The sequence below is a fragment of the Ranitomeya variabilis genome, chromosome 5, assembly GCF_051348905.1.
Source record: "Ranitomeya variabilis isolate aRanVar5 chromosome 5, aRanVar5.hap1, whole genome shotgun sequence".
NCBI classification, from domain to species: Eukaryota; Metazoa; Chordata; class Amphibia; order Anura; family Dendrobatidae; genus Ranitomeya; species Ranitomeya variabilis.
The window spans coordinates 34313039-34385127 of record NC_135236.1 but is presented as its reverse complement, the minus strand read 5'-3'; the positions used below and the strand labels follow the sequence as shown (position 1 = coordinate 34385127).

The 72089-nt window shown below is 42.9% G+C and overlaps 1 protein-coding gene across 1 annotated transcript; it reads left to right on the top strand.

Moving 5' to 3' along the window:
• Positions 1 to 23103: 23103 nt before the first annotated feature.
• On the top strand, positions 23104 to 54163 carry LOC143774803 (extracellular calcium-sensing receptor-like). Its single transcript, XM_077262572.1, has 6 exons — positions 23104 to 23231; positions 25329 to 25620; positions 36532 to 37359; positions 38398 to 38625; positions 45183 to 45306; positions 53514 to 54163. Exons 1-6 carry the CDS (start codon positions 23104 to 23106, stop codon positions 54161 to 54163), a joined length of 2250 nt encoding a protein of 749 aa, XP_077118687.1.
• The last annotated feature ends 17926 nt before the right edge of the window (positions 54164 to 72089 follow it).

The following is a 72089-nucleotide window of genomic DNA, read 5'->3' as shown; positions in this document are numbered from 1 at the left end:
GCTGATTGTCTGAAGAGGTGGGTGTGCCCGCTTTTGGTCGACGGCACTGCCACTGGGTCCCTCATAGTACAATGTAGTGTCTCTGGCGGTGGTGGTGCGCACCCAACGTCAGACACACCATTGTAACATGAGGGGCCCTGGGGCGGTACCGCCGGCCACAAGAGAGTTCCCCCCCCCAGCTCAAACTGTGCTCTGCCACATGCAAAATTATCTTGCACAGCTCCACCAATGTTTAGTCTATGCACTGACATCATTCAATGCCTGGCACAGACAAACAATACCAATTTGTTTGCATCTATGATGCTAGTTAAAGTAGTCTGGGTCAGTGTCCTATATTGACACCAGTAAATACTAATTTACTGCCAAATTACTTTGTCATAAACTCTGCAGTTGAGCCCACCCCTGTACCTAAGCATGACACCCTTTTTTTACTTATAGTTGTTTTGCAAGACATTAACATCTATTTATTTTTTTGGAGTACTAACTGTGTCACACACTCCTTGCAATACTCCTCCACTGACCACAATGCTGCCTGCCTGTGTATCCATGTAACCGATGTAAAACTGCCATGAGCCTATTGTTTGTTATTTTAGGCCTTTGATAGCCTGTCTGCAGTCCCTACTTTAAATACTCCTCCACTGACCACACCAATGCTGCCCGTTTACCCCTGGAACCTATTTTACAGTGCATAGAGCCTATTTTTTTTATTTTATTTAATATTAATAAAGCCATGATGGACTACGCTGTACCACGCTATGAGCTACCCAGTTGACAATTCTTTTGCGAGAAAAGCCATCCCACCCCTCCACCAGCATGTAAAAGACCGCATTGTCCATGCACTATGTCAATCTGTGAGTCCAAAGGTACACCTGACAACAGACACATGGACCTGTAGGCATGGCCACTGAAGGTTACGTGTCCTTTGTGGCGCAATGGGTTAATGTATTGGATGCATGGTCCACACAGGGGACAGCCTGGTAAGTCTGTCTGCAGTCCCTAATTCAAGTTGTCCTCAAATGAATAAATCTGAGCTTCAACCATCTGGCTCTCATTAAGTGCTGTTGTTTAAAAAAAAAAATTGGTGTTTAGGGCCTACTAACGGTGTCTGCCCCTCCCTGGTGTTGACCTCAACTGAATACAGCTGAGCTTCAACCTTCTGGCTTTCGGCCTATAGTATCAGATATTAAACTGCATTTGACCTTCAACTTTGGTTACGGCCTACTAACGGTGTCTGCCCCTCCCTGGTGTTGAGTCTGACCTCAACTGAATACAGCTGAGCTCCAACCTTTTGGCCTACAGTAGCAGATATTAAACTGCCTTTGGCCTACTAGTGTGGTTGGGCCCTTAAAACAGTGTCTGCTGCTCCTGGGTTTGCTACTCCACTGAACAAAGCAATGCCGCCTGTTTAGTCCTGTTACCAATTTTGAACTGCATTTAGCCTACTTTATTCTTTGGCCCTATATCTGTTTCCTCCTCATCCTGCCCATTGCCCAGCCACTGCTAGATGAGTCTGCTGGTACATTGACCTAGACCACTACATTCCCCTTGCACTCTACACAGCCAGAATCTGACCCTGCTGAAAGTAAGGTTCCCCTTCCCGCATGTTATACCACCTTACACAGGGACAAAGAGGAAGGTGCAGATGAAAGTGCAGGTTCCTTCATCAGGTGGGGGGGCATACTCATTGGCGACGTCACGGGCACAGGGCCCCTCAGAGTACGCAAAAGTGTCGCTGCCGGTGGGAGGCGCCCCCGCCATGCAAACACACCGCTGTACTTTGAGGGGCCCTGTGCCAGTGCCAATGCGAACGAGTGGGCCCCCCCTGCTTGCTCAGGATCACAGCACTTGCAACGTTGAAATACTTACCTCTCCCTGCTCCACTGCCGTGACGTAGTCCACATTTCCTGGGCCCACTAAAGCCTCGAACCAGCCCTACCCCCCACAACTTTTGCCAAATGACCCCCAATTTCCTATGCCCAACTATTATTATAAAGTTAATTAAGATTGACAAGCTTCAGAAACAAGAATGGATGTTTTTGGCATTAAAATGGGCACTGTAGGTTTTTTCCTGGCCTCCACGCACTGCCGACTATGCTTCCCCATTGACTTGCATTGGGTTTCGTGTTTCGGTCGATCCCCGACTTTTACCGATAATCGGCCGACTGCACTCGACTCGACTCTGGACAAAGTCGGGTTTCACAAAACCCGACTCGATCTTAAAAAAATGAAAGTCGCTCAACCCTAGTCACTACAATGCAATTTTCGCTCAGCAACATCCACTGCTGCTTGTTTCTGGGAAACAGTCATAGAGTCAAAATCGTCACTGCATCTGTAGATAAATTCCCAAATGGGTATAATTTCCCAAACGTAATCACTTGAGGGGGGATTCTGCTTTTCTAGCACTAAAGGGCTCTTTATATGGAATGCGCAAACTAGTCTAAGAAAATCTGCGCCCCAGGAGGCAAACAGCGCTCTGTCCCTCCTGAGTCTCTCCGTTTGACTAAGCAGTACTGTAAATCCACATATGGGGTATTGCTACATTCAGGAGAAATTGTGGGGCAAATTCTGGTGCCATTTTTATCCATTTTCCAGGGGGTAAAACACACAATCTTGGTGGTAAAAATGTAAATTATTTTTTCTTCACTGCTCAGTAGTATAAGATTCTGTGACACATCTGTGGTGTCAACATGATCACTGCACCCCTAGATGAATTAACTAAATGGTTTAATTTGTAAAATGTGGTCACTTATGGGGGGTCTGCTATTCTGGCACCTCAGGGGCTATGCCAATGTAACAATAGCACCCACAAAGAAGTGCAGCAAAATCTGCACTGCAATATGGTGCTACTTCCCTTCTGAGCTTTCCACTGTGCCTCAAAAGTAGTTTTCAACTACATATGGGGTATCGGTGAACTCAGGAGAAATTGTGCAAGAAATTTTGGGGTCCATCTTCTCTTGTTACCCTTGTGAAAAAAGAAAATTAGAGCAAAATAAGAGTTTTGTGGGAAAAATGTGATTTTTTTTATTTTCATTGCTTAACGTTATAAACTTCTGTGAAGCACTTAGGGGTTCAAGGTGCTCAATACACATCTAGATAAGTTCTCAAAGGGGTCTACATTCCCAAATGGAGAAGCTTATGGGGGGTTTCCACTATTTAGGCTGGGGTCACACTGCATTATGGCAGTCTGTTAGAAGGACTGCATTACACCGTGGCATAACGTGGTGTAGCGCAGTTCGTTAATGCTGCCATTAACCTCTATTATCGGACGCATCGCCAACACAAGCCATAATCGGCATGCGCTAGTGATGTGTCGTCATTCAGTGATGGAGCCTCGGACGCGGGCTGCAGTGTCTGAGGCTCCATCACCACTAGCGCAGATGAATCATCTGCGCTAGCGGTATAGCATAACACGATGGCGTGTATGCTATAGCGTTAACGCAGCCTGTCAACACTATGCGTTGAATGGGATGCTTTAACAAAGTATGAACCTGGCCTTAGGCACGTCAGGAGCTCTCCAAATGCAACATAGCGTCCGTCTAATATGTCAGCAAATTTTGCATTTAAAAAGTCAAATTGTGCTTCTTTCCTTCCAAGCCCTGCTGTGCATCCCACAATTGTTTTCCTCCACATATTGAGTATCGGTGTACTCAGAAGAAATTGCACAACAAATTGTATGGAGCAATTTTTCCTGTTACCCTTATGAAAATGCAAAATTTTGAGCTAAAATACATTTAGCTGGGAAAAATGTGTTTTTTTTCTATTTTCACGGCTCTACATTATAAATGTCTGCTCAAAAGAAATTGCACAACAAATTGTATGGTCCATTTTTTCCCTGATACCCTTGTGAAAGTAATAAAAATTAGGTCTAAAATTTTTGAGAAAGAAACTTAAATGATTATGTTTAACTTTCACATTCCATGAATTCCTGTGAAGCACCTAAACAGTTATTAAACTTCATTAATGTGGTTTTGAGCACCTTGAGGGGTGAAGTTTTAAAATAGTGTCACTTTGGGCATTTTCGGTCATATAGGCCCCTTAAAGTCACTTCAAATGGGAGGTGGTCCCTAAAAAATGGTTTTGCAAATTTTGTTGTAAAAATGAGATATCGCTGGTCAACTTCTACTTCTGGTCAACTTCTGGTCAATAACTAAAAATAGTTAATGTAGACATGTGTGAAATTTTATTTGTTAACTATTTTGTGTGACATGACTCTGATTTAAAAATAAATAAAAACATTTGAAAATGTTGCCAAATCTCTAAATTTTTCACAAATAAACGCAAACTATAACAACGAAATTGTACCACTATCATGAAGAACAATATGTCAGGAAAGAACAGTCTCAGAATCACCAGGATCCATTGACACTTTCCAGACTTACGACCTCATAAAGTGACAGTGGTCAGAATTGTAAAAAATAAGTCAGTAAGGTGAAAACAGACTTTGGGGTGAAGGGGTTAAGCAATATGGAAAGGACAGGATTTATTTTCTGCCGGAAAGCATTAAATGCTGCAATGCCTTGGACAAGGGTATGAAAACATTAGATATTTCTTGAAAAGTTAAGTATGACCATCACACTGAGAAGAGATTATTAATAATAATAATAATAATAATAATTTTATTTCTATAGCGCCGACATATTCCGGAGCACTTTACATTATGCAATTATATATATATATATATATATATATATATATATATATATATATATATATATATAAAAACTGTATATATATATACATATATATATATATATATATATATATATATACACTGCACAAAAAAATAAAGTGAACACTAAGATCCCACATCCTAGATATCACTGAATGAAATATTCCAGTTGTAAATCTTTATTCATTACATAGTGGAATGTGTTGAGAACAATAAATCCTAAAAATTATCAATGTAAATCACAACTAATATCCCACGGAGGTCTGGAGTTGGAATGATGTTCAAAATCAAAGTGGAAAATGAAGTTACACGCTGATCCAACTTCAGTGAAAATGCCTCTAGACAAGGAAATGATGCTCAGTAGTGTGTGTGGCCTCCACGTGCCTGTATGACCTCCCTACAATGCCTGGGCATGCTCCTGATGAGGCAGCAGATGGTCTCCTGAGGGATCTCCTCTCAGACCTGGACTAAAGCATCTGCCAACTCCTGGACAGTCTGTGGTGCAATGAGTCGTTGGTGGATAGTGCGAGACATGATGTCCCAGATGTGTTCAATTGGATTCAGGTCTGGGGAATGGGCAGGCCAGTCCATAGCTTCAATGCCTTCATCTTGCAGGAACTTCTGATGCACTCCAGCCACATGAGGTCTGGCATTTTCCTGCATTAGGAGGAACCCAGGGCCAACCCCATCAGCATATGGTCTCACAAGGGGTCTGAGGATCTCATCTCGGTACCTAATGGCAGTCAAGCTACCCCTGGCGAGTGTCAGGCTGCTGCAGCACAGTACAGCGCAACCTCCACCAGGGGGAGCTTGAGAGGAAAGTGAGACTGCACACACAGGACAGCAGAACAGACGCCACCAAGTGGCGAGAGAGTGGGCAGACAAGCAGAGTCAAAAGCACGAGATAGCACGACAGTATAATAGGATTAAACAGATGGATAGTCAGGACGTAGCAAGAGGTCAGTAAACAAGAACGGGCAATATACGGCACAATAGGGACAAACAGTAACAAAGTCAACAGCCAAACCAGGAGGTCAGAACAGGAGAATCAAGCAGATAAACAGACAGAGAAATGGTGGGAAAAGGGCAGACAGAGGGAGTTAACAGACACAGGACAAGTCAGGGTTCACAGCAGGGCAAATCAAGAGCTACCAGCAGGGTCAGGTTCACACGCTGAAGGCAGAACTATACCTGACACTGCCAGCAAGATTCATGGGAGCTTAATAGCAAACCTAAACCCAGCATGAGGCAGAGTAAAGTTTACCCTTGACATGATCTGTCCAAAAAAGGGCAGACACTAATAAACCCTGGAATGGATCATGACAGCGAGCACATGGATGGCTGTATGGCCCTCCAAAGAAATGCTACCCCACACCATTACTAACCCACTGCCAAGCCAGTCATGCTGAAGGCATGCAGGCAGCAGATCACTCTCCATGGCATCTCCAGACTCTGTCACGTCTGTCACATGTGCTCAGTGTGAATCTGCTTTCATCTGTGAAGAGCACAGAGCGCCAGTGGCGAATTTGCCAATCCGGGTGTTTTGTGGCAAATGCCAAGCGTCCTGCATGATGTTGGGCTGTGAGCACAACACCAATCTGTGGATGTCAAGCACTCAGACCATTCTCATGGAGTCGGTTTCTAACCATTTGTGCAGACACATGCACATTTGTGGCCTGCTGGCGGTCATTTTGCAGGGCTCTGGCAATGCTCCTCCTGTTCCTCCTTGCACAAAGGCTGAGGTGGTCCTGCTGCTGAGTTGTTGCCCTCCTACGGCCCCCTTCATGTCTCCTGGTGTACTGGCCTGTCTCCTGGTAGCGCCTCTGGACACTACGCTGACAGACACCTAAAACCTTCTTGCCACAGCTTGCTTTAATGCGCCATCCTGGATGAGCTGCACTACCTGAGCCACTTGTGTGGGTTGTAGAGTCCGTCTCATGCTACCACAAGTGTGAAAGCACAACCAACATTCAAAAGTGACAATAACATCAGCCAGAAAGCATTGGTACTGAGATGTGGTATGTGGTCCCCACCTGCAGAACCACTCCTTTATTGAGTGTGTCTTGATAATTGCCAATAATTTCCATCTGTTATCTATTCCATTTGCCCAACAGCATGTGAAATTGATTGTCAATCAGAGTTGCTTCCTAAGTGGACAGTTTGATTTCACAGATGTTTGATTAACGTGGAGTTAAACTCTGTTGTTTAAGTGTTCCCTTTATTTTTTTAGCAGTGTGTATATATATACACTGTATATATATATATATATATATACATATATATATATATATATATATATATATATATATATATATATACAGTACAGACCAAAAGTTTGGACACACCTCCTCATTTAAAGATTTTTCTGCATTGTCATGACTTTGAAAATTGTACATTCACACTGAAGGCATCAAAACTATGAGTTAACACGTGGAATTATATACTTAACAAAAAACTGTGAAACAACTGAAATTATGTCTTATATTCTAGGTTCTTCAAAGTAGCCACCTTTTGCTTTGATGACTGCTTTGCACACTCTTGGCATTCTCTTGATGAGCTTAAAGAGGTAGTCACCAGGAATGGTTTTCCAACAATCTTGAAAGAGTTCCCAGAGATGCTTAGCACTTGTTGGCCTATTTGCCTTCACTCTGCGGTCCAGCTCACTCCAAACCATCTCGACTGGATTCAGGTCTGGTGACTGTGGAGGCCAGGTCATCTGGCATAGTACCACATTACTCTCCTTCTTGGTCAAATAGCCCTTACACAGTCTGGAGGTGTGTTTGGGGTCATTGACCTGTTGAAAAATAAATGATGGTCCAAACCGAATGGAATGCTGTTTCAGTATGCCTTCAATTTTGAATAAATCCCCAACAGTGTAACCAGCAGAGCACCCCCACACCATCACACCTCCTCCATTCTTTATGGTGTGAACCAGGCATGTAGAGTCCATTCGTTCACCTTTTCTGCTTCACACAAAGATACTGTTACGGCTAGTGGAACGCACCGAGTAAATATAGCTGTTTAATATAAATGGTGCGTTCGCAGCTCGGGGTCCACCGTGCAGGAGGAACCTGCTGCTAGTGAATGGTGGCACTGTTTGGCGGTATAGACGAGCTCTGTTACTTCACAGAGTAGCCGTGAGAGGAAAGCACTGTGCCCTGTTAGCCTCACAGGAGCACAAGCATGCTGCCGAACTGATAGCAGTCAGTGGTTATGCACACACGCAATCTCCTCACCGGAGGTGCCGGAATTCTAGGGGCTTATTTCAGCTGGGTCCCTGAATCCATCCATACATAACCACACTGGGGCAAAGCACATATTTGGATTGATACTAGCGCATGGCCTTGCGGCCATGCGAGCATTTTATAGCTGCAGCAAGTACAAGACCTTCCTAGAAGGACCAATGAGAGGCTGCCACAGAGCCTGAGCACCTTCAGGACCTTCCTGGAGAACTAATGGACTTTGCTGCAGTATCCAAGCATGTGACCCTTGATCTCCAATGAGAGATCTTACCCTGGGCATGCTCAGAAGGAGAAAAGCAGGACTTAGTCCCAAAAGCATCTGCTCGCCGCTGCCCAGCACTGGCTTCAATGGCAGAAGCTGGAAAAGCAGCAGTAACCCTTTGTACAGAGTCAGACTGAGCGAGATGCTGGGACCGACGTCTCCGCTGAGCAGACTCCACTGCGGCAGGAGACGAATGGGAGACTGCAGCAGAGATGGCCTGAGATTCCCCCTGTGCAGAGGCGGGAACTCGACCCCTAACATTACCCCCCCTCCTAGGGCCCCCCTCCCTGAACCTCCCTACGCTTGAAGGCAGCAATGAGCTGCGGAGCCTGAATGTGCTCAGCAGGCTCCCGGGACCTGTCCTCAGGACCATAACCCTTCCAGTCCACCAAATAAAATTTTTTGCCAAAACCACCTTGCACCCCAAAATAGTGTTCACCTCGTAATCGTCCGTAGATGAACCCGATGTCCCGGCAGATGACTCGGAAAACCGGGACATGTAAACGGGCTTCAAGAGGGACACATGAAAGGTGTCGGTGATACCCAGGCGTGGCGGAAGGGCTAAACAATAGACCACAGGGTTAACCTGTTTGAGGACCTTGAAAGGGCCCAAGTAGTGAGGTGCAAACTTAGTGGACTCAACTCGCAGCCTGATGTTACGGGCGGAGAGCCACACCAAGTCGCCAGGAGCAAAGGTTGGAGAGGGGCGCCGATGTGCATCGGACGAGGACCTCATTCTCTCCTTGGAGGCCCAAATGGCATCCTGAGTGTGGTCCCAAATATCCCGTGCCTCCACAGCCCAGTCTGCCACCCTGGAGTCAGCAGAAGACATGGGCATAGGCACAGGTACCCGCGGATGCTGACCATTGTTAAGGAGGAATGGGGTTTGTCCAGTGTAATCGGCTACAGCATTGTTCAGCGCAAACTCCACCCACGGTGTTATGATCCGGTGACTTTGGAGCCGCATGAACTTTCTCTGGAGTAGGTGGAAACTGTACTGACCGCAAAACCTGAACTAACACCGCAACTAGAAGTAGCCGTGGGGTGTGCCTAACAAACCCTAGACACCTCAACAGGATTCAGCAAAAGAGGCCACTCTAGCTAAATAGGGAAAGATAAGACAGAATACTAAGCGGTCAGTATTAAAACCCTTCCAAAAATATCCACAGCAGATAATACAAAAAGTTCCACAATCTAACTAAAGACATGGAATGTATATCTGCCACTCCAGAGAATCCAACAAGACTGAGAAAATACTGACACAATCTAAGCTGGACAAAAAAAACACTGAATAGCACAGAATTATTAAGCACACAGCATGTGTGCCACAGAAACCAAAACCAGACACTTATCTTTGCTGATTTGGCAGAAGGCAGAAGGAACCAAACCAGGACCAAAACCTCCCAACAACCATGGACAACTGTGAAGGACTAATGAATCCTGCACGCCTAAATACCCCAGTCAGAACTGTAATCAGCAGATACACCTGACCAGGACTGCAACTCAGGGACAACTGCATTACCACCTACAACCACCGGAGGGAGCCCAAAAGCAGAATTCACAACACCACGGTAGCAAGGATGCCCAGTCATCCTGCCTGGCTGAGACAAAATGTCGCAGATATGTGACCAAGGTCTGGTTGGCCCTCTCTACCAACCCATTAGTCTCGGAATGATATGTGGAAGAGAGATTCAACTCAATGCTGAGAAGACGACAAAGCTCTCTCCAGAACTGAGACACAAACTGGGGACCCTGGTCACTGACAATTTTGTCCGGCATGCCGTGTAGGCGGAAAATGTGTTTTATAAACAACGCTGCCAAGGCCTGTGCAGAAGGTAGCCGTGGAAGCGGTACCAAGTTCACCATTTTAGAAAAATGATCAGTGATAACCCAAATGATGGTACAGCCACGAGACTTTGGTAAACCCACCACAAAGTCCATCCCGACCATCTCCCAGGGCCTGTCTGCCACTGGCAAGGGATAGGGTAACCCAGCTGGCCGTTGTCGAGGAGACTTATTTTTGGCGCAGGAGACACACGCCCGAATATAATCTCCGACGTCATGGACCATATGTGGCCACCAGTACGTCTTCGCCAACAGTTCAGATGTCCTCTTTGTCCCAAAGTGTCCACCCACTCTGGACGAATGAGCCCAAGAGAGAACCTCCGGTCGTAAATTAATGGGTACAAAAGTCTTGCCCGTAGGCACAGACTGTAGCGAAAGTGGAGCTAGGGTTCTCAGGCTCTCAGAAGGGACAATAAGGCGAGGCTCCCCTTCCTCCTCCTCAGATGACACAACGGAGCGAGAGAGGGCATCAGCACGAATGTTCTTCTCCCCAGCGAGATAATGGAGGGTGAAGTGGAACCGGGAGAAGAACATGGACCATCTGGCCTGACGAGAATTTAGCCGCTGGGCTGTTTGCAAATATACCAGATTTTTGTGGTCCATGAAGACCTGAAAGGGAAAGCGAGCCCCCTCCAAAAGATGTCTCCACTCTGAGAAAGCCAACTTCATTGCTAGCAACTCCCTGTCCCCGATTGAATAATTCCTCTCCACTGGTGTGAAGGTCTTGGAGAAGAAGAAGCAAGGATGCTTCTGACCTTGAGCATCCTTTTGGAAGAGGACTGCTCCTGCACAAAAGGAAGAGGCATCCACCTCCATTATAAACGGCTTATCGACATCGGGACGATGTAGGATGGGAGCGCTAGCAAAATGAGACTTAATGGAAGAGAAGGCCCTGGAGACCTCTTCAGACCACAATTTGGGATTTGCTCCCTTCATGGTGAGGGCTACAAAGGGAGCTACCAAAGTTGAGAAGTGGGGAATGAACTGGCGATAGTAATTAATGAACCCCATAAAGCGCTGCACTGCTTTAAGAGAATGGGGTTCTTGCCAGTCCATCACAGCCTGTAGTTTGGCAGGATCCATAGCCAATCCCTGGGCAGAGATGATATAGCCCAGGAAAGGTAAAGACTCCTGCTCAAACATACACTTCTCCAACTTTGCATACAGGGAATTTGCCCATAAGAGGTCGAAGACTCTGCCAACATCTCTCCGGTGGGAGTCAATATCTGGAGAGAAGATGAGAATATCATCCAGATAGACTACGACCGAGGTGGAGAGCATATCCTGGAAGATATCATTGACAAAGTCTTGGAAAATGGCTGGGGCATTACAGAGCCCAAAGGGCATCACTAGATACTCATAGTGCCCATCCCTGGTATTAAACGCTGTCTTCCATTCGTCCCTCTCACGGATGCGAATCAGGTTATGAGCACCCCACAGATCTAATTTGGTAAATACTAGGGTTGAGCGAAATGGGTCGGCCATTTTCAGAAGTCGACGACTTTTGGCAAAGTCGGGTTTCATGAAACCCGACCCAACCCCTGTGTGGGGTCGGCCATGAGGTCGTCAATCTTCTGAATCTGGTATCGGAATTCCGATATGTTTGTGATATCAGGAATCGGTATTGGAAACTCTCCTTCAGACCCTGGGAACCATAGTATCCCATTGCACTGCATTGGGTTTCATGTTTCGGCCGACCCCGACCCCGACTTTTTTATAGGATCGGCCGATTTCACTCGACCCGACTTTTGAGACAGTCGGGTTTCGTGAAACCCGACCCAATCCTACAAAAAAAAAGTCGCTCAACCCTAGTAAATACCCTTGCTCCCCATAGCCTATCAAAGAGCTCTGAAATCAGGGGCAATGGGCACTTATTCTTAACGGTGATGGCATTAAGACCCCTTTAATCTATGCAAGGACATAACTTTCTGTTCTTTTTCTGAACGAAAAAGAACCCCGTCCTTGCAGGTGACACTGACTTCCTAATGAACCCTCTTGCCAAATTCTCCTGGATGTATTGGGACATAGCCTCCATCTTCGGGAGAGAGAGGGGATAGACGTCCACGTCCCCGAGGAGGTTCTGCTCCAGGCAAGAGATCAATAGGACAGTCATAGGGATGGTGAGGCGGAAGGGTCTCCGCAGCCTTTTGGGAGAAGATGTCTGCATAGGACCAATGGAGTTTGGGAAGAGAAGAAAGATCTGCGGGTGTCTCAGTGGTGGAAACATGAACGCACTCTCTCACACATCAGCCCTTACATGATTCACTCCAACCCAATATCCTCCCAGAGGTCCACTCAATATGTGGGGAGTGGAAACAGAGCCAGGGTATTCCCAGCAGAATCTCATCCATTCCCTCGGGAAGGACAAGAAGGGAAATAATCTCCTGATGTGAAGGGGATATGGATAACGTGAAAGGGACAGTCTGGTGTGTGATTTGTGTGGGAAGTGTTGACCCATTCACTACTCTACCAGTCACCGGTTTGGCGAGCATCACCTGAGGTATTGCATGGCGCAGAGCAAAAGCAAAGGACATGAAATTACCCTCAGCTCCAGAGTCCACACAAAGCTCGACTGTTAGAGAAGATGAGTAGTGTTGAGCGATACCGTCCGATACTTGAAAGTATCGGTATCGGAAAGTATCGGCCGATACCGGCAAAGTATCGGATCTAATCCGATACCGATACCCGATACCAATACAAGTCAATGGGACACCAAGTATCGGACGGTATCCTGTATGATTCCCAGGGTCTGAAGGAGAGGAAACTCTCCTTCAGGCCCTGGGATCCATATCAATGTGTAAAAGAAAGAATTAAAATAAAAAATAGGGATATACTCACCTCTCCGACGCAGCCTGGACTTTACCACCGTAACTGGGAGCCGTTGTACCTAATAATGCGCGCTTGAAGGGCCTTAGATGAGGTCACTGCGCTCTGATTGGTCCGTAGCGGTCGCGTGACCGCTACGCGACCAATCACAAAGCCGTGACGTCACCTAAGGTCTTTCAAGCGCTTGAAATACCTTAGGTGACGTCACGGCTTTGTGATTGGTCGCGTAGCGGTCACGCGACCGCTACGTGACCAATCAGAAGCTGCGGACGTCTTCTAAGGAATTTCAAGCGCTTGAAAGACCTTAGGTGACGTCACGGCTTTGTGATTGGTCGCATAGCGGTCACGCGACCGCTACGGACCAATCAGAGCGCAGTGACCTCATCTAAGGCCCTTCAAGCGCTCATTCTTAGGTACAACGGCTCCCGGTTATGGCGGTAAAGTCCAGGCTGCGTCGGAGAGGTGAGTATATCCCTATTTTTTATTTTAATTCTTTCTTTTACACATTGATATTAATCCCGATACTGATTCCCGATATCACAAAAGTATCGGATCTCGGTATCGGAATTCCGATACCCGCAAGTATCGGCCGATACCCGATACTTGCGGTATCGGAATGCTCAACACTAAAGATGAGCCTAACGTGATTGTCCCTTTAAAGGACAACTTGGAGGAAAATGCCGCTGTGCCTAGTGAACCTCCTCCAATGGTTACTAGACGCGATCGTTCTCCCGACTGCCGTGGACATTTATTGGCATAATGTCCTAGTTGTTGGCAATTTTTACAAACCACGGGTACTCGAGCGGGCCGGGAGTTAGGTCCTGCTAGAGAAACCTCCATAGCCTCATGGGAGTCGGACGCCTGAACGGAAGATTCTAGAGGTCTGGCGAAGGTGGGAGCCAGCCGAAACCTCTGCCTACACTGGGTCCGCTCTAACCTCCGCTCGTTAAAACGGAGGTCGATGTGGGTAGATATAGTAATGAGCTCCTCCAGTGTGGCGGGAATCTCCCTGGTGGCCAAGGCGTCCTTCACATGGTCTGCCAGTCCTTTCCAGAACACCAGAATAAGGACTTTATCCGGCCACTCCAGCTCTGAGACCAGAGTCTGGAATTGGACGGCGAACTGACTGACCATGGACAAACCCTGTTTTATTGCCAACAATTGGAGCACGGTACCATGGGTGAAACGAGGTTCAAAAAGACCTGTTTCAGAGCGTCTAGGAAAAGAAGAGCACTCTGCACCACACGATCACTACGCTCCCATAGCGGCGTTGCCCACTCCAACGCCCTGCCTGACAAAAGGGATAAAATAAATCCCACTTTCGCCCTATCTGTAGGAAAACGTGCAGCCAGGAGCTCAAGATGTATGGAGCACTGACTCACGAATCTGTTGTGAATTCCGTTCTTGGTCTCCATCCTGTGGTCATGAATGGTATTTTTGGGAGTTCTGCTCTTGGGCTCCCTCTGGTGGTTTCAAGTGGAACTTAGCAGCTGCTTTCACTAATCGGTGCCCTGGCCTTGTTATTTAACTGGGCTTTAGGCTGTAGTTGATGCCAGCTGTCAATGTTTCTTCCTGTGGATTCAGTCCTTTCCTGGAAGTTCTCTGTTGGCCAGTCTATTTCAGCTTAAGATAAGTTCTGCTAGTTTTTGGGTGTTTCCCTGCTTATGACCTTCTGTTCAGTTTAAGTTATGACTCTTTTGTCCAGCTTGTCATTATGAAGTATTCCGGCTAGTTGGAAGCTCTGGGGTCGCAGATTTGCTCCTCCACACCGTGAGTCGGTGTGGAGGTTATTTTTTGTAAACTCTGCGTGGACTTTTAGTTTTTATACTGACCGCACAGTAGCCTTTTCTATCTCTGTCTATTTAGATAGTATTGGCCTCCTTTGCTAAATCTAGTTTCATTTCTGAGTTTGTCATTTCCCTCTCCACTCACCGTCAATATTTGTGGGGGGCTATCTTTCCTTTGGGGGTTTCTCTGAGGCGAGATAGTTTTCCGTTTCCATCTTCAGGGTCAGCTAGTTCTTAGGCTGTGAAGAGGCGTCTAGGCAGAGATAGGTACGCTCCACGGCTATTTCTAGTGTTGGTGTTAGGAGTAGGGATTGCGGGCAGTAAAGCTACCACCTCCCCAGAGCTAGTACTTTATTTGTTTTACCCACCAGGTCATTTCAGTTCTGCTCCGTAATCACCATGTCATAACAGTGATTACTGTCAGTGGAGCTGCCACCTCCGCTGAGCTTGTCCATGATTGGTTTTACCCACCAGATCATCTCAGTACTGCTCCGTAACCACCAGGCCATAACAGTACAGCTGGCCCACAATGTGTTAAATGCATCTCAAAAGAGGGAAAAGAAAGTTCTGAGTCATTGTTTTTTTTTTCTTGTTGCCTGTTTTGTCTTTTTTTTCCCCTTGATTTTTGGATGGTGCAGGAGCTTGGTGCTGATATGGAGGTTCAGGGTCTGTCTGCGCGTGATGATCATCTCGCTGCAAGGGTACAGAGTATCCAAGACTTTGTTGTTCAAACTCCTGTTTCTGAGCCTAGAATTCCTATCCCTGATTTGTTTTCTGGGGATAGATCTAAGTTTTTGAACTTTAAAAATAATTGCAGATTGTTTTTTGCTCTGAGACCCCGTTCCTCTGGTGACCCCATTCAGCAGGTGAAGATTGTTATTTCTCTGCTGCGTGGCGACCCGCAGGACTGGGCATTCTCCCTTGAGCCAGGGAATCCTGCATTGCTCAATGTAGATTCATTTTTTCAAGCACTTGGACTGCTTTGTGACAAACCTAATTCTGTGGATCAGGCAGAAATTTTTTTACTGGCTCTGTGTCAGGATCAGGAAGCAGTAGAAATATATTGTCAGAAATTTAGAAAGTGGTCTGTGCTTACAAAATGGAATGAGGATGCCCTGGCAGCTATTTTCAGAAAGGGTCTTTCTGAAGCCCTTAAAGATGTTATGGTGGGGTTTCCCACGCCTGCTGGTTTGAACGAATCAATGTCTCTGGCCATTCAGATTGATCGGCGCCTACGTGAATGTAAGATGGTGCACCATATGGCGGTGTCTTCTGGGCAGAGTTCTGAGCCTATGCAATGTGATAGGATTTTGACGAGAGCAGAACGGCAGGAGTTCAGACGTCAGAATGGGCTGTGTTTTTACTGTGGTGACGCTACTCATGCTATCTCTGACTGCCCGAAGCGAACTAAGAGGGTTGCTAGGTCGGTTACCATCAGTACTGTACAGCCTAAATTTCTCTTGTCTATTACCCTGATTTGCTCATTGTCGTCCTTTTCTGTAATGGCATTTGTGGATTCTGGCGCTGCTCTGAACTTAATGGACCTAGAGTTTGCCAAGCGCTGTGGTTTTTCCTTGGAGCCTTTGCAGAGCCCTATTCCCTTGATGGGGATTGATGCTACGCCATTGGCCAAGAATAAACCTCAGTACTGGACACAGTTAGCCATGAACATGGCTCCAGCACATCAGGAAAATATTCGCTTTTTGGTGTTGCATAATTTGCATGATGTGGTTGTGCTGGGGTTTCCATGGTTACAGGTACATAATCCAGTGCTGGATTGGAAATCTATGTCTGTGACTAGTTGGGGTTGTCAGGGGATACATAGTGACATCCCCCTGATGTCAATTTCCTCGTCCTCTTCTTCTGAAGTTCCTGAGTTTTTGTCGGATTTCCAGGATATATTTGAGGAGCCTAAATCCAGTCCTCTGCCTCCTCATAGGGACTGTGATTGCGCTATTAATTTGATTCCTGGCTGTAAGTTCCCTAAGGGTCGACTTTTCAATCTGTCTGTGCCAGAGCATGCCGCTATGCGGAGTTATGTAAAGGAGTCCTTGGAGAAGGGGCATATTCGCCCGTCTTCATCACCGTTGGGAGCGGGGTTCTTTTTTGCTGCCAAGAAGGATGGCTCCTTGAGGCCCTGTATAGATTATCGCCTTCTCAATAAGATCACGGTCAAATTCCTGTACCCTTTGCCTTTGCTCTCTGATTTGTTTGCTCGGATTAAAGGGGCTAGCTGGTTTACCAAGATTGACCTTCGAGGGTCGTATAATCTTGTTCGCATCAAACAGGGTGATGAATGGAAAACAGCATTTAATACGCCCGAAGGCCATTTTGAATATCTTGTGATGCCTTTCGGGCTCTCTAATGCTCCATCTGTGTTTCAGTCCTTTATGCATGATATTTTCCGGGAGTATCTGGATAAATTCATGATTGTATATTTGGATGATATTTTGTTTTTTTCTGATGATTGGGAGTCTCATGTGAAGCAAGTCAGGATGGTATTTCAGATTCTACGTGCTAATACACTGTTTGTGAAGGGGTCTAAGTGCCTTTTTGGAGTTCAGAAGATTTCTTTTCTGGGGTTCATTTTTTCTCCCTCGGCTATTGAAATGGACCCTGTTAAGGTCCAGGCTATTTTTTATTGGACTCAACCCACATCTGTGAAGAGCCTTCAGAAATTTTTGGGCTTTGCTAATTTTTATCGCCGCTTCATTGCAAATTTTTCTACTGTGGTTAAACCTCTGACCGATTTGACCAAGAAAGGTGCGGATGTGGTGAATTGGTCCTCTGCGGCTGTGGAGGCCTTTCAGGAGCTTAAGCATTGTTTTACTTCTGCCCCTGTGTTGCATCAGCCAGATGTTTCTCTCCCTTTTCAGGTTGAGGTTGACACTTCTGAGATTGGGGCAGGAGCTGTTCTGTCTCAGAGAAGTTCTGATGGCTCTGTGTTGAAACCGTGTGCTTTCTTCTCCAGAAAGTTTTCGCATGCTGAGCGTAATTATGATGTCGGCAATCGGGAGTTGTTGGCTATGAAGTGGGCATTTGAGGAGTGGCGACATTGGCTTGAGGGAGCTAAGCATCGTGTTGTGGTCTTGACCGATCATAAGAATCTGATTTACCTTGAGTCTGCCAAGCGGTTGAATCCTAGATAGGCTCGGTGGTCTTTGTTTTTCTCCCGTTTTGATTTTGTGGTCTCTTATCTTCCGGGATCTAAGAATGTGAAGGCTGATGCCATGTCTAGGAGTTTTTTGCCTGATTCTCCTGGAGTCCGTGAGCTGGCTGGTATTCTCAAGGAGGGGGTGATTCTTTCTGCTATCTCCCCTGATTTGCGGCGGGTGCTTCAGGAGTTTCAGGCTGATAGACCCAACCGCTGTCCTGTGGGGAAATTGTTTGTTCCTGATAGATGGACTAGTAAGGTGATTTCTGAGATTCATTGTTCGGTGTTGGCTGGTCATCCTGGGATCTTTGGTACCAGAGATTTGGTTGCCAGGTCCTTTTGGTGGCCTTCTTTGTCACGGGATGTGCGTTCCTTCGTGCAGTCCTGTGGGACCTGTGCCTGGGCTAAGCCCTGCTGTTCTCGTGCTAGTGGGTTGCTTTTGCCTTTGCCTATCCCTGAGAGGCCTATTTCCATGGATTTTATCTCTGATCTTCCTGTTTCTCAGAAGATGTCTGTCATCTGGGTGGTTTGTGACCGGTTTTCTAAAATGGTCCACTTGGTACCTTTGCCTAAGTTGCCTTTCTCCTCTGATTTGGTTCCTTTGTTTTTCCAGCATGTGGTTTGTTTGCATGGTATTCCGGAGAATATTGTGTCTGACAGAGCTACCCAGTTTGTTTCTAGGTTTTGGCGGTCCTTTTGTGTTAGAATGGGCATTAATTTGTCTTTTTCTTCGGCATTTCACGCTCAGACAAATGGACAGACGGAGCGAACCAATCAGACCTTGGAAACCTATTTGAGATGCTTTGTGTCTGCTGATCAGGATGATTGGGTTACCTTCTTGCCGTTGGCCGAGTTTGCCCTTAATAACCGGGCTAGTTCGGCTACTTTGGTTTCGCCTTTTTTTTGTAACTTCGATTTTCATCCTCGTTTTTCTTCAGGGCGGGTTGAGCCTTCGGACTGTCCTGGGGTAGATTCTGTGGTGGATAGGTTGCAGCGGATTTGGACTCATGTGGTGGACAATTTAACATTGTCTCAGGAAAAGGCTCAACGTTTTGCTAACCGCCGTCGGTGCGTTGGTCCCCGGCTTTGGGTTGGGGATTTGGTCTGGTTGTCTTCTCGTCATGTTCCTATGAAGGTCTCTTCCCCTAAGTTCAAGCCTCGTTTTATTGGTCCTTATAGGATTTCGGAAATTATCAATCCGGTGTCTTTTCGTTTTGCCCTTCCAGCTTCTTTTTCCATTCATAATGTGTTCCATAGATCTTTGTTGCGGAGATATGTGGTACCCATGGTTCCCTCTGTTGACCCTCCTGCTCCGGTGTTGGTTGAGGGGGAGCTGGAATATGTGGTGGAGAAGATTTTGGATTCTCGTCTTTCAAGGCGGAAACTTCAGTATCTGGTCAAGTGGAAGGGTTATGGCCAGGAGGATAACTCTTGGGTTGTTGCCTCCGATGTCCATGCTGCCGATTTGGTACGTGCTGTTCATTTGGCTTGTCCCGATCGGCCTGGGGGCTCTGGTGAGGGTTCAGTGACCCCTCCTCAAGGGGGGGGGTACTGTTGTGAATTCCGTTCTTGGGCTCCATCCTGTGGTCATGAATGGTATTTTTGGGAGTTCTGCTCTTGGGCTCCCTCTGGTGGTTTCAAGTGGAACTTAGCAGCTGCTTTCACTAATCGGTGCCCTGGCCTTGTTATTTAACTGGGCTTTAGGCTGTAGTTGATGCCAGCTGTCAATGTTTCTTCCTGTGGATTCAGTCCTTTCCTGGAAGTTCTCTGTTGGCCAGTCCATTTCAGCTTAAGATAAGTTCTGCTAGTTTTTGGGTGTTTCCCTGCTTATGACCTTCTGTTCAGTTTGTTATGTCTCTTTTGTCCAGCTTGTCATTATGAAGTATTCCGGCTAGTTGGAAGCTCTGGGGTCGCAGATTTGCTCCTCCACACCGTGAGTCGGTGTGGAGGTTATTTTTTGTAAACTCTGCGTGGACTTTTAGTTTTTATACTGACCGCACAGTAGCCTTTTCTATCTCTGTCTATTTAGATAGTATTGGCCTCCTTTGCTAAATCTAGTTTCATTTCTGAGTTTGTCATTTCCCTCTCCACTCACCGTCAATATTTGTGTGGGGCTATCTTTCTCAGGCTGTCACAGAGCCTGAGAACCTTCAGGAACTTCCTGGAGAACCAATTGACTTTGTTGCAGTATCCAAGCATGTGACCCTCGATCTCCAATGAGAGATCTTACCCTGGGCATGCTCAGAAGGAGAAAAGCAGGACTTAGTCCCAAAAGCACCTGCTCGCCGCTGCCTAGCACTGACTTCAATGGCAGAAGCTGGAAAAGCAGCAGTAACACTTTGTACAGAGTTAGACTGAGCGAGACACTGGGACCGATGTCTCCACTGAGCAGACTCCACTGTGGCAGGAGATGAATGGGAGACCGCAGTGGAGATGGCCCGAGATTCCCCCTGTGCAGAGGCGGGTACTCGACCCCTAACAGACACGGGGGTTGGAACCAAAGATCTCAAATTTGGACTCATCAGACCAAAGCACAGATTTCCACTGGTCTAATGTCCATTTCTTGTGTTCTTTAGCCCAAACAAGTCTCTTCTGCTTGTTGCCTGTCCTTAAGCAGTGGTTTCCTAGCAGCTATTTTACCATGAAGACCTGCTGCACAATGTCTCCTCTTAGCAGTTGTTGTAGAGATGTGTCTGCTGCTAGAACTCTGTGTGGCATTGACCTGGTCTCTAATCTGAGCTGCTGTTAACCTGCGATTTCTGAGGCTGATGACTCAGATAAACTTATCCTCAGAAGCAGAGGTGACTCTTGGTCTTCCTTTCCTGGGGCGGTCCTCATGTGAACCTGTTTCTTTGCAGCGCTTGATGGTTTTTGCCATTGCACTTGGGGACACTTTCAAAGTTTTCCCAATTTTTCGGACTGACTGACCTTCATTTCTTAAAGTAATGATGGCCACTCGTTTTTCTTTACTTAGCTGCTTTTTTTCTTGCCATAATACAAATTCTAACAGTCTATTCAGTAGGACTATCAGCTGTGTGTCCACCAGAATTCTGCATAACACAACTGATGGTCCCAACTCCATTTATAAGGCAAGAAATCCCACTTATTAAACCTGACAGGGCACACCTGTGAGGGGAAAACCATTCCCGGTGACTACCTCTTGAAGCTCATCAAGAGAATGCCAAGAGTGTGCAAAGCAGTCATCAAAGCAAAAGGTGGCTACTTTGAAGAACCTAGAGTATAAGACATAATTTCAGTTGTTTCACACTTTTTTGTTAAGTATATACTTCCACATGTGTTAATTTATAGTTTTGATGCCTTCAGTGTAAATGTACAATTTTCATAGTCATGAAAATACAGAAAAATCTTTAAATGAGGTGTATCCAAACTTTTGGTCTGTATATATAAATCATTTTCTCAATTTACAAATTGTGGCATACAAGCAGGGATGTCACATCTGCTTGATTATAAAAGTAATCGTCTTCCTATTACAGAAGTAAAAATAATCCAACCCAGATCTCAGTGACCATAATGATTATGTTTTCATAACCACAATCAATTACAACAATTACAATAATTGCAGGATTGCAGTTCTCCAGTATATAAGACACTTCTGTCTATATGCAACTGGCTATGTACGGACAGGTAAGGACTGGAGGACCATGGGTATTTTGATTAGAAAAGATACTGGCTTTGTTAGTCTGTTTTACAACTCTTTACATATACATACTGGATGACCGTATTCATGTACAGCGGGTGAAATAAGTATTGAACACATCACCAATAGGTATAGGTGCTACAGCAAGGTGCAGGAGCGCCGCTGATTCACACTGCAAACAAGGTCCACAGCCACAATAGGCGCCCTATACCACCACAACTGATTTTCTGGGATTATTAGCCCCTGGATACTACAGGGACATCCCTTCCCTTTTCTTGAGTTCTGCTTCCATACTATACCTGGATTCAGCAACCTATGAGTAAGACCCGGGAGGGGTCGAAACGTCAGTAATCTGTGTTGCATATCATTTTTCCAGTGCACATATGCTATCTGATTGATTTTGTGCATATTGAATAAATTGTTAATTTCAGAAAGATGTTCCACTAAGGGTGTGCGGTGAATCTTAGTCTACGGATATTGGACTTTTGGACTTTTGGTTCCTTACACCAGCACCCCGCATTATTACAGAGTAATGAAAAGTCAACTTTCTGAAATAATCAAAAATTGGGTTAAAGATATAGATATAAAAAAAGTCTGAAAAAATGTATCTTATATAAATTACATAATTAGATTACTTACTACTCAAATGTAAAAAAATAAATGCTTAGACACAAAACATTTAGAAATGTTTTATATTCTAAAAATTACAATTACATTATTATAATTGATATTCATTTATACACAAATCTATCTATAAGAACGTTATCATTACATGAAACTAATATATTGGGAAATGAAATTCAATTTAAAGATGTGTTTAATTAAAGTTCCCTTAATTACCTGTTAATTAATTACTTCTATTGATAACTTCCCTAATATAATGAATACACGTAAAGCGAATCTTTCACCAGGTTTTGCCACCTAATCTAAGAGCGGTGTGACATAGCGGCAGAGACCGGAAACTTTTGATATAATCACTGTTTTACCAGAGATTTTCAGGAGAGGAGAAGTAAACTTACCAGCATATAGTCATTCACATGAATTAGCTGTGTATAACCCACCACCCCTGATTGCAGCTTTCTGCCTATGCAGTGTACACAGAAAGCTATAAATCAGTTGTGTGGGTGGGGTTATACAGGGCTAAGCATTCAGAGAACTGGTAGTTCGGTAGCAGATAAAGCAGTAATTTTATCAAAACTACAGCTGGCAGCTCAGTACGTGACACATCATTTGGAATAATGATCTCTGTCCCTACTTCATGCTGCTTTCGGCTGGGGTAGCAAAGAACGTGGTGACAGATTCCCTTTAATGAACCATATCTTACGCTAACATATGAATAGTGGATCCAAAGGAGATCATGAAACATCTGATTTGTGCTAGAGAGTTGAACTTGTTTGGGAGAAATCAGGGGTTCAGAAAGGAAAATCTCATTTCCGGACCTGGCGGTAATACCCTAGGACTTGCCGTCTTCCCCTATTCTACTTTCTAATACTGATGTACGGTATAACGGCAAACGGTAATGTATTTTTCTCTTCACATAGCCACGTCAATAGAAAACTACTGTAATATGGTTCATATGCATATATCATTTATGAAGATTCTTCTGTTTCACCAAATGTCAGCGATTTACTCCATGGATCACATGTGTAGATTACCACCGATGTCAGACCAGGAGGGGATAACACAACCTGGAGATATCATGATCGGAGTTTCACTGCCTATTAACACTGAAAAGATCTATCAAAAGTTGACATTTGATGTCCGACCACCCAAGACTTCCTGTAGATTGTAAGTTGATCCTACTCTATGATATACAAAATATTGATGTAATAATAGGAACTTATACTAAATTCAGTAGAATTCCTACTTTCCATGTATGGAGGTATACTATGGAAGAACTTAGAATGCCTTCTTTTTTTCTTCGAGAACAGGTTTTTAGCTTTAAACTCAAGTTAATCATTGGTCATGAGCTTCAAGGTCTAAGCCAATAGAGTGAAGCGGTTGAAATATTGTAATGCTACAGGCATAATTATAAGACATTAGTAAGAAATGCTGCTGCTGAATAATTATAGGAAATGGTAAAGGAGAGAAGGATCTCCAAAATACATTGGTGGTTCTTGCTAGATGTTTCCATTCATTGGTGGTTCCATTCAAATGCTCTGCAAAGTTCTCGGAATTGTTTCCTATTTTTCTTTTGCATCTCCAATGTTTTGACAATTCTACAATTGTGGATCTTGTTTGCTTGTGAAATAAGTTACAACTAGTGATGAGTGAGTTTGCTTGTTACTCGAGATTTCCAACCATGCTCTGGTGATCTCCGAGTATTTTGGCATGCTCGGAAATTTAGTTTGTGTTTCCGCAGCTGCATGATTTGCGGCTGCTAGACAGCCTGAACACATGCAGGGATTTATTAATTCAGCCGATGGTGTTATCCCAAAATTTGTATATAGAGAACTCATATAGGATAAAATATAACTTTTACTCAATTATTTTAAAAGCCAAAAGCTCACAATAAAAAGTGCAAGGTGCATAATACAAACAAACATACAGACAACTGTGAAAATAGCGCTGTAGATCCTTATCAGAAATATATAGCCCTAGATCCCTGATATTTTATCGTATCCTGTTCAAAAATATTCAATAGGGTCCGACAGTGCAAAACCTCTATGGTTACTGATACCTTATAGCAGAGGTGTCAAACTGCATTCCTCGAGGGCCGCCAACAGGTCATGTTTTCAGAATTTCCTTGTATTGCACAGGTGATAATTTAATCACCTGCACAGAATGATTCCAGCACCTTGTGGAATGCTAAGGAAATCCTGAAAACATGACCCGTTGGCGGCCCTCGAGGAATGCAGTTTGACACCTCTGCCTTATAGCATAGGTGTGAAACACCACTTTCAATACCATAGCAGGTACCTTGGTACCTTAAACTCATAACACCACTAAAAGATTTTATAATCCCAGTACAACAGTAGAAACCATATACATTTGTACACTGCTGTCTGGGGTACAAAAATGAATTCATACTCGCCAAAATTACATAGTATTCAGTCTACCCGAGACTGTTCCATAATCTTATTAGGCCTACTCAAGAATCCATTAGTTGTGGCTGGTTTATGCAGAAATAATAAAGAACGATCTCACCCGCATCAAGCCATAATAAACCATTGTACTCAGTTATATTGGTGGCGGTGGATGTCCTCCCCTACTGTCCCGACGCATTTCGTTCCAAACTCCTCAGGGGATATCATTGGGGTTGCTTTAACATGCCCGTCCAGGCAACGCATATGGATGGCAGCGTTTCTAGCAAACCGGAGATCATCTTGTTGCTGGGCATGCATGAATTGGCCAAATTATGTGCTAAGTATCTCCATTTTTTCTTATTATCTAGAGCAGTAATGCTATTCATATTTCAGATTTACATGTTTCAGCACCACAGATTGCAATTTTATTTGTTTGACATCCACAGAAAGGTCTTTTTAAATATTGGGATATTCATTGAGTTCCTGAATAACTCTGTCCCGAATGTCCTGCATAGCTGAATACTCCTTGAAGCTCAGCCCAGTGTTCCGAGTCTTCTCTCATTGTGGATAATGATGAATACACCCTTGTTGGACTGGGGCACTGGCATTTTTATTTTGTACCATTCTGTATTATTTTGCTGTTGATTCGGCACTAGATGACTGTTATAGATGGCATCACAAATAGTATTACCCAATAATAGCTAGCCCTGACAAAAACACCATAACAGACTATTATATCAGAAAACATGCCACTAAAGCTGTGGCGATCTAAAAGGTTGTGGGCAAAATAAAACAGGATTGAAGTATAAAATAAAAAAAGTATCTTCCTTAATTCTCCTTCTTTTTCTGCTTTTTGAAGATTCAGCCTGGAATATTATCACCGATTTCAGACATTCCTGTTCACCATTGAGGAAATCAACAAAGACCCAAATATTCTGCCGAATATGACAGTAGGATTCCAAATGTATGAAACATGTAACATACCTCACTATGAATTACAAGGGGCTTTACAGTTCCTGACTGACTCTAGTACAACTATCGCCAACAATGAGTGTAATTCTAGACCTATGTTCTCTGCTGTCATTGGGGCCACAGTTTCCGCCAATTCAATAATCTTAGCTCATGTTTTGGGGACCTTCAGATATCCACAGGTAAGAAACTTTTAGAAACCAGCTTTAAAAGGTAGGACATGATGGCGCATAAAGTGGTCTAAAATACTGAGACAACTTCCAAGTTTTAAAATGAAGAAGACACAGAGCTCTAAATAGCTTTCCATCTCCTTCTGATTTTTTTTCCTAGAGTAGGAAGTCTACTCCCACTTAGAAACCAAGCCCCATACACTTGAGTTGTAGTTCTTTGCTCTGCCTCTCAGTAGTAGACTCATACATTGAGCAGCATAGGTCTGCCCATATTTGCAGAGAGACACAAGGCTTTAAGGCTAACCACCATAAAAAGCCTGCTATTGAAACTAATTACAGTCTTTGTCCAGTCTAGTGATATTGATGACATCTCCCATGGGTACTTCATCAATATCAAAACAGTGGACAACCGACACTCTCACCAATCAGCTGATTTTACCTCCAATAAAGATCAGCTATAAACAGTTAGTAGACCTGGAAAATGGAAAATCAGCACTCAGGTCATTGTGCATGGCCACTGGTGAGACATCAGTTACTATTTATTTAATCTGAAAACAGCTGATCGATGGGAGTGGCCATTGCAGGATTCCAACTGATCATCATCATGGGTCATCATCCTCGTAAGGCCAGGTGACACTTTTAATTTTCTTTACTAGCTGCAAGTTACATTGGTATATGCCTTGCCAGGGCCAGATACAGGCTGACATGCTCCCTTTGATGATAGGGTTATGGTAGGCGCCTTATTGACACACCTTCTTTCATCTATCATAAATACTGCACAGAATTAGTTGTAGTTTTCTAAGGTTTTCTGTTGGTGTGCATGGTCTTAATATCTACACATTTTTTGCTTTTTTTCATTGTCATTTCACAGAAGCCTTAGCATCTTTATTTTTTGTAAACTTAGCAGTATGGGTGCTTATTTTTTGAGGAAACAGTGAAATTTGTCAGTGGCACCAAGTTGAGGTACACACAACCTAAAACCAAACTTTTAAAAACTCTTTATGGTAAGAAAGTCAAAATTACCAAATTCTCTTAGGGTATGTTCCCACGGACAGCAAACACTGTGGTTGGATGCTGCTTACATCTGCAGTGCCAACCCGCAGCGACCAGATGTTACAGCATAGAGGATGGGATTTCAAGAACTCCCATGTCCACTATGCGTGCACGGACATTTCCAGCTTCCCTGCGGTGACTGACATGCGACGCGTATTTTGAGACTGCAGCATGTCTATTTATCTTGCGGAGACGCTCAGATACAACATTTTAAAAAGTGCACCCCCTAAAATAATTAAAAACTGCTGTCAGGAAATTTGTTAACCCTTCAAGTGCTAAACAGGAATCAATTCAAAGTGGAATGAAAAAAAGAAAAAATAGCAATTTTTACGCTAAAATGTTGCATCAGCCCCCATTTTGACAGTTTTGCAAAGAATATCATGAAAGAACAAAGTCTATAATTTGTTAACCAGTTGAGTCCGTAGATACCAAACATGTGGCCAAAAGCCTCTGTTGAACAAGTGGCAGGGCTCGGAAAAAAAGCACCATTTCAATTTTGGAACCCAAAATTGGCTGAAAAAGACTGAGGATGTCATGTCATATTTGCAGGGCCCTTAAGGTGTCTAAACAGCAGAAACGTGACAACTGACCATATTTTGGAATCTATACCCCTAAAGAATTTTATTCAGAGGCGTAGTGAGCATTTTCAATTTACGGGTGCTACATCGAATTTGATTACAGTTGGTCGTCATATTGAAAAATGTCACTTTAAAAAAAAAAAAGTTGCTTTAGCACCAAATTTTTCACTTTTGAAAGTAGTAACTGTTGTGAACTCTGTTTTTGGGCTCCCTCTAGTGGTCACAAGCGGTACTGTGTAGTGTTGTCTTTCTGCAGGTTGGTAGCATCAGCTGGTTCGTTATCCTTGTTTGGTTTCCTATTTAGCTCACCTGGATACTCAGTTCCTTGCCTGCTCTCAATGTATTCAGTGCTCTTCAGATTCCTTGTGACTATCTTGCTCCCAGTCTCTCCAAGACAAGCTAAGTTTTTGTTTGATCATTTTTTGATTACCAGCATTCATTATGTTTTTAGTCCAGCTCGCTAAAATGTGATTTCCTCGCTTGCTGGTTGCTCTAGGGGACTGAGTTTCTCCCCCCACACCGTTAGTTGGTGCGGGGGTTCTTGAAATCTCAGTGTGGATATTTTGTAAGGGTTTTTTACTGACCGCACAGACCCCTTTACTATTTTCTGCTATCTAGTATTAGTGGGCCTCATTTGCTGAATCTGTTTTCACCCCTGTGTATGTGCCTTCCTCTTACCTCACCGTTATTATATGTTGGGGGCTTCTATATCTTTGGGGATTATTTCTCTGGAGGCAAGAGAGGTCTTTCTTTCTCTCTAGGGGTAGTTAGTTCCTCAGGCTGGCTCGAGACGTCTAGGATTTTTAGGCACATTCACCGGCTACTTCTAGTGTGTTTGGATAGGTTCAGATTTGCGGTTAGTCCAGTTTGCCACCTCCCTAGAGCTTGTCCTATGTATGTTACTTAGCTGGAGTAATTTGTGATCCTCAACCACTAAGGATCATAACAGTAGAGCAGGCCGCAAAAGTGTTTAATGCATCGCAGAAGTGGGATAAAAAGAAGACCTGAGTACATTTTTTTTCTCCTCCCGCTTTTCCTTTGCTGCAGTCTGTTTAGCTTCTTTCATCCCCTTAAACTCTGGGTGGTTTTGAGCTCAGCTGCAGACATGAATGTTCAGACTCTGACTTCTAGTGTGGATCATCTGACTGCACGGGTGCAAAGTATTCAGGATTTCGTTATTCATAGCCCTATGTCAGAACCAAAGATACCCATTCCTGAGTTGTTTTCTGGTGATAGATCTACTGTAGGTTTCAAAACTTTAAGAATAATTGTAGGTTATTTCTATCTCTGAGACCTCGTTCCTCTGGTGATTCCGCTCAGCAAGTTAAAATTGTTATCTCCTTGTTGCGTGGCGACCCTCAAGATTGGGCTTTCTCTCTGGCGCCAGGAGATCCTGCATTGCTTAATGTAGATGCATTTTTTCTGGCTCTTGGACTGCTTTATGAGGAACCTAATCTTGAGAATCAGGCAGAAAAAGCGTTGCTGGCTATCTCTCAAGGTCAGGATGAAGCAGAGGTGTATTGTCAAAAATTTCGGAAATGGTCGGTGCTTACTCAATGGAATGAGTGTGCCCTGGCTGCAAATTTCAGAGAAGGTCTTTCTGAGGCCGTTAAGAATGTTATGGTGGGGTTTCCCACCCCTACAAGTCTGAGTGATTCTATGGCTTTAGCCATTCAGGTTGATTGGCATTTGCGGGAGCGCAAATCTGCTCATCCTTTGGCGGTATTTTCTGAACAGAGACCTGAGTCTATGCAATGTGACCGAACTCTGACCAGAATTGAGCGACAAAGTCATAGACGTCAAAATGGGTTGTGCTTTTACTGTGGTGATTCTACTCATGTTATCTCAGCATGCTCTAAACGCTTAAAAAAAAAATCGCTAAACCTGTCACCATTGGTACTATGCAGCCTAAATTTATTTTGTCTGTTACTTTGATTTGTTCTTTGTCATCCTACCCGGTTATGGCTTTTGTGGATTCGGGTGCTGCCCTGAATCTGATGGATTTGTCGTTTGCCAGGCGCTGTGGTTTTGTCCTGGAGCCTTTGGAATTTCCTATTCCTCTGAGGGGAATTGATGCTACGCCATTGGCTGAGAATAAGCCTCAGTATTGGACGCAAATGACCATGTGCATGACTCCCGTACATCAGGAGGTGATTCGCTTTCTTGTTCTGCATAATTTGCATGATGTTGTCGTTTTGGGTCTGCCATGGCTGCAGGCTCATAATCCAGTTTTAGATTGGAAAGCTATGTCTGTGTCAAGTTGGGGTTGTCAGGGAATTCATGGCGATGCTCCGTTGGTGTCTATTGCTTCTTCCACTCCTTCTGAGGTCCCTGAGTTTTTGTCTGACTACCAGGATGTATTTGATGAACCCAGGTCCAGTGCCCTGCCCCCTCATAGGGATTGTGACTGTGCTATAAATTTAATTCCTGGTAGTAAATTCCCTAAGGGACGACTTTTTAATCTGTCTATACCAGAGCATGCCGCGATGCGGAGTTATATAAAGGAGTCTTTGGAGAAGGGACATATTCGCCCATCCTCTTCCCCTCTTGGTGCAGGATTTTTTTTTGTGGCCAAGAAGGACGGTTCTTTGAGACCTTGTATAGATTATCGTCTTCTGAATAAAATCACAGTCAAGTTTCAGTATCCTTTGCCACTATTGTCTGACTTGTTTGCTCGGATTAAGGGTGCCAGTTGGTTCACCAAGATAGATCTCCGTGGTGCGTATAACCTTGTGCGCATTAAGCAGGGAGATGAATGGAAAACAGCATTTAATACGCCTGAAGAACATTTTGAGTACTTGGTGATGCCTTTTGGACTCTCTAATGCTCCTTCTGTGTTTCAGTCTTTCATGCATGACATCTTCCGAGAATATCTGGATAAATTTATGATTGTTTATCTGGATAACATTTTGGTCTTTTCTGATGATTGGGAGTCCCATGTGAAGCAGGTCAGGATGGTGTTTCAGGTCCTGCGTACTAATGCTTTATTTGTGAAGGGCTCAAAATGCCTCTTCGGAGTATAGAAGGTCTCCTTTTTGGGTTTTATTTTTTCTCCTTCTACTGTGGAGATGGACCCAGTCAAGGTCCAGGCTATTCATGACTGGACTCAGCCCACGTCTTTTAAGAGTCTTCAGAAGTTCTTGGGTTTTGCTAATTTTTACCGTCATTTCATCGCTAATTTTTCTAGCGTGGTTAAACCTTTGACGGATTTGACCAAGAAGGGTTCTGATGTGACTAATTGGTCTCCTGCGGCCGTGGAGGCCTTTCGGGAGCTGAAGCACCGGTTTTCTTCAGCTCCAGTCTTATGTCAGCCAGATGTCTCTCTCCCCTTCCAGGTCGAGGTTGATGCTTCTGAGATTGGAGCAGGGGCTGTTTTGTCGCAGAGAAGCTCTGATGGCTCTGTGATGAAACCATGTGCTTTCTTTTCAAGAAAGTTTTCGCCTGCCGAGCGGAATTATGATGTTGGTAATCGGGAGTTGTTGGCTATGAAGTGGGCATTTGAGGAGTGGCGACATTGGCTTGAAGGAGCTAGACATCGTGTGGTGGTCTTGACTGATCACAAAAATCTGATTTACCTTGAATCTGCCAAGCGCCTGAATCCTAGACACGCTCGTTGGTCGTTGTTTTTCTCTCGTTTCAACTTTGTGGTCTCATATCTGCCTGGTTCGAAGAACGTGAAAGCTGATGCACTTTCTAGGAGTTTTGTGCCTGACTCTCCGGGAGTTTCTGAGCTGGCTGGTATTCTCAGAGAGGGAGTGATTTTGTCTGCCATTTCCCCAGATTTGCGACGAGTGCTGCAGAAATTTCAGGCGGATAGACCTGACCGTTGTCCACCAGAGAGACTGTTTGTCCCGGATAGATGGACCAGCAGAGTTATTTCCGAGGTTCATTCTTCGGTGTTGGCGGGTCATCCTGGGATTTTTGGTACCAGAGATTTGGTGGCTAGGTCCTTCTGGTGGCCTTCCTTGTCGCGGGATGTGCGTTCCTTTGTGCAGTCTTGTGGGATTTGTGCTCGGGCTAAGCCTTGCTGTTCTCGTGCCAGCGGTTTGCTTTTGCCTTTGCCTATTCCGAAAAGGCCTTGGACGCACATTTCCATGGATTTTATTTTGGATCTTCCGGTATCTCAGAAAATGTCTGTCATCTGGGTGGTGTGTGATCGTTTTTCCAAGATGGTCCATTTGGTGCCCTTGCCTAAGTTGCCTTCTTCCTCCGATTTGGTTCCTCTATGTTTTCAGAATGTGGTTCGCTTGCACGGCATTCCTGAAAATATTGTGTCTGATAGAGGATCCCAGTTTGTGTCCAGGTTTTGGCGGACTTTTTGTGCTAAGATGGGCATTGATTTGTCTTTTTCGTCGGCCTTCCATCCTCAGACTAATGGCCAAACCAAGCGAACTAATCAGACGTTGGAAACTTATTTGAGATGTTTTGTTTCTGCTGATCAGGATGATTGGGTGACTTTTTTGCCATTGGCCGAGTTTGCCCTTAATAATCGGGCTAGTTCTGCTACTTTGGTTTCGCCTTTTTTCTGCAATTCTGGTTTCCATCCTTGTTTTTCCTCGGGTCAGGTTGAGCCTTCTGACTGTCCTGGGGTGGATTCTGTGGTGGATAGGTTGCAGCAGATTTGGAACCATGTGGTGGACAATTTGAGGTTGTCACAAGAGAAGGCTCAGCGCTTTGCCAACCGCCGCCGCGGTGTGGGTCCCCGACTTCGTGTTGGGGATTTGGTGTGGCTGTCTTCTCGGTATGTTCCTATGAAGGTCTCCTCTCCTAAATTCAAGCCTCGCTTCATCGGTCCTTATAAGATCTTGGAAATCCTTAAACCGGTGTCTTTTCATTTGGATCTCCCAGCATCGTTTGCTATTCATAATGTGTTCCATAGGTCTTTGTTGCGGAGGTATGTGGTACCTGTGGTTCCTTCTGTTGAGCCTCCTGCTCCAGTGCTGGTCGAGGGCGAATTGGAGTACGTGGTGGAGAAGATTTTGGATTCTCGTATCTCTAGACGGAGGCTTCAGTATTTGGTGAAGTGGAAGGGCTATGGTCAGGAGGATAATTCCTGGGTTGTCGCCTCTGATGTTCATGTGGCCGATTTGGTTCGTGCCTTCCACGCGGCTCGTCCTGATCGCCCTGGGGGTCTTGATGAGGGTTCGGTGACACCTCCTCAAGGGTGGGTTACTGTTGTGAACTCTGTTTTTGGGCTCCCTCTAGTGGTCACAAGCGGTACTGTGTAGTGTTGTCTTTCTGCAGGTTGGCAGCATCAGCTGGTTCGTTATCCTTGGTTGGTTTCCTATTTAGCTCACCTGGATACTCAGTTCCTTGCCTGCTCTCAATGTATTCAGTGCTCTTCAGATTCCTTGTGATTACCTTGCTCCCAGTCTCTCCAAGACAAGCTAAGTTTTTGTTTGATCATTTTTTGATTACCAGCATTCATTATGTTTTTAGTCCAGCTCGCTAAAATGTGATTTCCTCACTTGCTGGTTGCTCTAGGGGACTGAGTTTCTCCCCCCACACCGTTAGTTGGTGCGGGGGTTCTTGAAATCTCAGTGTGGATATTTTGTAAGGGTTTTTTACTGACCGCACAGACCCCTTTACTATTTTCTGCTATCTAGTATTAGTGGGCCTCATTTGCTGAATCTGTTTTCACCCCTGTGTATGTGCCTTCCTCTTACCTCACCGTTATTATATGTTGGGGGCTTCTATATCTTTGGGGATTATTTCTCTGGAGGCAAGAGAGGTCTTTCTTTCTCTCTAGGGGTAGTTAGTTCCTCAGGCTGGCTCGAGACGTCTAGGATTTTTAGGCACATTCACCGGCTACTTCTAGTGTGTTTGGATAGGTTCAGATTTGCGGTCAGTCCAGTTTGCCACCTCCCTAGAGCTTGTCCTATCTTTGTTACTTAGCTGGAGTAATTTGTGATCCTCAACCACTAAGGATCATAACAAGTAACACAAAAAAGTGGACTATACAGTTTATCAAATTGTTTCTGAGCGCAGTAATACCTGACATGTAGTCAAAAAGTTTTCTTTAGACAACTAGCAGGACTCGGTATGGAAAGAGCACCAGTTGGTATTTGGAGTGTAAATTTGGCTGGAATAGATTGTGGATGTCATGTCTAGCTTGCACAACTTACCCCATTTTGGATACTAGACCCATCAAGGATTTCAACTAAGGGTGTGCTGAGTGGTGTGTTAATGTTTTTTTTGTACCCATAGGCGCTTTAAAGAACTATTTTGAATGTGGATGTGAAAATTACGATTTTTCCAATAATTTTTTTTTTGACCCAAGGGTTGACATTTTCACAATGGATTATTGGAGAAAATAGACTCCTATAATTTGTTGCATAGTTCCTTCTGAACGCCATGATACCCTATACGTGGTCAAAACCTGCTGTTTGGCTGCATGTCAGGTCTCAGAAAGAATAGAGCGCTATTTGATGCTTGGAACATAAATTAGTTTGAAACATTTGTGAATGCCACGTTGCATTTACAGAGCCCTTGACATGGCAAAACAGCAGAAACTCCCACAATTGACCCCATTTTGGAATCTAGACCTCTCAAGGAATTCATCTAGGGTTGTACTGAGTATTTTCAACCTACAGGTGAGTCAAGAAACTTTATAACTTTTAGATGTGAAAATTGCATTTTTATCACTAAAATACTCTTTCAGCACCAAATTTATCATTTACATGAGGGGTAATAGGAGAATATGGACCACTTAATTTGTTATGCAGCTTTGGTCAAACACAGTGATACTCCATATTTAGTAAAAAATGAACGTTTGGACAAAAGGCAAAACTTGGAAAGCAAAGAGAGCTATTTAACTTTTGAAATGCAAATTTAGACTCCATGTTCAATTTGCAGAAACCCTGAGGTGCCAAAAAAGCAGAAAAACCCACAAGTAAGCACATTTGGCAAGCTATACCCCATAAGGAAGTAATCTGCTGTTGTGGTGGGCATTTTTAAGCCACAAACTACATCATCAAATTTTATAAGATTTGGCCTAGAAAATTAAGAACTTTGGGGGTTTTCTACTAATATTTTACTTTAACCTCAAAGTTTTAATTCACACAAGGGGAAACGGAAGAAAATGGACAGGACAACTTGTTTAGCAATTTTTTGTGAACATAGCAATACCACATACAGTGCCTTGCGAAAGTATTCGGCCCCCTTGAACTTTTCAACCTTTTCCCACATATCATGTTTCAAACATAAAGATACCAAATGTAAATTTTTGGTGAAGAATCAACAAAAAGTGGAACACAATAGTGAAGTTGAACAAAATTTATGGTAATTTTAAATTTTTGTGGAAATTCAAAAACTGAAAAGTGGGGCGTGCAATATTATTCGATCCCTTTAACTTAATACTTTGCTGTGTCACCTTTTGCTGCGATTACAGCTGCAGTCCCTTGGGGTATGCCTCTATCAGTTTTGTACATCGAGATACTGAAATTCTTGCCCATTCTTCCTTGGCAAATAGCTCGAGCTCAGTGAGGTTTGATGGAGATCGTTTGTGAACAGCAGTTTTCAGCTCTTTCCACAGATTTTCGATTGGATTGATGTCTGAACTTTGACTTGGCCATTCTAACACCTGGATACGTTTATTTGTGAACCATTCCATTGTAGATTTTGCTTTATGTTTGGGATCATTGTCTTGTTGGAAGACAAATCTCTGTCCCAGTCTCAGGTCTTTTGCAGACTCCAACAGGTTTCCTTCCAGAATGGTCCTGTATTTGGCTCCATCCATCTTCCCATCAATTTTAACCATCTTCCCTGTCCCTGCTGAAGAAAAGCAGGCCCAAACTATGATGCTGCCACCACCATGTTTAATATTGGGGATGGTGTGTTCAGGGTGATGAGTTGTGTTGCCTTTACGCAAACATATCGTTTGGCATTGTTGCCAAAATGTTTGATTTTGGTTTCATCTGACCAGAGCACTTTCTTCCACATGTTTGGTGTATCTCCCAGGTGACTTGTTGCTAACTTTAAACAACACTTTTTACGGATATCTTTGAGAAATGGCTTTCTTCTTGCCACTCTTCCATAAAGGCCAGATTTGTGCAGTGTACGACTGATTGTTGTCCTATGGACAGACTGTCCCACCTCAGCTGTAGATCTCTGCAGGTCATCCAGAGTGATCATGGACCTCTTGCCTGCATCTCTGATCAGTCTTCTCCTTGTTTGAGATGAAAGTTTAGAGGAATGGCCAGGTCTTGGTAGATTTGCAGTGGTATGATACTCCTTCCATTTCAATATGATCACTTGCACAGTGCTCCTTGGGATGTTTAAAGTTTTGGAAATCATTTTGTATCCAAATCCGGCTTGGGATCTGACTGAATAAGTTTAGGTATATAGGTTCAATGACAATTAGGTTACTAACATATGATATATCACAAAATTCAGAAACACAAGGTCTACTATATAATCAAGTGTCCATAAAGGCTGATATATGAGTTACTAATGCTTAGGCAAAAAAAATCAAAGGTTTAAAACGTTATGCAACTGGTATACACTGCGGAGGAATGAATAGGCCCTACCACAGTAGAATTCCACATGAACATGCGCAAAACATGGGAAGAGTGCATGGACATTGGGTATCCGGAAATAATGCCTCAAATTCAATAAAATACATAAGCCCTGCTTATAATTAGCTCCCAGAGTAGTAAGTGCTGTAGAGGTATTGGATTATCATATTACATAAATGCAACATAGCAAATAAAAAGATACAGTACCTGAATGTAATCAATTAACATAGCCACAGGAAAGCTTGAGTGGATGGATTGGGCGTCCCCCTCACCCTGACGTACGTTTCGTCCTTAGCTTCTTCCGGGAGACACCCATGGTGTTATATATTAATCTATAATCTTTTCAAATTACCAAAAAAATAATTAGTTTCAGAATAAAAGGAATTTGTGCTCTGTCATGTTAACACTAAGTAAGAAGACATTTTTAGAGATTTCCAAATACAGTGTTTGCAAAAGAAGTGCTGCAAATTAAATAAAATCATTATGAGAGGGGATTGGTCTTTCCATTACAACATGTCCATGTGTTACAGGGACAACCTTGTGATTGTATGGAAACTGTGTGATGTTTTATTTTTCCTGCAGTGGTGCTCCAGAAAATTGGGTTCTTGCTCATGGGTTCCATCAAAGAAAACATCTAAATAGAACACCTAATAAGAAATGTAGAATCTTAGAACCTTTTAGCTAAATATTTTCTTTACAACTCTATAATCTACCAATCCAATGTACATTATTCAAATTTATATCTCATTATGTTACATTTTGCATTTTCTTTCCAGATCAGTCCATTTTCCAGTGTTTCCCTTTTAAGTAACAGAAAAATGTTTCCATCCTTCTTCAGGACTTTTCCGAGTGACATTGTCCAGTCTAAAGGAATGGCTCAGCTTATTTTCAGATTTGGCTGGACCTGGATTGGTCTTTTGGCTCTCGATAATGATTACGGCCTACAAGGAATTCAGCCAATAAAAGAAGAAATAATAAAAGCTGGAGCATGTGTGGCCTTTATGGAATATATTAGCCTTGGTCAACCCGATCGCAATGCTCCACATATAGCGAAAGTCATGAAAGAGTCCAGTGCTACAATTATAGTTGTTTTTGCTACTGACATTGAATTTATTCCTATTTTGAATGAATTGTTGAAGCAAAATGTCACAGGAAAGTTGTTTATTGGGAATGCTGGTTGGTCAAGGTCACTGTTATTGTCCATAAGTAAATATTTCCAGTTACTATCCGGTAGTCTCAGTTTAGCCAGCAATGATTACATTGTACCAGGTTTAAGCCAATTCCTGGACAAAATCCATCCTTCTACGTCTACAACACCAAAGTGGACCAAGATGATGTGGGAGATGGTTTTCAACTGCCAAATTCTTCCTGAGAATCAAACTGTTTCTTTGGGGAACCCAGTGAAGGTTTGTAGTGGATTAGAACGTATAGAAGATATCAAGAACAATGCCATCTATACCTCCAGCCTTAAAATGACTTACGTAATGTTTGTTGCTGTCCATGTCTTGGTGAAAGCTTTAGATGATCTGAAAACCTGCAAAATTGGGGAAGGGCCATTTTCTAAAAGAACATGTGCGAACATTTGGAACTTCAAACCATGGCAGGTAATTATACATATGCTGGGTTAAAAAAAGTTACTGTATATATAGATATTTGTAAAACATGAATAATGTGCTGCATCAGCTGACGCGTTTCTGAAACTTTGCATTATTTGACTGCGTTTATTTACTCCCATCAAAGACATAAACAGGGGCACTTGAAAGTTTAACACTAGAATTTTTGATATTTCTGCATATATTTGACCTTAAGCTATATAAGATTATCAAACAAGTCATAAAAGTAGATAAAAAAGAACCAAATTAAAGAAATGAGTCAAAAATATTAGACTTTTGTCTTTGTTTTTATTGTGAAAAACAAGGATAGATAAATGTAGGATCATTTGTCTGTTAGTGACAACAATATGTGAAAACAGATGCAGGTCAATTCTTTAAGACAACATGCTGTTGACATTTATTGCATGACTTTTCGATATACCATTTTTTTTATCAGCCTTAGGCTCAATCTTGAACCATGATGACTTGATGGATGAATGATCTTTAGGAACATCAACCTTATGGAAGCCTAAATAGGACCACTAGGGTCTCCTCCTCAATTTATTTTTATTAGTTTCAAGCCATTGGGTTGCTGCTCCTTCTCTTTGTCTTGTTTCTTCTATTATTCCTATCATGATGTCCTTCTCCAGTGGTTTATCTTTTTGTATGACGTTTAGAAAAGTCGTGGCTTGGCGAGCCTTCATTTGAGTGACATTTCTGGCTTGATATCATAAGCATATTGTATAAGCAAACGCATCATGTTCTCAAGACAGATGCAGGTCAAATCTTTAGGACCACATCTTCTTGACATTAATCGCAAACCTTTTGGATGTCATATTGATGTAAATTTCATTTCTTACTTAGAAATATGTATCACACAGACATTTATCAACATGATTTGCTTTTATATAGAGAACATTCTGGGAAATGTTCATGTTCTCCACGAAGCTCCTGACAAGTAACTCAAGTACCATTGTCAGTGTTTATAACAAGTATGATTGTTAGAATAGAATGATTTTATTGAAACTTATTAAACATTTCCCAATTTAGCTCATGTACTATATGCGGAGGGTCAGAGTTAACATTAATTTGAAGAACGAAAAATATTTTGATGAGAATGGTGATCCTCCTGGACTCTACGCTGTTGCTAACTGGCATCTGGAGGCAAATGGGACCCTGGCACAAGTGAAGATTGGCATCTATAATAATACAGCCCCACCTCCTGAAGATCTGACTATGAACAGAAGTTTGATTGTTTGGAATCTGGGAAGTCAACAGGTGGGTGCAAATACAATGAATAATAATTACAAGAGCTGAATGTGAGTGATTATAGGGATGTGATTGAGTGTTAGGCCGGGATCACACATGCGAGAAATACGGCCGAGTCTCGCATGTTAATATACGGCATTGCCGCCGTCACTCAGGAGCGGAGTGTGCGACTCCATGTATTGCTATGCGGCCGCACGCTCCTCTCCTGAGAGCCGGCGACAGTGCCGGGTATTAACATGCGAGACTCAGCCGTGTTTATCGCATGTGTGATCCTGGCCTTAGTCTATGTTGTTCTCATTGAGTTCTTTTCAGGAGTTCAAAGACCACAAACTTTCAAACATAAAGACCTTCAAACTATCCTTTTTTGGGAGGTTGTAAAAGAGTTTTTCTGCTCTTGAAGTAAAGTATGGGCTTTGTTGAACTGGAGTTTTTATAGTTGATTTTGGACCAGAAACTGATACTCTTAGATGCCAGCTCAGTTTCCAGATGCCAAATCATTAAAAAAGCATTGAAGTGGCTCTGTCAGCGGCTTTGCAATGGTTTTTAAAGTGATTTTTTAACTATATTTTTTACAAAGAAAGTCGGGGATGCCACTTGGAGAATGAACGTGTTACTTATTTTATCCGCTTCACAGTTTCCAAAACCTTATGTGGTTAAAAGAAGTAACAAAGGACTGAACAGAACAGCAAGTGTTTTTTCTATAGATATGGATATGTGCATTCTTTTGCACATTTTTAGTTAGGTTTTCAGGCAGATTTTTTGGTGGAAACCACCTAAAAAAGATGTTGTTTTCACATACTGTATCCACTGTGTGGAAACTGTCTAAAGCTTCCGCTAAATATCAAAGCTCCTCAAAAACTTTGAGATTCCTTGCTGTAGATCTGTGCACATGGTGTTTTCTTTAAAGTAGATACTGCCAGGAATCCTCATGAAAACCCACTGCAAAACAACTGGAAAAAATGTACGTAATGCACAACAATGTTACAATGACAGCTGTTCCGATATATGACACTTCTATTACCGCTTCAGGGTTCAGAAACAAACGCAAAGGAAACCTGCAGAGCCATGTCAGAAAAGAAGTTACCAGATTTTTCCTAAAGTGACTTTGTCAAATAAAATTCTGGCAGCTCTGCCATCGGATGAAATATGTTGTGTGTAGTGATGAGCGAGTATACTTGTTGCTCGAGTTTTCCCGAGCACGCTCGGGTGATCTCCGAGTAATTGTAACTGCTCGGAGATTTAGTTTTTGTCACCTCAGCTGATTGATTTACAGCTGCTAGACAGGCTGAACACATGTGGGAATTCCCTAGCAACCAGGCAACCCCCACATGTATTCAAGCTGTCTAGTGTTAGGGGTCGACTTCCCGCTTCTGCTCAAGGGGAATCTCGGGCCATCTCCGCTGCGGTCTCCCATTCTTCTCCTGCTGCAGTGGAGCCTGCTCAGCGGAGATATCGGTCCCAGCGTCTCGCTCAGTCTGACTCTGTGCAAAGGGTTACTGCAGCCTATCCAGCTTCTGCCATTGTAGCCAGTACTGGGCAGCGGCGAGCAGACGTTTTTGGGACTAAGTCCTACTTTCCCCTTCTGAGCATGCCCAGGGTAAGATCTCTCATTGGAGATCAAGGGTCACATGCTCAGATACTGCAGCAAATCCCATTGGTCCTCTAGGAAGGTCCTGAAGGTGCTTAACTTCTGTGGCAGCCACCCATTGGTCCTTCTGGGAAAGTCCTGTACTTGCTGCAGCTATAAAAGTTTTGCATGATCACACGGCCATGCGCTAGTGTACATTTGAAAACATGTGTGTGTTGAGTGCAAGTCGTTCTTTAAACATCCCCTCCCTTGTGTATGACTGCTCGCAAAAGGTGGATGTCTGCTATCTAGTGCCCGACTAAGCTATCAACATAAAACATACTATACAGCGTCTATTGCTGTGACCGCCAGTGCAGCGCCGTGCTTTATTAGAGCACTTATCTAACCCAAGTCTGGGTGGTTGTTGGCATCCGCCAGTGCGGCACTGCTCGCACTCTTGTGCTTAAATTTACTATTATTTGTTATAGTCTGACACCCAGTGCCGGTGTCGAGCACAAGTAGTCTAGACGAACTCTATTCCCAAGTCTTGGGATCGAGTTCTGTGATTCCTTGCTTGCGCTCTTTGTGCGGTACCGCGACCCTGTGATGTAACAGAGTTCGCTTCCACCGCCATATAGTGCCGCCATTTGCCAGCAGCAGGTTCTCTTCTGCACGGTGGACCCTGGGCTGCAAACGCACCAAATATCATCTCACTATTTACTCGGTGCGTCCCGCCAGTCCTAACATCTAGTAGCCGTAAATCATTCAGCCGAGGTGACAAAGACTAAATCTCTGAGCAGTTACAAATACTCGGAGACCACCCGAGCGTGCTCGGGAAAACTCGAGCAACGAGTAGACTCGCTCATCACTAGTTGTGTGCACACAGAATGGTTCTCCTCCAAAAACATTGCTTGCATATAACCATAAAGCGATTTTGGGCTATGTGCTCAGGATGCCTTTTAAGTACCCGCACAGCCATTGAATTTTGCCAGAGAAAACTGCTTTATTTTCTCAAAGGGGATTCGCTAGCTGTCCTGTCGGCATTCTTGTAGCCAATTGATAGTTGGTAAATTTTGCTCTAAACTGTCAAATATAGAGAGGGTGTCACTTCTTTTAACCACCGGTGGTTTTACTGTTGTTTTTGTAGCATCTTTTTACTATATCTTTTATTATAGAGCACGGGCGGCTTCTAAACAAAGTCACCTGAATAATGAACATGCTATAAACCTTTTCATGGCTTTAAAACACTGAAACCATTACTGTATAAGATGTAACATAAGATGTAACACGTGCACAGCAATGAAGTTTTCACATTGCTGTGCATAATGTTTATTTTATGAGGTGCTATTACCGTGCTTTTTAAGGCAGATTCTGGGTGCATACCCTCGAGAGTTTTAAAGGAATTCTTTTTCTTCTTAAGATCTTTTTAGCCGTTTTTTTCATTGTACTGTACGCAAATTAGAGAGATTTCCATTAGGATCTGCTTCAAAGAAATTACATGTAGTGATGAGTGAACGTGCTCGGATAAGGTGTTATCCGAGCATGCTCATGTTCTAACCGAGGGTCTTTAGTGCGTTAGGCAATTTGTTAGGCAATCACTGCATTTGTTACAGTTGTCTAACAGCCACAAGACATGCAGGCACGGGGACTGAAACATATATATATATAACATGCCGAAGTCACTCAGTTCACACGCGGGCATGCTCGGATAAAACCTTATCTGAGGATTTTGGCTCATGATTAATGATGCACTTTTTTTTAAAGAGTTTTTCAAAACCTCATAAGTTAACAAAATGCTTAAAAAACTCCTCACATGAACAGAAAAATTGACTTACCCAAAATATGAATTGGAAGAATTTTCCAAGTGTTTTTGAATCAATGTTTGAGTAGGATTATAGAGAAGTTTTGCTAAAAAAATTCATGCGAAAACATAGCATTAGTCTTTTTGCTGAGTTTTCAAAACTGAAATGTATTGAATACTCAAGATTTTGAGAAGCATTGAGATTTGGAGGAGCATTTGAATGTTTTCTGCTCAGTTTTTTACTCAGTGACTATGTGCACACATCATCTTTTGAAAATGTGAGCAAAAATGGACATGCTGCATAGTAATTTCGAAATGTTATTGTTGTGGACATGTGCTGGCTTTTGTCACATTTTTTCCAAATGGCAAAAACTTAATCTTTCCATTCAGTTTTTTTTCAAAAAGACTCCGTATGAACATAACCAATGATTTCGTGCACATGGAGCTTATGTGGATTAGAAATTGAGCATAGCCTCCAAGTTTTTGAGGAGGTTTGAGATTTGGAAGATACATTGGAGACTTTCCCATCAGTTTCTGCTCAGTTTCTGCTCCAAAAATATTCTGTGTGCACATAGCCAATGAGTGGAATCTTCCAAAATTGTCATTAAAAGCCTGGAGGTTTTGCTCAGTTTATACTTTGAAAATTCTACAGAAATACTCAGTATACACACAGCCAGTTTCTTCTCCAAGAGATGAGCAAAAATCTTTGTGTATACAAAGCCTTTGGGTATGTGCGCACATCGTATTTAAGATGCAGGTGGACCCCTGAGGTTGCCTAGGTAAAGCCGCTCAAGGAAAAATCCACCAGTCTTTTTTTTTTAAGCGTCTTTGCTGGTGGTTTTACCATAGTTTTTGTTGCGGCTTTATCGCTGGGGTCTTTTCTCTGTAATTTAAAATATAACTAGTGGCCTTCAATGAGTGAACATTTAACTTCTTTTAACCGATTCACAATTTCTCAACCCTAAAGCGATTAAAAGAACCAATAAAAGACTGAACATGTGCGCAGCAAAGTTTTACAATTTTAGGCATTATGTTAAAATTTCGCTTTAGTTTTTGTGGTGATTTTACAGGATGATTCCAGATCGAATCTGCCTGAAGAACATGTCACTTGCACATTTTTTTTGCTGAGTTTTTACAGTAAAAACTAAGGGTATGTGCAACACCGGCTGTGTTTTCCATAAGAGTCTTATTTTGCAAAACTAGTGAACAGTTTCCAAACAAAAGTCACTTGAGTGCTCAGGTTATTTAGCTGCTTGATGGCTTTCAAAAGCCTTGAAAAGGCTAAAAGAAGCTCTAAAAAATGAACATTTCACTTTTTTTGGCACTTTTTAGTGCTTTTTCAAGCAGGTTTCAATCAAAACACCCCAACACTACAAACAAAATTTGTATTTTTTTAACTTCTCGCAGTTTAACTAACTTTTCAGGGTTAAAAGAAGGGAGCTGCTGCCCACTCTATTAGAAAATGCTGAGAAAATAACAGCAAAGTCAGTAGCGGAGCTGCTTATGGAAAAAGACAACTGTGATTTTCTCGAATCAGGTTTGCCTAGAAAAGCTTGGAGGCTCTGCCCACAGAAGAAAGACTTTGTGTGCACATACGTCACACTCACTACTCAAAACATTTGGTCCTAAATCTCTTTGTGGTTTTGGAAAGTGTCTGCTACAAAAATGCAACAGAACTAGTGATGAGTAGTGATGAGCGAATATACTCGTTAGTTGAGATTTCCTGAGCACGCTCAGGTGACCTCCCAGTATTTTTTAGTGCTCGGAGATTTAGTTTTTCTCACCTCAGCTGAATGATTTACATCTCTTGGCCAGCTAGATTACATGTGGGGATTCCCTAGCAACCAGGCAACCCCCACATGTACTTTGCCTGGCTAACAGATGTAAATAATTCGGCTGCGGCGATGAAAACTAAATCTCCGAGCACTAAAAAATACTCGGAGGTCACCCGAGCGTGGTCGGGAAATCTCGAGTAACGAGTAGGGTTGAGCGACCTTTACATTTATAGGATCGGGTCAGGTTTCACGAAACGCGACTTTTTCAAAAGTCGGGTCGAGTGAAATCGGCCGATCCTATAAAAAAGTCGGGGTCGGGGTCGGCCGAAACTCGAAACCCAATGCAGTGCATTGGGTTTCCAATGGTTCCCAGGGTCTGAAGGAGCGGAAACTCTCCTTCAGGCCCTGCGATCCATATTTAAGTGTAAAATAAAAAATTAAAATAAAAAATATCGCTATACTTACCATCTGATGCGCCCTGGTACTAACCGGGAACCTTCCTTCCTTAGAATCAGCCTTCCAGGACCTTGCGGTGACGTCGCGGTGACGTCGCGGCTTGAGATTGGTCACGCGGCCGCCCATGTGACCGCTCGCGCGACCAATCACAAGCCGCGACGTCACCGTGACGTCACCGAGGGTCCTGGAAGGGCTGATTCTTAGGAAGGAAGGCTGCTGGAAAGAAGCCGAGGGTGAGTATATTCCTATTAGGTATATACTCATCCTCGGACGCACCCTGCTTCTTTCCGGCAGCCTTCCTTCCTAAGAATCAGCCCTTCCAGGACCCTCGGTGACATCACGGTGACGTCGCGGCCTGTGATTGGTCGCGCGAGCGGTCACATGGGCGGCCGCGCGACCAATCACAAGCCGCGACGTCACCGCGACGTCACCGCAAGGTCCTGGAAGGCTGATTCTAAGGAAGGAAGGTTCCCAGTTAGTACCAGGGCGCATCAGAGGGTAAGTATAGCGATATTTTTTATTTTAATTCTTTATTTTACACTTAAATCTGAATTCCGATACCAATTCCCGATATCTTAAACATATCGGGAATCGGTATCGGAATTCCGATTCCAGATTCAGAAGATCGCCGACTTCATGGCCGACCCCACACAGGGGTCGGGTCGGGTTTCATGAAACCCGACTTTGCCAAAAGTCGGCGACTTCTGAAAATTGCCGACCCGTTTCGCTCAACCCTAGTAACGAGTATATACGCTCATCACTAAACAGAACCACAAAACTTGATGTGAACACATTTTATGAAGGTTGATCCCATCTTCTCAACTTTTCACCCCACAATCCATTTCATTATCTTCTTTATTTGACACAACCAGTTCTGGTTCAAACTGTGCACCAAATTATATTTCATCTCTTTGGTGTAAATTACACAGTATTTTAAAGACATAAAATGGATCTTTACTCTTTACAGATCCCACTCTCAAGATGTAGTAACAGCTGCACCATTGGATTCCGGAAGGCCGCTATGCAAGGGAAACAATCATGTTGCTATGCCTGTGTTCCGTGTTTACATGGAGAGATCTCAAATATTACAGGTGATGTTCCACACCAGGGAAACGGTATATCAAGTTCCAAAAAGAAGAATGGGTCATGAATTCAAACTATCTTTCTTAGTCTTAAAATACATGAAGTAGTTTTCCTTAGTGAGCAATTCCTCAAAAGGAGTTATCTAAGAATTTGAATTTACAGCATTTTCTTAGTAAAAGACATTAAAGTCTGTTCATTGGCAACTTAGGAAGTCACATCAGCTCCACAACTTCCTGGAGCACTATAATACTTCCATTCTTTATGCATGCACAGAGCCTCATACACTGTTCTGAATATTTCTGGCACTGCAACTAGGCTTATGAAAGTGAACAGAGCTGAGAAGCATTGAGTTACAATAAAAAACCCTGGCATGACATTATTACACAAATACAGAGAGTGAAATGAGTATTGAAAATCAATTTTCTAAGAAAATATACAGGGTGGGCCATTTATATGGATACATCTTGGTGGGCCATTTACAAAGTTGGATTAAAAAATGGCTGACTTCAAAATGACTGTCATGGTCGCCACCCATCTTGAAAAGTTTTCCCCCTCCCATATACTAATGTGCCACAAACAGGAAGTTGATATCACCAACCATTCCCATTTTATTTAGGTGTATCCATATACATGGCACACCCAGGTGTATCCACACAAATGGCCCACCCTGTATTTCTAAACATGCTACTTAAGCAGAAGGATAATGAATGGCACAAAGAATACAGTCCCGAACAGAGGATACCATTTTGGTTTGATTTTCCTATTTGACATGCGGTAGTATGCCCCACTGGTTGTTGGTGCTCTGCATATATACAAGTGATCATTCAGTCTTTGTTTCGAGAGGAAAGAAAAGATGCAGCACTCACCCAGCTTGCATGATACTGTAGCCTTTAATGCACCAGAAATCTGGTTACAAGCAATTCATTCGGCTCGGCAGGTAACTGTGAGGGTGCGAGGAGTGTGGCGGGGAAGATGGCCGTTTTGCACAATCAGCACTTCTACGGGTCCACCACTGATCGCGCGAAATGGCCGTCGTCCCTGCCACACTCCCCGCACCCTCACAGTTACCTGCCGAGCCAAATGAATTGTTTGTAACCAGATTTCTGGTGCATTAAAGGCTACAGTATCACGCAAGCTGGGTGACGGCCACATATTTTCTTTCCTCTGGAAACGAAGATTAAACATGCTACTGACATGATATTCGAACCAGGTGTCAGTAACAACCAATTCAACCCACACAAGCCACACAGGCAAAGAAATGAAACCATAGATGTCCAAAAATTAGGTTATGTGTAATAATGAGAAATGACACAGAAAAAAAGTATGGAACACATGAAGAAAGATAGGTGTAAAAAGCTATGGAAAGTCGTGACACCAGCTGAAAACTATCAGTAATTAGAAAGCAATCCTGTCAATTAGTGAAAAATAATATCAGCTGGTTCAACTAATAGCCTATAAAAAGGTATCTCATTACCAAGATGCTGCACAAGAAACATCTCATGATGGGTAAAACCAGTGAGCCGTCTCAAGACATTCACAACCTTATTGTTGAAAACCATACCGATGACATTGATTGCAGATGAATTTCTAAACTACTAAAGGTTCCAGTGAGCACTGTTGGGACCATAATCCAGAAATGGAAAGAACATAATTTCACCATAAACCAGCCATAACCAGGTGCTCCCTGCAAGATTTCAGGAAGAGGAGTGAAAAGAATTATCAGAAGAGTTGTTCAGGTGCCAAGGACCGCCTTGAGAGTTACAGGTACCAGTACAGTTGTTTCAAAGAAAACAATAAGTAATTGTGATGACACAGCATTTATTCTTACTTATGACAGACATATTTTCTAGTAGGTCAAGAAACCTAAGCTATTGTTCATATGAGCCTGAATGTTAACTCTTGAATTGATATTTATTGCAACTTATTGCTCTGCTATCCTTGGAAGACAAGGTCATAGGATAATTGAGCAACCAATGTCTGATAATATGTTGATTCCCATGGTATTAGCTTGTTGACATGCAAACAGTGAAAGACAAACCATGCAGATTGATTGAGTACTTGAACAATTAGAACTGACCTCATCCCACCTTCCCCCTAATGTGTGGATGATGATCTGTAGGACAGCTGGGGGTATAAAAAGAGACCTATATCCTTCTGCAGAGAGACTTTTCAGAACAGCAGCCAGGCACCATGGCTCCAATCAGAGGAACACAGATTTGATAGACTGTCCATCACTGAAACCATGGAAACATTTGAAGAAGCCAGGTTGGGACAATCAAGTCACCTGTCCCCATGTAGACATTTGGAGAAGCCAGGTTGGGACAATCAGGTCACCTAACCACATACCTCAATGGACTGTCAGCTTCCTAAGCTTGCTGCTACCTCTTCCCTGGAAACCCCAAAGTCGCAGCTGCTCTAATACTGGCGAACCAGAGGAAGGCTGAGACTGTAATTTGCACCATTTTGTGTATTTGCTGGGACTGTACTATATGTTATTGTCTGTTTGTGGTTCAATAAAGAATTATCACACTGTTTTACCCTCATTCTTTGTTTAAGGCTGCTTTCACACTAGCGTCGGTACGGGGCCGTTGCGCTGAATCAGCCCGATGTACCGACGCATACTGTGAAAGAAATGCCCGACGTGGGCAGCGGAAGCAGTCTTACTACGCTTCCACTGCCCCATTGCAAGGTCCGGGGAGGAGGGGGCAGAGTTTCGGCCGCGCATGCGCGATCGAAAATGGCGGTCTCCAAGCACAAAAAAAGTTACATGTAACTATTTTGTGCCGGCGGTGCGCCAAAACACGACACAACCGTCGCACGATGGTTTCGACGTTTGGCAATACGTTGCAATGCATCGGTAAAGTTAGTCTATGGGGAAAAAATGCATCCTGCAGACAACTTTGCAGGATGCGCTTTTTCTCCTAAACTACGCATTGCGACGTGCAGCCAAAAACGCTAGTGTGAAAGTAGCCTAAGGCATTCAGTGGGATGAGCCCTAGTCTACGCAGTCTTTCTAAAGACAGCAGGATTAGCAGACGAGAGCACTCACTGACCTTTGTGTCTCCACAGTAATGCAGTCAACCTCCATGACCTGTATGCACGCTCATGACCTAAAGATTCCATTGCTGAACAAAAGCTTATTCAAGCATTTTTAAAGTTTGCTCAACAACATTTAGACAAGCCTGAGAAATACTGGGAGAATATATTCTGGTCAAATTAGACCAAAATTGAACTTACTGGATACCATAATACACAACATGCTCGGAGGACAAAAAGCACTGCATATCATCTTAAAAACACCACAAGAGTGAAATTTGGAGGTGGCAAATTTAGTGTGGTGCTGTTTTTTTGAATATGGAATTGTCAAACTTCATGTAATTGAAGGAAGGATGAATGGAAAAATGTACAGAGACATTCTTGAAAAAAATTTGCTGCCATCTACCAGGATGATGAAGATGAAACAGGGGTGGGCATTTCAGCAAGACAATGATCCCAAAAACACAGACAAAGAAACTTTCACTTGATTTCTCAAAAGCACTGTGGAATTATTGGCGCTTAATAAGTATAAATAAATAGACAAATAAATTGGTTTCTGTGAAAGAAAATAAATGTGCTAGAATAGCCCAGCCAATCAACTGACATGAATTCAAGAGAAAATGTATGGAAATAACTAAAGTTCAGGGTTCATAAAAGGAGCTAATTGAAGCCTCAGTATATGAAGAGTGCTTGTGTGGAAGAGCGGGCCAAATTCACACAGGAGCAATGCCTGCAACTAGTTTCTCCATACAGGAGGTGTCTTGAAGCTTCATTACCAAAAAAAGCTTGTGTACAATGTATTATCTAAATTTCAATAAGCGTGGTTAATGCATTTTCCCTTTGTCATTTCTCATTATTATGCATAACTTAACTTATGGACAGCTATGGTAATTTCTTTGCCTGTTCAGACTGGATCGGCTGTTACCAAACTCTAGTGACAATTTCATGTCATTAGCACCTTTAGAAATATATTTACTTAGAATATTAGTGACGGGTTTAATATTTATTTCACAAGCTTCAGTCAATCTAAAGAATCAGAATATATAAATAAAAAAAGACACTCTCTCACAAAAGAACACCAAAACAATGTCAATGGTATAAAATCTAAATTTTATTAAATTGGTCACAAGATCCCAAAAAAGAAAATTTCTATCAAAGTGGGAATACAAATTTGAGAGACAGGCTATCTCAGCAAGAAGTTTGATCCTGAAGGAACATATAGAAGCTGGCAAGTCACGCAGCTTTAAAAAAAAACAGCACATAAGATTAAAACAAAATAATGATAATGATAATATGGTGCCAATTCAGATATAAAGTATTAAAACATATACAACAGGAAGATAAAGTCACAAGAGTTATGCTGAAATGACAGTGTAAAGGGTTAAATAGGACCTAAAAATTCAGTTAAATAACTTGTAAAAATCCCAGCACTTCCGTGATTCTGAACATTTTTTCCAATTTTGCGCTATGTAGCTCTTTTGAAGAGATATTCACATTTGTTGCTTTTGGAGAACAGTATGTGAAATCTCTAATTGAACTGCTTCTGGGCATTTCTTCAGTGTCTACTCTAGAAGCGTGCACTTCTAGTCTTCACTCCTTCATCCTGCCAATCATAATGCTCAGTATAATCAGAGATGTGCTTGGCAATGTCTGGGTGGGAAGGGTGAAAGCACACACCCACAGAGAAGACTCTGAACAAATTCCCAGTTGGATGCAAGTACAGTTGTGCTCAAAAGTTTACATACCCCAGCAGAATGTTTGCTTTCTTGGCCTTTTTCCAGAGAATATGAATAATAACACCAAACCTTTTTCTCCACTCATGGTTAATGGTTACAATTAGCAAAACTAAAACTTGCTATCTAGAGCCAAGAAGTGTAGGTCCAAATGGAGGTAGTGATGGATGTGACGTTATAGTTGGTAGAAGCAAAGGAGGAGTAATCCAACACTGCTTTTTTGTTAGTTTGTAATTTTTTTTTCTATATTTTGGTGTTTATTTTATTTTTATTTTTTCATGGAACTGACTTTAAAATAACCTAGAATTAACTAAAGTATAACTAGTAATCTGGAACCTGGAGGCATAAGTCCATCTGGAGAAAGAGGTCGATGTGGCAGTATACATGGAAGATCACGGGAGGAGTAATCCAGCACTGTTTTTTTTGCTGTGTTTTTTTTTCTCTTTTGAGGTTTTTTTTGCTTTTTTATATTTTTTATGGACCTGACTTAAAACAAACTACAGTTAAAAAACTAAAACTAGCAATCTAGAACTAGGAGGTGTAGGTCCAAGTAGAGGAAGAAGTGGACGTTGCGGTATGAGTGGAAGAGGCAAGGGAGGAGTAATCCAACACTGTTTTTTTGTCTTTGTTCTTTGTCGGTATTTTTAAATTTTTCTTTATGGAGCTGACAAATAGGCAACCTAGATTTAACAAAACGAAAACTAGCAATTTAGAACCAGAAGGCGTAAGTCCACATGGTGGAAGAGGTCGACGTGGCGGTGTACGTGGAAGAGCAATGGTGGAGTAATCCAACAATTGGGGTTTTTGTGTTTTTTTTCTTTTTTTAAGGGTTTTTTTTTTGTTTCTTATGGATCTGACTTAAAACAAACTAGAATTAAGAAAACTAATCAAAATTAAAACTAGCAATCTAGAGCTAGAAGGCATAGGTCCAAGTAGAGGAAGAGGTGGGCGTGGCAATATAGGTGAAATAGGCAATGGAGGAGTAAGCCAACACTGTTTTTTATGTTTATTGGTTGTCCCTTTTCAGTGTTTTTTTTAATAAAAATTACTTAAAACAACCTAAAATGCACAAAAGTGGAAGAGTTAAAGGAGGAGTAATCCAACACAGTGTTTTTTTCTCTTTTTGTTTTGTTCTTTTCTGGGATTTTTTGTGTGTTTGTTTAGGGAACTTGCCTAAGAGATCATAGAATGAACCCAAAATAAACTAATACCCTACAACCACGGGTGCACATTTAACTGGAGTAGAAAGTGGTCATGGCGATGTAGGTGTAAGAGAAGGTACAGTAAAAATATTTTTTTAACCTACAAATGCCAACAAGATGGCTGCAGAGTAGAATTTTTTTAATGCACACTGATCAAACAAACAAGATTACAAGAAAGAAGAAAACGACAAAAAAAGTGCAAAGTGAGTGTAGTAAATTTATACAAGTTTATTAATCAAGAATAATAATATAGTGGGGTGGAAAAAAATGACCAAATAGGACAGTGAACACAATTCCAAGTAACACTTCTAAAAATAAAACTAGATGAACATAAAAATATATATAAACACTGTCTAGTATAAATAAAATAAATAGATTACAATAGAGTAATAAATGTAATTGATATTAGTAGGTTATAATAATGTGCAAAAAGTGCTTAAATTTAAACTTAATGTAGGTGCTCACATATCTAGACAGCCTGTAATCACAAATCATCATTGCAAGGTATACAGAATGTTTATAAGCAGCATGTATGATTAGGTAAAGTGCATGTACATAAATGCCCAGGACATAGCATGATCACTATTAGGTAGATGATATAATATTGTTCAGGGTTGCCAATGGGCTATACCAGCAAAAGTGATAATAATTACCTTGAAATAAACTATACCTTTGTGTAGGAGGATCAATAGTGAGTGTGGCGAAGCATTTTACGGCATCTGCCTTCATCAGGGAACCATGCAAACAAGGGTTCTGAGTTGCAGAGTACTCCAACAGATGTGGGTGCAGAGTACACACAATGTCTTTTGGCACAGTACTCCCAACAGGTGGGGTTCTAGAGTACACATAGTGGCTTTTGGCACAGTATTATAACAAATATGGGTGCAGAGTACTCCCGCAGGTGGGGTTGCAAAGTTCACACAGTAGTTTTTGGAACAGAACTCCCACAGATATGGGTGCAGAATACACACAGTGGCTTTTTGGTACAGTGCTCTCACACACAGCATCGCAGAGCACACCCAGCAGCATTTGGCACAGTACTCCCAAAAGGCAGGTTGCACAGTACACACAGCAGCTTTTGGCACAATACTTCCATTGATATGGGTGCAGAGTTCACACAGGAACTAAAAGGCACAGTACTCCCACAGGCGGTGTTTCAGAGTCCACACAGAGGCTTTAGGCCCATTACTCCCACATGAGCTGTTGCAGAGTACACACAGCAGCTTTTAGCACTGCACTACCACAGGCAGGGTTGTAGAGTTCACACAGCAGCTTTTTGGCACAGTTCTCCCACTGAGACACAAGCAGAATACACACAGTGGCTTTTTTGCAGATTGTGTTGCTTAACACTGTCCCTCATTCCACATGTGTCCTGCCCCTAAACTAATCAGAGGAGAATGGAGGTGGAACTCGTGTTCAGGCATTTATACCTGCTGGGTCATGTAGTTCTCTGGGCAATCACAGCCATGCCAATACTTGGCAAGGCTGTGATGGCTACAGAAGTACCCACAGCCTAAAAGCTTCATCGCTGGCTGTGCTACAGCCTTTTAAGAAACTTTGTTAGACATCCGAATCTGAACAGTAAACCAGACATCTTGTTAAAAGTCTATGTTTGAGGTTCGGTACCGAATTCTAGGTGTCCTGTACAGAGCCCGAACTTTACAGTTCAATTTAGGTCATCCTTATTAGTAAGATAAATACAACCAACCTTATAGTTACAGATCAGTCCTTCTGTTTCTTTAAGAGAATAGGCAGTGCTTTTTCTGTACAGACATATGTCCAGCCTTCCTTTTGGTGTTAGAAGTCTAGATGGTTGTAGATCAAGATGGTTGCCATACTTTTGCACTCAAATATTTCAACAACATATTAATTTTGAATATCTTTCTTCCTTAGTTTTTTATTGTATGTCCCCTTACTCTTTCTAACACAGCAGAGACAAAATGATACAAGCTTAACATACTTTTTCTCCATTTATAGATGCCTTGAATTGCCTCAGATGTCCATGGGACGAATGGCCAAATCCTGAAAAATCCAAGTGTCTCCCAAAACCTATAGAGTTTCTGTCTTATGAAGATCTATTAGGTGTCTCTCTAGCTACAGCAGCCATAATTTCCTCAATTATTCCAGCTCCAATCTTTGGATTATTATTCCACTTTAGCAATACACCATTTGTGAAGGCCAGTAATTACTCCCTAAGTTGTTTTCTTCTGATATCCATTAGTCTCTGCTTCCTGTGTTCTTTAGGTTTTATTGGTTACCCTGATCATGAGAAATGCCTCTTCCGTCAGGTGTCTTTTGGTCTGATCTTCACTCTCTGTGTTGCATGTATATTGGCCAAGACGATCATGGTGGTTTTTGCTTTTATGGCAACTAGACCTGGAAGCAGTCTAAGAAAATGGACTACCCTAAGAGTCTCCTACTCAATTATCTTTATATGTTTCCTTCTACAGCTAATATTGTGTATCACTTGGATGTCAGTGGATCCTCCGCTTCCACAGCTAAACACAGCAGATAAAGCAGAACTCATTATTATTGACTGTATTGATGAGTCCATCTCATTCTGGGCCATGCTCGGTTATCTCTTTTTACTGGCCACCATTAGCTTAATAGTGGCTTTCTTGGCTCGAAAACTTCCAGATAGTTTTAATGAAGCTCAGTTTATTACATTTAGCATGTTGGCCTTTCTTAGTGTTTGGCTATCTTTCATTCCTGCTTCTCTTAGTGCTCAGGGCAAATACACAGTCGCCATGGAGGTGTTTGCCATCCTGGCATCCAGTTGGGCATTGTTGATCTGTATGTTCTTTCCTAAATGTTTCATTTTACTCTTCAGACCTGAGATGAACTCCAAAGAATATCTGAGAAATAAAGATAAAGGTGCAATAAGCAAATTATAGACCGATTTTACAACCACAACTATGGCAACTGTTGTTTTAATAAAAGCTATGAAAGTCAATCCTGATAGTCTTCAATGATCTTCTAAAACACATTTGTAAGAATAGTGAACAGCATCCAAACAGGGTGAAGAAGTATTGTACCAAATAATCGCTATGTTTCGGCACATTTCATGTCTTTGTCAAGCATTCACATACAATGCAGGTCAGGATTAAAGTGGTACCAGTTTGTAGTCACTCTACTTCAGCAGGTAGGTTTGACTGCAAGCAATGCGGCAATGTGTCAACTAGAAATGTGTCGCTTCACTCATAAATGTCAATTGTGAGAGATCGGAGAAATATAGTCAGAATGAAGCTGAAAATTAACAAATCACATGCTTGCGGTCATATGATCAACCACCCCCGGTGCTAACACCAGAGAATCCTCACAGAGACCAGTAGGCATCCGATGAGGATACACAAGTCTGCAGTCACAAACAGTGACTGAAGACTTGTACCCTTGGGCTGAATAAACCTTTTAAATAGCACCACAATTGTTAGTCCACCAATCATTTTGTAGAGGAACTTCTCTATTTAATTTGAATATAACCCAATAGAAAATATAAATACAACACATACACATATATACATAAAGAATAGAGAAGCAATCCCCACCATGAAATAATGATATTTGATCAAAGATCTACATCGATTTTGCAAGAAATTGGTGTCCTTCTTTCAGTAATCTCAACATTCCATGATTCATGACATTACAGACTATATTAACCCCTTTCGCCCCCAAAGTTTGTTTTCATCGTCATGGCCAGGCCAAATTTTGCAGTTCTGACCACTGTCACTTTGTGGTAATAACTATGAAACACTTCAATACTCCAGTGATTCTGAGAACGTTTTTTTCATGACACACTGTACTTTACAGTAGTTGTAAATTTAGCTCCATATATTTTGCGTTTATTTGTGAAAATAATGGAGATATTGGAAAAAAATTCAACATTATGCAATTTCCAACTATTCATTTTTATGCCCTTAAAACAGACAGTTATATCACACAAAATAGTTCACAACATTTACTTTACATCTGCTTCATTTTTAAACACAATTTTTTTGTGAGGAATTTAGAAAGGTGAAAAGTTGATCAGCAATTTGAAATTTTTCCAACAAAATTTGCAAAATCATTTTTTTGGGACAACATCAAATTAAAAGTGACTTTCAGGGGCCTATATGAGAGAAAATACCCAAAAGTGCTACCATTCTAAAAACTGCACCTTTCAAAGTGCTGACACATGCTAGAAGTCTATTAACCCTTTAATAAATAAAAATAAAAGGAAAAAATTAATATTTTACTTTTACCTAGAAGAATGTTACTTTAGCCCCAATTATTTTCCAGAAGGGTAACAGAAGAAAATGCACCATAAAATTTCTTGTGCAATTTCTCCTGATTACTTCAACATTCCATGTATGTGGGAAAACTACTGTTTGAGTGCATGGCAAGGCTCGGAAGGGAAAGAACACTGTTTGACTTTTTGAACTCAAAACTGGCTGGAATAGAGAGCAGACATCATGTTGGATCTGGAGAGTCCCTGATGTGCCTAAACAGGGAAACCTCCATAAGTGATCCTATGTTGGAAATTAGACCCCTCAAGAAATGTATCTAGATATGTAGTGAGCACCTTGAATTAAAAGGTGCCTCACAGAAGTTTATAACATTGAACCATGAAAATAAAAAGTCACATTTTGCCACAAAGGTGTTCCTTAAGACCCAAATGTTGCATTTTTACAAGGGCAACAAAAGAAAATGCATGTACAATTTGTTGTACAATTTCTCCAGAGTACGCCAATACCCCACATGTGAAGAAAAACTATTGTTTGGGCGTACAGCAGGGCTTGGAAGGGAAGGAGTGTCACTTGACTTTTTGAACTCAAAATTTTCTAGAATCATTAGCAGATGACATGTTGCAAGGGAAAGAGCGTAAATTGACTTATTTGAATGCAAAATAGACTGTAATTGTTAGCCGATGCCATGTTGGATTTGGAGAGCCTCTGGTGAGCCTAAGAAGTGGAAACCCCACATTTTAGAAACTAGACACCTCAAGGAATTTATCTAGATGTGTGGTGATCACTTTGAACCCCCAGGTGGTCCACAGAAGTTTATAAAGTTGAGCAGCAAAAATAAAAAAGTCACCTTTTCCTCACAAAAATGTTATTTTTGCACCATAACATTTCTTGTGCAATTCCTCCTGAGTGTGCTGATACACCATATGTGGGGGAATACTACTTTTGAGGAAAAGTGCAAAGCTCAGAAGGGAAGAGATGCCATATTGGAGTTCAGATTTTGCTGGAATGGTTTGAGGGTGCCATGTGTTAGGGGTCGAGTTCCCGCCTCTGCACAGGGGGAATCTCGGTCCATCTCCTGTCATGATCTCTGCAGGCAGAGATCATAGCAAGCCTATAGAGGGACAAGCTCTCGGAAGATGGAACTATACTGACCATGAACTAAGCCTGCCGCGCAACTAGAAATAGCCAGGTAGCATTTCCTATTTATCGCTAGATGCCCAGCTCTGGCCTAAGACCTAAATAGCTAGCAGAGGGAAATATAAGACCTGGCTCACCTCTAGAGAAATATTCCAAAGAAGACAGTAGCCCCCCACATATAACGACGGTGAGTTCAGATGAAACAACAAACGCAGCAGGAAAATAGTCGTAGCAAATTTGAGGTCCGCTTACTAGATAGCAGAAGACAGATAGTATACTTTCATGGTCAGCAGAAAAACACTAACAAAACACCATCCAGAGATTACCTTAAACTCTGGCATTAACTCATAACGCCAGAGTAGCAATCCCTGATCCACGAGAGCTTTCCAGACACAGTAACAAAACTTCAGCTGTGAACTGGAACAAATAGGCAAAACAAAACATGGACAAAAGTCCAACTTATCTAGTAGTTGTCAGAAGCAGGAACAAGCACTGAGAGGCATCAGATAACATTGTTGACCGGCAAGAAACCACCAGAGAAATGAGCTTAAATAGCGACACCCACTACTGATGGAATCAGGTGAAACAGGAAAGAGGATGACAAGTCCAATTCCACAAGCGGCCACCGGGGGAGCCCAGAATCCAAATTCACAACAGTACCCCCCCCTCAAGGAGGGGGCACCGAACCCTCACCAGATCCACCAGGGCGACCAGGATGAGCCCTATGGAAGGCACGAACAAGATCAGAAGCATGAACATCAGATGCATTGACCCAAGAATTATCCTCCTGGCCGTAACCCTTCCAGTTGACCAGATACTGGAGTTTCCGTCTGGAAACACGAGAGTCCAAAATTTTCTCCACAACGTACTCCAACTCACCCTCAACCAACACCGGAGCAGGAGGCTCAACTGAAGGTACAACAGGTACCTCATACCTGCGCAATAACGACCGATGAAAAACGTTATGAATGGAAAAGGACGCAGGGAGGTCCAAACGGAAAGAAACAGGATTAAGAATCTCCAATATTCTATAAGGGCCGATGAACCGAGGTTTAAACTTAGGAGAAGAGACCCTCATAGGGACAAAACGAGAAGACAACCACACTAAATCTCCAACACAAAGCCGAGAACCAACACGACGATGACGGTTGGCAAAACGCTGAGTCTTCTCCTGGGACAACTTCAAATTGTCCATAACCTGCCCCCAGATGTGATGCAATCTCTCCACCACTGCATCCACTCCAGGACAATCCGAGGATTCCACCTGACCGGAGGAAAATCGAGGGTGAAACCCCGAATTACAGAAAAACGGGGACACCAAGGTGGAAGAACTGGCCCGATTATTGAGGGCGAACTCTGCCAATGACAAAAAAGCAACCCAATCATCCTGGTCAGCAGAGACAAAACACCTCAGATATGTCTCAAGGGTCTGATTAGTCCGCTCGGTCTGGCCATTAGTCTGAGGGTGAAAAGCAGATGAAAAAGACAAATCTATGCCCATCCTAGCACAGAATGCCCGCCAAAATCTAGACACAAATTGGGTACCTCTGTCAGAAACAATATTCTCAGGAATACCGTGCAATCGGACAACATTCTGAAAAAACAGAGGAACCAACTCAGAAGAAGAAGGCAACTTGGGCAGAGGAACCAAATGGACCATTTTAGAGAAACGGTCACAGACCACCCAGATGACAGACATCTTCTGGGAAACAGGCAGATCTGAAATAAAATCCATCGAGATGTGTGTCCAAGGCCTCTTAGGAATAGGCAAGGGCAACAGCAGTCCGCTAGCCCGAGAACTACAAGACTTGGCCCGAGCACAAACGTCACATGACTGCACAAAGACTCGCACATCTCGTGACAGAGAAGGCCACCAGAAGGATCTTGCCACCAAATCCCTGGTACCAAAAATTCCGGGATGACCTGCCAATGCAGAAGAATGTACCTCAGAGATGACTCTGCTGGTCCAATCATCCGGAACAAACAGTCTATCAGGCGGACAACGATCCGGTCTATCCGCCTGAAACTCTTGCAAGGACCGCCGCAGATCAGGAGAAACGGCCGACAAAATTTCTCCCTCCCTAAGGATACCTGTGGGTTCAGAATTACCAGGAGAGTCCGGGTCAAAACTCCTAGAAAGGGCATCTGCCTTAACATTCTTAGAACCCGGTAGGTATGACACCACAAAATTAAAGCGAGAAAAAAATAAAGACCAGCGCGCCTGTCTAGGATTCAGGCATCTGGCAGTCTCAAGATAAATCAAATTTTTGTGGTCAGTCAATACCACCACCTGATGCCTAGCCCCCTCGAGCCAATGGCGCCACTCCTCAAACGCCCACTTCATGGCCAAAAGCTCCCGATTCCCAACATCATAATTCCGCTCTGCGGGCGAAAATTTGCGAGAAAAGAAGGCACAAGGCCTAATGACGGAGCAGTCGGAACCTTTCTGCGACAACACTGCCCCAGCTCCGATCTCCGAAGCGTCAACCTCAACCTGAAAAGGCAGATTCACATCAGGCTGACGCAACACAGGGGCAGAGGCAAAACGGCGCTTAAGCTCCTGAAAGGCCTCTACAGCATGAGGGGACCAATTAGCAACATCAGCGCCTTGTCTGGTCAAATCAGTCAGTGGTTTAACGACATCCGAAAAACCAGCAATAAATCGGCGGTAAAAGTTGGCAAAGCCCAAAAATCTCTGAAGACCCTTAAGAGAGGAGGGCTGAGTCCAGTCACAAATAGCTTGCACCTTGACGGGATCCATCTCAATGGAAGAGGGAGAAAAAATATACCCCAAAAAGGAAATTTTCTGGACCCCAAAAACGCACTTAGACCCCTTCACACATAAAGAATTAGACCGCAGAACCTGAAAAACTCTCCTGACCTGCTGGACATGAGAGTCCCAGTCATCAGAAAAAATCAGAATATCATCCAGATATATTATCATAAATTTATCCAGAAAATCGCGGAAAATATCATGCATAAAAGACTGGAAAACTGAAGGGGCATTAGAAAGACCAAAAGGCATGACCAAATACTCAAAGTGGCCCTCGGGCGTATTAAATGCGGTCTTCCACTCATCCCCCTGCCTGATCCGCACCAAATTATACGCCCCACGAAGATCAATTTTAGAGAACCACTTAGCACCCTCTATACGAGCAAACAAATCAGTAAGCAATGGCAATGGGTATTGATACTTAACAGTGATCTTATTCAGAAGCCGATAATCAATACATGGTCTCAAAGAGCCGTCTTTTTTTGAGACAAAGAAAAACCCAGCTCCCAAGGGAGAAGAAGATGGACGAATATGTCCCTTTTCCAAAGACTCCTTTATATATTCCCGCATAGCAGCATGTTCCGGCACAGACAAATTAAACAAACGACCCTTTGGATATTTACAACCCGGTATCAAATCTATGGCACAATCGCACTCACGGTGCGGAGGTAACGACCCAAGCTTGGGTTCGTCAAAGACGTCTTGATAATCAGAGAGGAACTCAGGGACTTCAGAGGGAATGGACGACGAAATAGAAACCAAAGGTACGTCCCCATGAATACCCTTACATCCCCAGCTCAACACAGACATTGCTCTCCAGTCCAAGACTGGGTTGTGAGACTGCAACCATGGCAATCCCAGTACCACATCGTCATGTAAATTATACAGCACCAGGAAACGAATAATCTCCTGGTGATCCGGATTGATACGCATGGTTACTTGTGTCCAGTATTGTGGTTTATTATTAGCCAATGGGGTGGAGTCAATCCCCTTCAGAGGAATAAGAGTCTCCAAAGGCTCTAAATCAAAACCACAACGATTGGCAAAGGACCAATCCATAAGACTCAGAGCGGCGCCAGAGTCAATATAGGCGTCCGTGGCAATGGATGACAAAGAGCAAATCAGGGTTACAGACAAAATAAACTTAGACTGAATGGTGCCAATGGAAACAGACTTATCAAGCTTCTTTGTACGCCTAGAGCATGCCGATATAACATGAGTAGAATCCCCACAATAGAAACACAATCCCTTCTTCCGTCTAAAATTCTGTCGCTCGCTCCTGGACAGAATTCTATCACACTGCATACTTTCTGGCGTCTTTTCCATAGACACCGCCAGATGGTGCACCGGTTTGCGCTCCCGCAGACGCCTATCAATCTGAATAGCCATTGTCATGGACTCATTCAGACCTGCAGGCAAAGGGAACCCCACCATAACATCCTTAACGGCATCAGAGAGACCTTCTCTGAAAGTTGCCGCCAAGGCGCACTCATTCCACTGAGTAAGCACAGACCATTTACGGAATTTTTGGCAAAAAACTTCAGCTTCGTCTTGCCCCTGAGATAGTGCCATCAAAGTTTTTTCTGCCTGAAGTTCCAAATGAGGTTCCTCATAAAGCAAGCCCAAGGCCAGAAAAAACGCATCCACATCGCGTAACGCAGGATCCCCTGCTGGCAATGAGAAGGCCCAATCTTGAGGGTCACCCCTGAGCAAGGAAATCACAATCCTAACCTGCTGAGCAGGGTCTCCAGCTAAACGAGACTTCAGGGACAAATAAAGCTTACAATTATTTCGGAAATTCTGGAAGCTAGCTCTATTCCCTGTGAAGAACTCCGGCAAAGGAATTCTCGGCTCAGATACCGGAGCACGTACCACAAAATCTTGTAAATTTTGTACCTTCGTGATGAGACCATTCAAACCCGCAGTTACACTCTGGAGATCCATTATTGTCAGGTGCACACAGAGCATACAGAGATTAGGAGGAGAGAGAGAAAAAAGACTGCAGCAAGGCAGACTGGAGGAAAAAAAAAAAAAAAAAAAAAAAAATTCCAGCAGACTTCTTATCACTCTCCTTTCTCAACCTGGGTCTTTAACACTTTATTGGCCGGTCAAACTGTCATGATCTCTGCAGGCAGAGATCATAGCAAGCCTATAGAGGGACAAGCTCTCGGAAGATGGAACTATACTGACCATGAACTAAGCCTGCCGCGCAACTAGAAATAGCCAGGTAGCATTTCCTATTTATCGCTAGATGCCCAGCTCTGGCCTAAGACCTAAATAGCTAGCAGAGGGAAATATAAGACCTGGCTCACCTCTAGAGAAATATTCCAAAGAAGACAGTAGCCCCCCACATATAACGACGGTGAGTTCAGATGAAACAACAAACGCAGCAGGAAAATAGTCGTAGCAAATTTGAGGTCCGCTTACTAGATAGCAGAAGACAGATAGTATACTTTCATGGTCAGCAGAAAAACACTAACAAAACACCATCCAGAGATTACCTTAAACTCTGGCATTAACTCATAACGCCAGAGTAGCAATCCCTGATCCACGAGAGCTTTCCAGACACAGTAACAAAACTTCAGCTGTGAACTGGAACAAATAGGCAAAACAAAACATGGACAAAAGTCCAACTTATCTAGTAGTTGTCAGAAGCAGGAACAAGCACTGAGAGGCATCAGATAACATTGTTGACCGGCAAGAAACCACCAGAGAAATGAGCTTAAATAGCGACACCCACTACTGATGGAATCAGGTGAAACAGGAAAGAGGATGACAAGTCCAATTCCACAAGCGGCCACCGGGGGAGCCCAGAATCCAAATTCACAACAATCTCCGTTGCGGTCTCCCATTCTTCTCCTGCCGCAGTGGAGGCTGCTCAGCGGAGATGTCGGTCCCTACATCTTGCTCAGTCTGACTCTGTGCAAAGGGTTACTGCTGCCTTTCCAGCTTCTGCCATTGTAGCCAGTACTAGGCAGCGGCGAGCAGACGTTTTTGGGACTAAGTACTGCTTTTTCCCTTCTGAGCATGCCCAGGGCAAGATCTCTCGTTGGAGATCAAGGGTGACTCACATGCTTAGATAGTGCAGCAAATCCCATTGGTCCTTTAGGAAGGTCCTAAAGGTGCTCAACTTCTGTGGCAGCCTCCCATTGGTTCTTCTGGGAAGGTCCTGTACTTGCTGCAGCTATAAAAGGTTTGCCTCAAATTTGGACTCATCAGACCAAAGCACAGATTTCCACTGGTCTAATGTCCATTCCTTGTGTTCTTTAGCCCAAACAAGTCTCTTCTGCTTGTTGTCTGTCCTTAGCAGTGGTTTCCTAGCAGCTATTTTACCATGAAGGCCTGCTGCACAGTCTCCTCTTAACATTTGTTGTAGAAATGTGTCTGCTGCTAGAACTCTGTGTGGCATTGACCTGGTCTCTAATCTGAGCTTCTGTTAACCTGCGATTTCTGAGGCTGGTGACTCGGATAAACTTATCCTCAGAAGCAGAAGTGACTCTTGGTCTTCCTTTCCTGGGACAGTCCTCATGTGAGCCAGTTTCTTTGTAGCGCTTGATGGTTTTAGCCACTGCACTTGGGGACACTTTCAAAGATGATGGCCACTCATTTTTATTTACTTAGCTGCTTTTTTCTTGCCATAATACAAATTCTAACAGTCTATTCATTATCAGCTGTGTATCCACCAGACTTCTGCACAACACAACTGATGGTCCCAACCCCATTTATAAGGCAAGAAATCCCACTTATTAAACCTGACAGGGCACATCTGTGAAGTGAAATCCATTCCCGGTGACTACCTCTTGAAGCTCATCAAGAGAATGCCAAGAGTGTGCAAAGCAGTCATCAAAGCAAAAGGTGGCTACTTTGAAGAACCTAGAATATAAGACATAATTTAAGTTGTTTCACACTTTTTTGTTAAGTATATAATTCCACATGTGTTAATTCATAGTTTTGATGCCTTCAGTGCGAATGTACAATTTTCATAGTCATGAAAATACAGAAAAATCTTTAAATGAGAAGGTGTGTCCAAACTTTTGGTCTGTACTGTATGCAAACATCACTATTTATCAGTAATTTATCCAAGTCTGCTGTTGGAGTGTGTAATAAAGGTGATATAATAAAAAATTACTCTGCTATTGGTTAAATAGCATAAAGTTATCTAGCAGTTGTGTGACTGGCGTGAAGCCTGCTAAGATATGAAAATGTCACTATTTACCAATAATTGACCTGCGTATGCTGTTGCCGTGTGTAAATAAGATGATAGTTTAAAAAAAAATTACCCACACATTGCTATGTACACTGAATTTGTAAATAACACCTCTGTGATGGTTCGTCTGACAAATAAAGCCAGGAATTTTTTTTCCATAACACATTCACTATGGGAAAGGGTGACGTTAAGGAATGGGGATCTGAATGTGGTGGTGCCCAGCAAGGCCGTGTGATAGATCTGAAGGTGACTTTATCACATTCATGATAATGTGTGCAAAACTGTAAAGCGCTGCGGAATATGTTAGCGCTATATAAAAAATAAAGATTATTATTATTATTCTAGCTTTCTGTCAAATTTAAGTCTGCGTGCAACACCACTGTTGAACACAGAAAAGTGCAAGTCCAGGGATGCTACAGTCATTTAAAGGTACAGTACTCACTATCTTTACTTCCATTCCTAAGGTTTCCTATCCCTGTTCCTTACTATCATGCCCCCTTTTTTTGCTGTATACACCATAATTAGGCACTAATTGAAAACTTTTTCATACTTTTTCTGTGGTTGAATCATGTGGAGGCAGTTACCATTATAGGGATTGACAATGGAATATATCTAAGGATATTACAAACACTGTCATGGGGCTTGTTATATTTGGACTACTTCACTATGTATATTAGTGTTGAGCGATACCTTCCGATATTCAAAAGTATCGGTATCGGATTGGATCGTCCGATATCCCAAAAATATCGGATCTCGCCGATACCGATACCCGATACCAATACAAGTCAATGGGACACAAATATCGGAAGATATCCTGGATGGTTCCCAGGGTCTGGAGGAGAGGAAACTCTCCTTCAGGCCCTGGGATCCATATTCATGTAAAAAATAAAGAATAAAAATAAAAAATATGGATATACTCACCCTCGGACGGGCCCTGGCTCTCAGCGGTGCAAGCGTCTGCCTCCGTTCCTAAGAATGCAGTGAGTGAAGGACCTTCGATGACGTCGCGGTCACATGACCGGTCACATGAGTGGTCATGCGACCAATCACAAGACCGCGACGTCATCGCAGGTCCTACACTCACTGCATTATTAGGAACGGAGACAGACGCTTGCAGCGGTGACAGCCATGGCCCGTCCGAGGGTGAGTATATCCATTTTTTTTAAATTTGTATTCTTTATTTTTTACATGAATATGGATCCCAGGGCCTGAAGGAGAGTTTCCTCTCCTCCAGACCCTGGGAACCATACACTGGGAAGTTATAGGAACTTCCGATTCCAAATTCCGATATCACAAAAATATCGGAACTCAGAATTGGAATTCCGATACAGCGAATATCAGCTGATACCCGATACTTGCGGTATCGGAATGCTCAACACTATGTATGATATATTAAAAAAGATTTTTGGAAGCTTCATTGCTCCACAAATTTATAAATATTTAATCTTCACTCCAATTCTAATAGCAGCTCCATTCTTAAAGGTGATGATTCACCTGTAATTTGTGTACCTTTTTTTGGCTGTTTTTTTTGCAAATTGCTGTCCCCATACTGACTGGTTTTATGTTGAATCTTTTAATATTGTATCAATAAAAATTTTCATGGGATTTTATGGCATATAGCTTCCCCGTCTATTTTTTTTATTTATGTAATGTTTGGAAGTGCCATGGATCTAGGCATGGTATACACTCTTTAAGGTCTATTAAAACGTTTGGTGCAGAATCTCAAAGAGGAAGCTTTGAATGCCGAGCAGTTGGCTAAGGAGCAATATTTTACATTGGCTGATACCACACAGCCCACCATCAGACAATATTCTCAGGCCACATTGAGTGATGAAGAGGAACAGGAGGAGGAGGATGAGGAGGAATAGGAGTTTTTGGTCTGTGCTACAGAGGGGACTCCCAATCTCAGCTGCATGCCTGTCCAGCATGGATGGCCTGAAGAGGAGGAGGCGAGGAATTGTGAAGAGGAGAGGATGGTTAGTGTTCGTCCTAGTGGTGACACTAAATGGTTGACTCTTTGTAGTCTGCTACACATGACACAGTTCATATCCAGATGCCTTTCCCAAGATTGTCGTATGAAATACTGGCTTTACCTTTATTGACCCACAGTACAAGGAGAAATTTCCTTCTCTTTTGTCAGAGTCAGACAAGCCTTTTTCACTGTATGCATGCAAGAGGGCCATTGTTGAAGTGTTGCTGAAAAGATTACCCTCAGACAGCACTGCTGGCAGAGGTATCGGCTCTTTTCACCCACCAGCATTACAGGGCAGGAACACACACACCCGGTGCAATTCGGGGGGGAATGTCCACCAACTAGGTCACTTTCATGAAACCATCATAACAGCAAGGGCTATCTGTGGGTGTAACTATGATAAGGAGGGAGAAGTAGAAAAAGATGGTGAAGGAGTACTAAAGTATCCATACCAGCATCCTTCCTGATTCTTCAGTGCCCTTTAACTATTGGTTGTCCAAGCTGCACACTTGGCCTGACCTCTCCTTTTACGTCTTGGAGGTGCTGCCACAACATGTCACAAGTGTGTTATCTGAGTGGGTTTATAGTTTGGCCGTTGCAATAATAACGGACAGGCACAACCGCCTGACAATGGAAAACGCAGACAGACTGACTCTTCTAAAGTTGAACAAGGGCTGGATTTCCTCCTACTTTGTAAGCCCTACGTATGACAGCAATCCAACCCTAAATGCACCCCAAATGTTCTTTTTTGCAAGTTGTCTTAAGGTCCATCCCTTACCATTGACACCCATTTTGTTCAGGAAATCACATCCTACTCCTCCTGCTTCTGCAACAAGTCCTTTGTGGTCATATATGTATACACCCTGTGGGTAATGATTTTAAAATTGTAAATCTTTGTACATTGTGCAATGGTGAAACTTGGAATACTAATATCTAGCAATTATAATAACTACATCATTTATTGTAAGGTCCCCGTTATGGTCTCTTTCAGCGTGTATAATACAGATCCCTTGGCTAATTATTGGAAATTTCTGTACACTGTGCAATGGTGCAACTAGTATTCGCTATCTCTAGCAATTATATTAACTGCAAAATTTATTGTGAGGTCCCCATCACGGTCTCTTTTAACGTGTATGATTCAGACCCCTTAGCTAATTTTTGGAAACCTTTGTACATTGTGCAATGGTAAAACTTGTACTCCCTATGTCTAGCAATTATAATAACTGCAACATTTATTGTGAGGTCCCCATCACGGTCTCTTTCAGCATGTCAATACAGACCCTTTGGCTAATTATTTGGAAACCTTTGTACATTGCGCCATGGTCAAATTTCTACTCTCAATCTCTATATATTCTATTATTATTAGAGATGGGCAGACAGCTGGATGTTCGGGACCGGTGGGTCCGGCCGAACAGTTACAAAAAGTTAGAGTTGCGGTACCAGAACAGTAGCCAGACCCGAACCCCATTCACTTGAATGGAGGGCCCGAACATCCAGTGTTTGCATTGCTGTTATGTGCACGACAGCGTGGCAAACACCACTTCTAATCGATGGTGACATCATTCTCACTGGTCAGAGAGCTGCGGTTCCCACTCTGACAAAAAAAGCGTGAGCGCTCAGCTGTGATCGGAGGTATAAAATTTACTGCAGGTCACTGGTTTCAGCTGATGGGATTACAGCTCCTATTATCTGACACCTGCAGCTGCTAATAACAATGAGCGCAGGAGCGGCTGATGGGAGTATTCATTAGCTGGCTCCTGCTCTGTAAATAGATAATTTAAAAAAAATGGCATGGGTTCCACTGTATGTTTAAAAACCAGCAAGGTAAAAGCAGACAGCTGGGGGCTGGTATTCTCAGGCTGTAAGGGGCCATGGACATTGGCCCCCCAGCCTAAAAATAGCAGCCCTTCTCTCATGGTGCTAGCGGGGATCTCACCGAGGTCTCAGCAGTTCAGCCCCGCTGGGAATGCAGCCTCACTGACCGGCAGTAACCTCGGTGATGTCACTGCCTGTCACTGATGCTGCGCTCGCAGAAATTCAGTCACCAGTGGTTCTCAGCCTGGACGGTCGCATCTTGGCACCATCCAACTAGAAAACTATTTAGTCCCAGACTTGGATTACGGCATGGGACAGAATGATGGATAGGTTAGGGATATTGTTTTTTTTTATTTTTGGTTTATTACAGGAGAATGAGGGCTTCGGTGGAATAGGCGTTAGGTGAGTTATAACTGTGTTTATTTTTAAATAAAAAGTAAAAGTGTGTTTTGTTTTATTTCTAATAAATCACTTTATTCTGGCTGTGTCTTTACTTACCATACCACTATAGGATTAGTAATGGATAGGTGTCTTACAGACGCCTCTCCATTACTAATCTGTGGGCTTGATGTCACCTGACAATGCTAAGGTGACATCAAGCATGCAAATATTAACCCCACTTGCCACTGCTACATGGAAAGCGGGCTAGTATTTTTAGGCTGGGGGGTCAAAATCTATGTCCCCTTACCAGCCTGAGAATACTAGCCCCCAGCTGTCTGCTTTAGGAATGCTGTAAATGGGGGGACCCCATGCCATTTTTTTAAATTATTTATTCAAATAATTTAAAAAAACAGGAACCCATCTATTCTTGATAACCAGCCTTGTTGAGGATGACAGCTTAGGGTTGCAGCCCCCAGCTGTGAGTTTTGCCTGTATGGTTAACAAAAATACAGGGGAACCAAAGCCGTTTTTTAATTATTATTATTTATTTACAGTGCAGGACCAGCTGATGAATACTCTCATCCACGGCTCCTGCTCTCACTCTTATTAGCGGCAGCAGGTGTCGGATGATGGGAGCAGTTGTCCCATCAGCTGACACCAGTGACCAGAGGTAAACCGTATACCTCTGATCACAGCTGCGTGCTCACGCTAAAAGACAGCGTGAGCACGCAGCTGTGATCAGAGGTATACGGAACAGCATGGGAACAGTGGCTCTCTGACCGTAGTGATGATTTCACCGCCGATCAGAAGCGATGTTTGCCACGCTGTCATGCACATGTCAGCGCGACAAACACCTGGTGTTCTGACAGCCAAACCCAATGAGTAACACCGACATCCTGGTGAAGTCCGTGTTTGGCGTCCGTGCCCGAACAGTAGGTGTTCGGTATGGACGCCGAACTTTACTATTCGGGTTCGCCAATCTCTAATATTATTATAATTTTTTATTGTGTTGCCCTTCTCACGGTCTCTTTCATCGTGTGTCTCCTGATTGGGTCTCCATTAGTGTTGAGCGATACCGTCCGATACTTGAAAGTATCGGTATCGGAAAGTCTCGGCCGATACCGGCAAAGTATCAGATCTAATCCGATACCGATACCCGATACCAATACAAGTCAATGGGACTCAAGTATCGGACGGTATCCCTGATGGTTCCCAGGGTCTGAAGGAGAGGAAACTCTCCTTCAGGCCCTGGGATCCATATTAATGTGTAAAAGAAAGAATTAAAATAAAAAAATATTGATATACTCACCTCTCCGACGCAGCCTGGACCTTACCGAGGGAACCGGGAGCCTTCTTTGCTTAAAATGCGCGCGTTTCCTGCCTTCCGTGACGTCACGGCTTGTGATTGGTTGCGTGCCACCCATGTGGCCGCGACGCGACCAATCACAGCAAGCCGTGACGTAATTTTCAGGTCCTGAATGCCTAATTCTAGGCATTCAGGATTTGAAAATTACGTTACGGCTTGTGATTGGTCGCGTCGCGGTCACATGGGCGACGCGACCAATCACAAGCCGTGACGTCACGGGAGGCAGGAAACGCGCGCATTTTAAAATTACGTCACGGCTTGTGATTGGTTGCGTGCCGCCCATGTGACCGCGACGCGACCAATCACAGCAAGCCGTGACGTAATTTTCAGGTCCTGAATGCCTAATTCATAATTCTAGGCATTCAGGACCTGAAAATTACATCACGGCTTGCTGTGATTGGTCGCGTCGCGGTCACATGGGCGGCACGCAACCAATCACAAGCCGTGACGTAATTTTAAAATGCGTGCGTTTCCTGCCTCCCGTGACGTTACGGCTTGTGATTGGTCGCATCGCCCATGTGACCGCGACGCGACCAATCACAAGCCGTAACGTAATTTTCAAATCCTGAATGCCTAGAATTAGGCATTCAGGACCTGAAAATTACGTCACGGCTTGCTGTGATTGGTCGCGTCGCGGCCACATGGGTGGCACGCAACCAATCACAAGCCGTGACGTCACGGAAGGCAGGAAACGCGCGCATTTTAAGCAAAGAAGGCTCCCGGTTCCCTCGGTAAGGTCCAGGCTGCGTCGGAGAGGTGAGTATATCCCTATTTTTTATTTTAATTCTTTATTTTACACATTAATGTTGTTTCGATACCGATAACCGATACCACAAAAGTATCGGATCTCGGTATCGGAATTCCGATACTCGCAAGTATCGGCCGATACCCGATACTTGCGGTATCGGAATGCTCAACACTAGTCTCCATCTGCTGGGTTACCTGTAGTGGAAAATGTGTCGAACTACATTATACTATTTCTACTCTGGTGAAATTGATGTCAATTTGTTTGTATCTGCCACTAATTTTTGGAAAAATGATCACTCTTGGTTGGGTCTCTTACTGTTGGGTTGGCTGTCCCTGTTATACTATTTCTATTTCTACTCTGGTGAAACTGATGTCACTTTGGTAATGTCTGCCACTAATTTTTGTAAATGTGGAGACTCCTGATTCAGTCTCCCCATTTGCTGGGTTTGCTGTAGGGGAAGAGATGTCGCTCTCCATTTTACCATTTCTACTCTAGTGAAATTGATGACACTTTGTATTTTCCAATAATTTTTAGAAGTGTGAACTCTCCTGGTTGGTTCTCTAACTGTTGAGTTGGCTGTAGTGGAAGAGTTGTCGGTCCCTGTTATACTATTTCTACTCTGGTGAAATTTATGCCTCACCCACCTTGTCTTAATTTGAAGTTCAATTCAAAGCTGTAAATGCTGGCCCATTCTCTGATACCTCATGCATGGCTTATTGCTGCCGTGCCATTCTAAAATTTGTATGGTGGGTCTATTAAGGCCACTTTCCTTGGGGTTCCTTGAGGGTTCTAGATTGCAAAATGTCACTTGTGGGTGGTTTCCACTGTTTAGGCACATCAGGAGGTCTGCAAATGCAGCATGGCTTCCGCTAATTAATCCATCAAATTTTACATTCAAAAAGTCAAATGGAGCTCCTTCCCTTCCGAGACTTGACGCACATCCAAACAGTAGTTTTCACCCAAATATGGGGTATTGGCATGCTCATGAAATTGCACAACAAATTTTTTGGGTCCAATTCTTCCTGCTACCCTTGCAAAAATAATAAATGTTTGGTCTAAAGTAAAATTTTTGTGACAAAAAATTAACTTCATTTAAAAAAAAATTAAGTTTGAAAATTGCAAAATTTTCGCTAAATTTCTATTTTTTCACATATAAACGCAATTCGTAATGAAGAAATTTTACCACTATCACGAAGTACAGTATGTCACTAGAAAATAAACTCAGAATAAGTGGGATCCACTGAATCTTTCCAGAGTAAAGTGACAGTGGTCATAATGGTAAAATTTGGCCTGGTCAGGTAGGTGAAAACAGGCTTCGGGCTGAAGGGATTAAATAAGAGTCATTTTGTGAATTTACAGATTCTAGAATACAAGCAGGGAGGCCACATCTGCTTAGTTATTAAGTAATTATGCTCCTAGAGATAAAAAATAACCTAATCCCTAAACTATTTCTTAGCTACCATTTTAATTATGTTGTCATAATCGCATTCAATTACCATAATTACATTACAGATCTCCAGTATATAAGACTATTCTATATATAAAAAATTGGCTATGTACAGACTGGAGTGGACTGGAGAACCGTGGGAATTGTGAGTAGAAATGAAACATTCTTCTTAGTGAGTCCATGTGGCAACTGTTTAGATGACCATATTGTATGACAGTAATCATATTTATAATCTTAATGTTTCTACACTGACATTCATATAGAGAAAATTATTATTATTTTTTTATTTTTTCAAATTATTTTAAATAAAAACATTTCATTTAATTTACCAATTAAAACAAGTTCTACACATTTCTACTTTTTCCATGATCTAAGAAGAGAGTGACATATAGGCTCTGGCTTGCCAAACTATGGAGTAGTGAAGAGCGAACGTGTTGGGATAAGGTCATGTGTTAACCGAGTGTCTTCAGCATACTCAAAAAATATGTTTGAGTCCCCACGGCTGCATGTCTCAAGGCTGTTTGACAGCCACAACACATGCAGGGATTGCCTAACAAACAGGCAATCCACGTACGTGTTTCGGCTGTCTAACTGCCCATTTATTGTCTCCCATACCTTGCCTCCTAATCCTACCCTCTATCTGATGGTGTCCCTCAAAGCACTGTATAGGAACACCTAACCTTCTCCATCTATATCTTTGGCCTGGACCAACTAATAAAGTTTCATGGCTTCCTGTACCTTCTACACGCTG

What these genes read in the sequence shown, in the direction of transcription:
- LOC143774803 (XM_077262572.1), top strand. Translation starts at nt 23,104, where the DNA reads ATGTCAGACCAGGAGGGGATAACACAACCTGGAGATATCATGATCGGA. An exon ending in GGACCTTCAGATATCCACAG is followed by an intron (nt 25,621 to 36,531) that starts GTAAGAAACTTT and finishes TTTTCTTTCCAG; the next exon opens with ATCAGTCCATTTTCCAGTGT. An exon ending in GGAATCTGGGAAGTCAACAG is followed by an intron (nt 38,626 to 45,182) that starts GTGGGTGCAAAT and finishes TACTCTTTACAG; the next exon opens with ATCCCACTCTCAAGATGTAG.